Genomic DNA, 72,089 nt, shown 5'->3' with positions numbered 1-72,089 from the left:
TCATGGAATCGGCAAAAGAAAGGTAGACAGAAACCGTCCGCTCCTTCTCCTTTCACTCTTCCTTCATCACAACAACACAACATGGAATCGGTGAAAGAAAGGGGCCAAAAATGGAGCATAGAAGGGACGCAGCAAATCAGGTGGAAATGAAGGACAAAGGGGGTGAGACAAACCCCCAATTTAGGGGTTATCCCCCTCCCTTACTCCTCGACGGCTACGGTTGCTAGGGGGTAAGAGAGGGGGGTCATTCCACCCTCCCTTACCCCATGGTGACCGCGGATGAGAGGTAAGGGAGGGGAATTATTTCCCTCTCTCCCTTACCCCTCGACCACCGTGGTGGCCGCCAGGGGGTAAGGGAGAGGGGGATTCCCCAAGGGGTAAAGGAGGGAGGATTGTTTTCCCCTCTCCCTTACCCCTTGGCGACTGTGGCTGCTAAGGGGTAAGGGAAGGGATTGCAAAGGGGTGAGGGAACAAAATAATAAATTTAATTTTTTTAATATTATTTTTCTAGTCCCCTCTCTCTTAATCCTTGGCGGCCATGGTATTAAGGAAAGGTAATAAATAAATAAATAATTTTTTAAACTATATAAAATTAGTTAATTTAACTGATTTATTTATAGCAATTTTTTTAGAAAGTAAAAATTAGTTTATGTTTTAAATAAAGTTCAATTTCAAATGTAAGTTTGAATTGTATGAATAAAAAATAAAATTGATTTAGTTTGTATATTAAAAGATATAATTGATTTAAAGTAAAGTTTTAATTTAAATTAAATATATACCTTTTAATCTATAGTAACTAACTAATTTATTTTTTATTTAAAAAATAATAACCTTTATATTATCTTATGTTAATGTTTTTGAATTTATATTTATATGAAATAAATAATATATTTAAGTTTCCTTAGATTGTTAATTTATTAATTATAGTATGTATACATATTTTTAAAGTAGATTTAATTTAGCAAAATATTCAAAATTGAATTAAATATATCTATATATATATATAAATACAAATCAATAAATAATATACATTAAATTATTTTTTTAAAACTTTAAATCACACACATGCGTGCGCACACATACACATACATACATACATGTATGTATGTAAGTAAGTAAGTAAGTAAGTAAGTAAGTAAGTAAGTAAGTAAGTAAGTATGTATGTATATGTATGTATGTATGTATGTATGTATATATGTATGTATATATATATGTATATATATATATATGTATGTATATATATATATATGTATGTATATATATATATATATATGTATGTATGTATGTATATATATATGTATGTATATATATATGTATATATGTATGTATATATCTATATATATATATATGAGAGAGAGAATTTTTATAGTGCTCCCTTGTTCCTTCCAGGTAACCTATTAAATTTAATAAGAAAAGAAATTATTTCTTGCTTTTTCTTTGCTTCGATGGTTGGTATAGCTTATATTAGCATAGATTAGTTTATCCATAGAGGAGAGAACTTCAAAGTAACCAATCAAAGCCATGCTAAAAAATTCCCAACTAGTTCCTAATTGGAGTCAGTCCTGTGCTCACATGTGGTTTCACATTCATAACATAACCCTATGAGCAAAGTTTCAGTTGTTGACAGACCAATGAGCAGAGGCAAAGTTTTAGTGGGCATGTTGCAATTGTTAATCATGGGCAGGTCATACTTTCATTCAGTTTATATTTTGCATGCCATCATTGTAACCTTATTGGCGATCTTTTTTCAATTTATGTGCATATATGAGCCTTATAAAGCCTTCAAGACTATTTTCCCAACCATCCATCATAGAGTTTTTAAAGATTTCGTTAAATGGGCACAAACAATTGTATCAGTGGGCACATTACAAATATTATTGTAGTTTTATGAATGGGCCCATGCGATTGTATCACTCAGCACATTACATTGCAACTGCGTGGGCACATTACAATTGTGTGATGGGCAAATTGCATTGTCTTTCAATTTACACTTTATACATCTTCATTATAAAGCCTTATGGACTATTTTTGTTGATGCATTGTATGTATCTAAAATTTTCATTAATTTTCATGTAGGACTTTCAAGTATTATGGAGCACTGTGAGAGATTAGAGCATTTGTCTCTAGTACCACCTTACATTTCAATGGGAAAGAGTATGCCTTGATGACTTTCAAGAGAAGTGGACTCACATACACATGGGAAGAAAAGTTTGGTTTCTCATTAAAAGAAAATTTGAGCTACATCTTATGATTTCAAAAAAAGATATCGAGAAAAATGAGGAGTCATGGAATGCAAGCTTCTCTAAGAAAGATATAATGTCTAGCATGGTTGCGGGAATCATGATGGAGCCAAAGAAACCATACTTAGACTATTTTATGGTGTTCATAACCTGATATTGGGGGCTATCATTTTATCTTATCAAAAGCTCTAAACAGGTTTGCAATGCCACCTCCTACACCAACAAACTTTACAAAATTACGAGCTCCATTGGATGAACGGAGTAAATTTTCGAGTGTAAAGGCAAGTAGGTTGCATTAAAAGATTATGGATGAGTACTTTAAGACATCTCCATGTGAGATAGAACATGAATACGGTTAAGAGCAGAGAGGGAACAAGCAGGATCAGAGGGATGCTAGTTTGGTTTAGAAGCAGAGAGGGCACAAGCAAGATCAAAGGGATGCTAGTTTGGTTTAGAAGCAGAGAGGGCACAAGCAGGATCAGAGGGATGCTAGTTTGGTTCAGAAGCAGCCTAAACAAGGAGCCCCACATCAAGGGTCTACACACAAAATCTACGACATAGAAATAGAAGCAGATGCTGCGATTGAACAAAAAAATGAAGAAGCAACACAACCATTGCATGTGAGAGAAGTAAAAAAGATAGAAGAAGAAGGACAAAGCCACTACAATGTTGGTGCAATCTATCAAAGGCAAAGAAAGACACAAAATGCAAAACATTAGTACTCAAAGGGCAACAGTTCCAAAGGCTATTTCCAAAAAAAGGAAATATCCCTTCATTAAGAAACTACGGGTGAAAGAGGAACACGACAGAGAAGAGAAAGAGTATGAAGAAGAGTCACTCAAGACGTTGAGGAAGATAAAGATGAGCTCATGTCAATAAAGAACCTCAATCTGCATCTTAAAGAGACAATCATAGAAGATAATGTGGGATATATATGGGGACAGAATCCCTATGCTATGAATGCTCATGATGTGGAGTCAGCAAGCATTTTAACCAATAGCAGGAATCTTGATATATCTTATGCTATGCAGATATTCAACGCTTTGGTGGATGGCAAGAAACCCGTGGTCTCTAATCTAGTCATGCGTCCAATGATATTCTATCCAAATAGAGGCAATCATGACATTGGAATTAAGTTTTGGAGGACTTATGCATTTTGAGGAGACGTTCACCCACTTCTTCACACAATATCTTTGACAAATCCCACACAAACAGGATGAATTTAGAGAGAATTTTGAAAGAGACAAAGAAAAATTTCTTACTGCATTGTAAGTTTGAGGCCGGCATTATGCTTATGCTTGCAATGAACTCCAAGGGACTCTAGAAGACTGACACTAAAGCAAATTTCAAAGGTTCTTCCCTTCTGTTTTTATATGGCCACAATATGTATTTTCAAGCACCTGACAAATTATTTGATTGAGTTTGAAAGATTGAATCATGATATTTTTGCAAAGCGCAAGATAACCTTGATATAAAAAATCCTAATGAAACTGGGGTGTCTACAGACAACACGGTTCTCTAGCAACAAATTTGAAAAGAACTACCAAAAAGTAGATGCAGACACATTGGTCAATTTTTATACATGTTTAAGTGCAGTTGTACCAAGGGAAAATCCAGAATGGGAAGAATCTCTGACAAGATTCAAGTTAGTGAGAGATAGGTATGCATACTACAAAGGTATAATTTTTTGGCCTGAGGAGGTGTTTAAGCAAGTTGTGGCAATCTTCCCTGCATATGAGAAGGTTGACATCACCTATGAAGGTTCTTCATTTCTATCACAAAAGTCAAAGGTTGAGAAAAAAGAGGTGACAGCAAGAATGTGGAGGCCCATAAAATATTGGCCAAACACCTATGTAACCATGGCAATTGAGAAACTACTCAAGAAAGAATGGTTTTTTGGCAAGAAGGACAAAGATCATTGCATGGAGGAGTGCATCAATGTACAAGTGAAACGTGATGCAGTGGATAGTGTGATTAGATCTTTGCTCACAAAAAAAGATGTCCCTGTTGGTTAATGCAATATTGACCCTAGTATTGTGGATCATATAGCCACTTTATCCACAACTAAGGAAAAGGCATGGGCACATAAGTGGATGAAGAACCACAAAGATGGGCCCAAAGTAGTTACCTTGTTCATCAGAGTCAAAACCCCACAACAGGTGATTGCATATGTTAAGAGGCTCGTGAATGAGCACCAAATGAGAACATCAAGGGATGTCAACCACGGCTTTCAATTCAATGTGAACATCACTTCAGAATGTGGAAAGGTTGTAGCATATAAGAGAGTTTTAAATGAGGACTTTCTACTTGATATACCAAGTTTGGATATGCCCCTACTGTTCTTCATTGAAGAGGTCTCTTCCAATGGTATTCACCAATTCATTGTTAGAATACTATATACCACCATTAGTAGAGTTGGAATTTGCAATATTGTCATTTTTGTTAATAAAGAAAACAAGGAAGAGATGCTTAGCACTTTGGAGAAAGTTTATTCCTCTTATTTCAAGATCTACAATGGTGTGTATGCAATAAAGAGAAGCAAGAGAGAATGCGTATTAACGATCCAATACCTCAAATCATTCATGTTATGCATGCAGAGACCATATCGTAACCACTCGCTATAGGATAACATAAGGGGAACTTCCAAGAGTTTTCGTCTCATGCTACAAGAGTAAGAAATCCACAAGTCCTCTCATAATCTAAAGCACTCCAAAATCTATGAATGTCTAGCAAAAAGTGGAAGTCTTTCGTTACTATGTTGGAATACTTGCAACCACCTAATTGGGAGATCACCATATTGCAGATGGGATATCTTTTCGAAAATCTTCTCAAAAAAGGATATTCCACCAATATTATTGAAAGAAAGGCTTGCATGGCACACTTTCACTTGCAAGCTGATCTAACTATTAGCTCTAAGAAAGAGGTGGAATAAAAGAGGATTGGGGATGATGACATGGATGATCTTGATGGCTCCCAAGAAAAAGAGTATGTCTATTTTAGTAATTTTGGGAAAATTCCTTGATTTTGGGATGAATTCAACGATCTCTCTCCCTCTCTCTTTATCCTCTTTATTGAAAAGTATATGCTAGTACTCGAACTTAAGTTTGAGCATGGAACACTTGAAAACTATAGGCCATGCTCGAACTCAAGTTTGAGCATGGCAATTAAGTAATAATGAATTTTCTATAACATTGGGACTTGGAATTGTCTCAAAATTACTAAAACCATCTTGTACACAGATAATGACAAAGAGGGTGCATGTAATGATGTAGAGATGATCACAGATGATGACATGGATCATCTTCATGGCTCACAAGATTAAGCAAAGAAACCACAAATGTATATCCTGATATAAAATTTTACTTTTCTTAAACAAGCATTATATTTAACTAGAGCCTATCAATCTCACAAGATTTTGTATTTTTTTATAGACGGTGGAGAAGAAGGATGAAGAAATGATTGCACTGGATCTAAAGTCAGTGCTACAGTATGGAAGGCCATAGTCTTCCCTCCAAGTTTAATCAATATGCTGATTTTTGGAAAATTTGAAAAGGAAAATTTTGAGACAGTAAGAGGATCACCGAAAGACTTCCCTAACATGGAGAGTCAACTACTTGGCTTATATGGGAACTCAGAGCATATGAGGTTGGTGCAGCTCATGTTAAAGAATTCTAAAGATTTGTCTAAGATACAAGACATGGGAAGAAAGTTTGATGTTCAAGTTATCATTGGACAACGATCTCAATATTTATCATTTGCTGAAGAAGAGATGCAAATCCTTAGGTGCATCGTGAGAAAGAGGCTAATGATAAAGTTATGATGGCCACTCTTAGGTTTGATACGAACTTTATCTCAGCTTAGTATTTATATTTTGATTAAATTTAATGAGCTAATGTTTGTTTATTTTTTGGTGCAGTACAATATATTTTGATTTCCTACAATTTTTAGGAAGTGTGTATATATCATATATTTCCCACTTTGTACATGCCTCAATAATAAGAAAAACTCCATAGGAGATGTTTGTACTTGGCTGCATCTCTTAATATGGATGATGTATGAGTTATCATTATGCCATATTATGAGGAGTAAAATGTAGTCAAATAATAAAGATTCTTAATTGGCCAATGCAAGAAACATTGGAGTTTGGTGACTTTGGACCAATTCAACGGCAAGATATCATGGCAATGTGTTAGCGCAAGTGTACACTTAATACCTTGTAACTTTCATGGTATGTAGCATCTGCAATGCACATATTCATTCTGTTGTATGTTATGATGGATAGGTCTACATCAAAGTTAATAAGTGCAATCGGACAACTCACAAAGTATGATGGTGACTTGCAAGAAGTGATGGACTCACAAAGATGTGAGGTTGTAGAGCAAAATGATGCACATAACTGTGGGTGGAGAGTGCACTACAACTGCAAGTTGCACTTGGATGAAATATTTGATGTGAAGGGCTCGCAATCATCAAGGTCAACATATTCCGATGCAAAAATATATACATTTGTGGCTCATACCATTTGATACATAATTGCTCAATCTCCAATTCAAGTAAACTAGACACCCAGATCTGCATCAAAGGCTCTCAAGGAAGTAGAGATTCAATATACTCCCAAAGCATCACAAACTTTAAAGGAGTCTACTGCTAAAGCATCACAACCGAGTCCACGAGCGGAAGTGGAGATTCAATCTATGCCCAAGGAGTCTACACCCAAAGCATCACAATGGAGTCCATGAGCAAAAATAGATATTCAGTATACGCCCAAAGTATCATAGCCTTTAAAGGAGTCTACACGCAAAGCATCACTGTAGAGTCCACAAGTAGAAGTAGAGATTTAGTCCACATTCAAGCATCATGATGGAGTCCACAAGCGGAGTAGAGATTTATTCTACGTTGCAAGTATCACAACTCCAGAGGAGTCTACGCCCAAAGCATCACAACCAATTTCATGCTTGAAAGTATAGATTCAATATACGCCTAGAGAATCACAGTCTCAATGGATTCTATGCCCAAACCATCACAACCAAGTCCACACTTGGAAGTAGACAAATTCTATGCTTGGAGGAGGAGTCGCCAAAGAATCACAATGGAGTCCATAGCAAGCATTTGAGTCGTCTTCATTATGAAGCATGTAGTGGAGTTTATTCTAAAGTAGCCAAAACTTTATTGGCAAGTGATGCATGTAGATGGTACAAGTGAAAAGCCACCAAAACTTTGTATTTGTTTCTTGTCTTCATTGGCTCATAATGTTATTTTGGTCGATTATATTAAATGTGTTAATACATAAGGGGCATTTACTCATGAATACATAAGGGCCATTTATCATGGATACATATTAAATGTGTGATGATGGAAATAAAAACATTTTTTAGTCCAATTTATCATATACATTAAATGGATGCTCATGATAAGAATGTAATAATTATATCAATTCCATTGCTTTATTTCATAGATTTCACTTTATTCAAAATCTAGCATCTCACATTATGGTCTTGCACTTGTTACCTTACACTATCTAGTAGAGCGTTCTCCTAACATCATCATAGCGATATATCATCCTCTCACTTTATATCTAGTAGAGCGTTCTCCTACCGTCATCGACAACTAATCCTCTCTCAATTTATTTAATTGGTGTCACTTTATTCAAAGTCTAATTTATTATATACAATAAATATCTCAGGATAAGAATGTAATAATTATATCGCTTTATTTCTTAGATTTCAATGTATTCAAAATCTATTAATTCTCCTATTTGTCAAAGATGTTATAGAGTCCCTAAAGGTATCCCTCACATTTCTTCAACTACAGATTCTCAAAGGAAGTGTGGGATAGGGTTAGATAGCTAGAAAATATATTCTCTATATTTTTATTATCTAATCATGATAGTCAATTTGAATTTATGGTTCTTAAATTTGTGTTAGACATGCACATATATTTTTTTGACCAATTTTTTATAATTTCCTTTAGAGATATTTGATTTTCTAAAGTAGATATAAACTGTTATTAAGTAAAGAAACAAACTATATATTCTTGGTCTCCTTAAGTTTTTTAGATATCATGAATTTTTTAATGAGTCAAAGTAAATATAGAGGGCCTAGTGTGGCTTTTATTGCATTCTTCACCTACACAAAACCTTCCACTTTCTTCATATATACCACCATTCATGGATGCCTATGATTGCCACCTCTTATGAAGCATATTATAATTTTGTATAATCACTCCTGACGTAACCATAAAGGAATAGCTATATGAGATTTTAGATTGCAAGACTTGACTTGATCACGAGGTTGTAAACACCAAATGATTTTTTTGCTAATGTGATAGAGTTTATGGATGGCTACATCATCCAAGTCCTTATATGGTTAGACATCGATAGATCCCAATGGGTACCTTGTAGTTTGCTTTCACAATATCAAAGGTGAGATTGTACATTAGATATAGACTAAAAGAATCTATAACTCTTTAGGTCTCAAGCAAAATAGAATAACATTAAATGAAGGGAAAAAGGATTTCCCATAGGAACATGATTTGTGTCAACTGTAATGGCAAATTACATAGTAATTTAGAGAAGGAAGATCTAGACTCATACAAGATGTTCCATCTTTGCTTGCATTATAGCATGATGAAAAGATAAATGTGGCGGTTGAAGAAAACTTTGCTCTTGAATGGTATAGTCATATTGGAGAAAGGAAAACATAGAATAGAACTAGATGAAACAACACGATTAGAGATGGTCATTATTCAAGAGCAACTAGAACCATCCTTCATGGGAGGATCAAGGCAATCCTTAGGGGGGCACATAGAGGAGCAAGATGATGCCTTGAAAATCATGAGCAAGGAAAACATCCAAACCCATCCTTAGAAGAGAAAGGGATATCCAAATAGGACATGACCAAAGAGGTTTTGATATGTTGTGATTTAAAATGGATAATATTTATTTCTAATTGATATTTAGGACATCACCAACCCTTAAGAAGGCAAAATATTGTCTACAATGTCAATTTGGGGCTCTTAGTTGAAGGACTTAATTAGTGCTTAGAGTTGGAACTCGAAGTTCTTTAGAGGTTCTAGCTATCATGACATGGAAAGAAATGTTTGACTCTGGTCAAGCATTGGTAATAAGGTAGAATTTTAAGAGGTACAATCCACTCTAGAGATGTAGCGACAAGCTAAAAGTGCTAGATTGCAAATAACTTTGGAGGTTCCTCTTCATTTGTAAGACCTTCCACCAAATTGATGAGTAGCAAAAGCTCCATCAACCTTTGCAAATAATATTTTGATGACAGAGATGTACAAAAGGTAGTAAGTAAAAATTGTTTTGCTATTTCAATTGATTCAAGATTCTTAAATTAATTATTATTAGTAAGGGTTAGATATTTTCTTATTATAAACATCAAGCTGCCATAAAAAGTGCTCATTTTGCAATATGAGCTTTGGGCCGAGGACAAAGCATAGGAATGGATTCCTCCCTTGTAGATTTCATGGAGATGTTCCAATGGCACACACTTATGTGTGTTCATTAAACTCTTGTACCTTATGGAAAGGAAGACTTAACAAGTGTAGGGCACTACCCAAATTATGTCCCACATATCTTTACCTCCATTTGTATGTATGTAAATGTATTTTGGTGAGATGAGATGTAGGTCAATTGCTATTAGGGGTGCCACAATCAATGCTTGATGCAATGAATCTTGGCAGTTACTATTAGGGGTGCCACCATTGATGTCTATGATGAAATGGAGATTGCTGATATGTTCACACTGCCAACTACCTTGGCACCTAGGAGGAGAGTTGTGATTATGGAAAATATTGACACTACCATGAAAGATAATCTACTATAAATGAAAGCCCAACTGTATTTTCATTTTAGTGTATTCCACCAACAAATGAAATAACATATCATTTTCTTTTTTATTTTCATCTTTGAACTATTTCAAAATGATTGCAATTTGCATTACCCTTTGTGATAAATTGAACATGGTTTTCACAATTACTTGTGATTTTATTAGGTGGACACATATTTTATAATTAGGTGATTGAATGAATACTAAGCTCATGAGTTTTTGTAAGTATGGAAAGATGGAAGTTCATTGTAATCAAATAATGCAAAAAGTAGATAGATTTTGTACACTTGCAACAACATACTTATTAAGCCACTTGCAAAGTATACATAGAACCACTATGTTCTTATCACTATAGACTACTCCCCATAAAATGTGTGGAATTAATAGCACCTACGCTAATAAATCCATCCAATCAAGAGAAATATCATGGAAGAGGGAATGCATCTACCAACATGTCAGACATTCACTGCAACTACTGTCATAAGTTTGGATGCTGTGAAAGAGATAAGAAGAAGTATGACAAAGGAGTTCAATCTACTAGTAGCAATAGAGGGAATTTTCATGGTGGAAAAGGAAACCACCATAGTGGACATTCAAGTCACAGTCATTATGCCACAATGAACCTTTGACAATCTATCTTGCAAGTGAGGATATGTAGAAGATTGAAACATTGGATATTGACATTGATTGTGAATCCAAAGGGGAATGTAGTTATCAAGTAGATCAAGATGTTTGGTACATCGACATCGGTACATCATTGCACATGACAAAGCATCAGGAATGGTTCACAAAGATGAAACCATTAGAATAACCAAAGAACATTATATATATGACATATAACACACCAAATCTAGTTTAAGGGAAAGACATTGTCCTTAGGAACAACTTCACTGGTATCAAAGGATAAGAGAAATATGTAGTCGATGTTCCAAAACAAGAACCTCTTGTTAGTTGGATGGAACATAACTATCGAGTCACCTTCGATGGATATCAATGAACAATCAGAGATAAATCTAGAGGATACCAGCTAGTGCGAAAAGTAGTCGAGGAAGGATGATTGTTTTGAATGGTAGCTTTAGTACCATACTTGCATGCATGTCAGATCAGTAGCAACAGCCGATGCTACTTTATGCAAGAGATATGGACATGTCAATTTCAAAAGCTTGATGTGGAAAAGAAATCAAAACATAGCACTTGGCACCCTGAAGCTACAGTTTCTAGGAAAAGTTTGCAAAGCATGTTGCTTGGGTAAACAAAAGAGAAACAATTTTGGAAGAAGAACCTCTTGAGCAAGAGGTATTCTTGATTTGATACATACAAATGTAAAACAAAAGAGAAACAATTTTGGAAGAAGAACCTCTTGAGAAAGAGGTATTCTCGATTTAATACATACAGATGTATAGGGTTATGCACAGACCCACAACATTCATGGTTCATTATACTATTTGCAAAGCATGTTGCTTTACTAAACAAATGAGAACCAATTTTGGAAGAAGCACCTCTCAAGCAAGAGGTGTTCTTGATTTGATATAGACAGACATATGGGGTTATGCACAGACCCACAAATTTCATGGTTCACTGTACTACTTGACTTTCATTAATGACTTCAACATATATTTTTGGGTCTATTTTCTAAAGGAGAAATCTAAAGTCTTCTAGATTTCAAGAATTCAAAGCCATGGTAGAGAACTAAACAGGGAGAAAGATCAAAGTCATGAGATCAGAAAAAGGGGGTGAATACATGTATTTAGCATTTATGTTTTTTTGCAAAAGTAATGGCATTCAAAGACAATTCACTTGTGCAGATACTCCTCAGTAGAATGCAATAGCTGAAAGGAAGAATGGGACTTTAGCAGAAAGTGCTAGAGAAATGCTTAATGAGAAGCATCTTCCAAATCAGTATCGGGCGAAGTAATTGCCCCATTGCAAACTACTTAGTTAATCAACTTTCGATCAAATAAATTCAAGGATGACACCTTATGAGGCATTCATTGGATATAAACCATGCATTGGGCATCTTTGCATATTCGGTTGCATAGCATATGCCCACATACATGACAATAATCATAGAAAGTTAGATATTAAGTCATGTAAATGCATCATGACTGGCTATAGTGAAGAGAGCAAAGCATACAAATTGTATGATCCCATCAACCAAAAAGTCATTATTTCCAGAGATGTAATTTTTGATGAGGAATCAGAATGGAAAACATTAAATACATAGCAGATAGACATAGCAATTACTCAATCACCTACAAAAAAGGTTGATGAAGAAGAGCGAGAATTGTATAAAAACAACACTTGTGATTTATGTGACCTTCCAACCAAGAAAGAAGGCCATGGTAAACAAATGAGTTTACACTTGTGATTTAATGTGACCTTTCACCAGGAAAGTACAATTTAGATGGAAGCATTGAAAGATACAAAGAAAAACTTGTTGCAAAAGGTTTTGCATAAAAATATGGTCAAGATTATGATGAGACTTATGCTTCATTAGCAAATATGGATTCCATAAGATTTTTGATATTACTACTAGTGACCCTCAATAGATGGAATGTGTACTAGCTCGATGTCAAAAATGCTTTTCTCAATGGCTACCTAGATGAGGAAGTATACATGCACCAACCAACAAGTTAAGTTGAACCAAGGAAAGAGCATCTTGCTTGCTATATCAAGAAGCTTAAATCAAGAACCCAAAAGTTGATATAGTAGAATTGACAAGTATTTTGCTAATCTTGGATACATGAAGTCAAATGCAGATCATACTCTTTACTACAAAGTTTATGTATACACATCATGATGATGACGAGCCACATCATCAACATGCATGGTAAGTTATACTTGCATGTGATTTGGTGTGTGAAGCATAGAATACCACAATTGAGGTTTATGACCATGATCGAGGTATTTGGAAGTGGCAAAATAATCAAATTGTCATGGTTTATGACCACGATCGAGGTATTTTGAGGTATTTGGAAGTGGCAAAGTAATCAAATTGTCATGGTTTATGACCATGATCGAGGTATTTGGAGATATTTGGAAGTGGAAAAATAATCAAATTATCATGGTTTATCACATAGGTTATTCTCAAATTGCATTAACGAAAATATTAATCATGATAGGCACATATGTTATGTGAATATTAAACTGAAATAAAATCAAATGATGAAAATATTCAAAATTAACATTGGATTCCATGTATATATAATATGATTAAAATCAACTTATTTGAGTAGACCACTTAGTTTCAAAACAAAATCAAACGGAATTTTAGTAACCAATTATTTTCAATCTTAGCACCTTCTCCACCAATAATAATCAAGAGCAATCTAGTGGATGAGTTCAGGCTCTCTATAAGACACCACGTTTAAGTTCATTTCACCAATTCTTAGCCATTCTTGCCTCCCCATCACTTTGTCACACCTTCCATCCTACTTTCATTGAGAATGGGTTCTCAAAGCCATAGAGCTAGCAGACATGAAAGATGTAGGGACCCCCCCCAAATCTCGTTGACGAGGAGCGCAAGCAGAAGGTCGCGAGAGCAAGAGAGCCTCTAGAGCTAGAGCTTGGGCTGCCACCGCCGATCCACCTCCACCTCTACATCCCACCTCCACCTCCACCCCCACCCCCACCTCCATTGTCCCCCCCTCCACATCCTCATCTGCTCCCCTACATCCAACCTCTGCCCTTCCCCTAGCCATCAACATTTTGCCCTCCACCTCTACCTCTTCCCCCTCCACCCTCCCCCCTCCCCCTCCCCCCCTTCCCCTTGGCGCCTCCCTTCCCCCCCCCACCCTACCATCTCCCATTGATCCCCTTGCCCCACCTTACCAGCAGCAGTGTTGCTTTATGACGTGACTTGCCGAAGTCACTATCCGTCATCGTACTAGCAAGATTGTGCAATCTTTTTTTAGTGACCTTACGCCAGCTTCATAGTCTACTCTTCTCACGTCCCTGATTGATCATCCTGACTTGGTAGAGTGTAGGAGGCTTGTTGGTCTTGGTGCACGTAGAGATAGGGTTGTATGTAGTGAGGTCCTTTTAGCAGTGTTCGACGTTCCTATGCTTCTATTAAGCATAGGAACTCCAGTGATGCCTTGGCAGCACGTTGTGCTATTGTGGCTGCCGTTAGTAGACCTCAGATGATAGGCCATGTGCGTACCGCTTCACATCTTCTTCAGATTGCACCGCGCACATTGCAAGCAGGCATGATTAGGAGGCAGAGTCTAGAGGATAGTGAGACTGATGCTCTTTGGGCTTCGATGGTCGCGCACCTTGCACAGCGATCGATTGTTGGATGATTCCACTAGGTCCTTCATACAGCAGTTTTGGGAGGAGCATTGCAGAGCATCCCCAGTGTTCAAGAAGGCATTGCGGAAGAGGGTTTCATGCGGTATGTACATTGAGCATGGTGCATGTTTTTTGGAGTGTACCTAGACTGAGTTGTACACTCACTTTGTAGAGGTGCACCTGGAGTTCAGGATTGGGTAGAGATCATCTGAGCGATGCAGGCAATGGTTTGTGTGATGCTCTCAAGATCGTGACACATGCTGTTGTCACTACCATGTGGATTTTGGATTGATGTATGACGTATTCCATTCCCTTGATGGTCATAGGGGAGTGGTTCCTACTAGCCCTCGTGCCTTCATTCATTCCATATTGTGTACATGAGATGGTGATGCTTTATTCCACTCCCTTGATTGTGTGGAAGGCAGGTGTACTTTGTGTGGTGACTTTGCTAGAGTGCCACAAGTTGCACTAGATACCTGTGATGTGCAAATGGTTCGTGGGTGGCATTATGAATACAGTACCTTGACATTAGATGGTGGCGCACAGTTGAGGAGGTTGCAGCTTGTGGGGAAGGAGACTCCACGTGTTGTATTCATTGATAGTTTTCGAGGGAAGCTGTACTGTTACATACGCCACTCGCACACTGCGAAGTGGGAGGATCGTTAGTTCCGTGCATGTTTGAGCACATTTCCTCTAGGGGTGGTTGTCTCAATGGTGGACTTTGCAGAGAATTATACCATTGCACCATAGCATGAGATCTAATCGGAGTATTATTTCTCCGAACAGGTGGTGTGTGATTGAGTTATTGGCTTTTTTATGGCCTTATTATATTGAATTTTATCAATTGTCTTTTTTTTTTTCAATGCCATATTGCAGGTTGCTATATTTGTGCACATTAGCTATCGTCATGCACAAGCTCATGTGGATGGCATTGATAGCACCATGGACTCACGTGTCATTTTGTGAGAGTATCACTTCTACATCAGCAATGATCGATCGCATGATGCCCATTTTGTGCAGCACTGCTTCACTTTGCATGATAGTTTCTTGAGGGATCATGGTATCACATGGTAGCAATGGCGCTAGATCTGGTTAGATGGTTGTGGTGGTCAGTTCAAATCTACCATATAGTTTTATTCATTCTACAGACGGCACCGTGAGACAGGCATTCTGATCACATGGAGCTACTTCGAGACAGGGCACAGTAAGGGAGAGCACAATGGTGCAGGTGCTTGTGTGAACCGTGCTTTGCCTCGATACCAATTGCATCACAGTGCCGATCGCTTCAAGGATGCACATGATGTGGTGCAGTGGTGTAGCCAGCACTTATCCACTAGTGCTAGATTCTATTTTATACATGATGTCCGTTGTCTTCTCAATGGGATTTGTTGTTTCTATAAAACAAAAAATTGTTTATTAGTAATTATGTTATAATTGTGTTTTGTGCTTTAGGACATTTTAAAAATGTGACAAAGAAAATTTGTGCACGTATTAACTTACTCTTTAAAAAATGGAAAAAATGAAGATCAGTGTTTATGATAGATGAAACAAGAGCCTGCTCAAAAAAGAGGGCTATTCAAGGGCTTTCAAATGTGTACCCATATTGTATCTTTTTAAATTAATCTCAACCCTTAATATGTACAAATATCTTAAATAAAGTAGCATTCCCATTGCCCATGTTATTTTGTATATGTCACCTTGTATTCCTTTACAAAAGGTCCTTAAAGCATCTATTTCCTATAAATTAAAATTCCAAGCATATTTAACATGGCATTAAGAGATGTAACATAAATGCACTCCTTGAATCTGGTGGAAGCAATGTTGGATGAAGAGGGATGGTGGCGAGTCGACGAAGCATGCATGTTTTCGCGTCTGGCAGGTGCGGTGCCACTTTGAGCAGTGGCATAAGTCGGTTGGCGTTGAGTTAAGGCCACACAAAGAGTTGGATTGTAGCCTTCACTGCTATGGAAAATGACAGGGTAAGCACCTAGTAGGGGTGGAAATGGGCAAGGCCCAAGGCGATTGGCTGGCACTATTCACAACATTGCGAGGCGCAATCGAGCTTGACCAAAGAAAAGTGAGGATTCAAAGTCGAACAACGGATGCGAATCAGGTCACCTGTGGATGGGATTGGCGTTGGCACGCGCACTCAAATGATCTAGCCCTATGGATGGATGGATGGATAACCGAACCATAGGAGAGAGGGTGAAGGATTGACGAGAGTTGAGAAGGAGGGTTCCAGAAGGTGAGGGAAACTTCGAGAAGGGTCCAGAGGATGTGGCTTGTCTACTATATAGAGTTGCTCTTTGCCTTCGTTCAACAGTCTAAAAATTTCAAGTACCAAAGCTTTTCTTCGATTGATCGTCTTTGCAAAAAGTAAGTCTTCTCTGATTTTGGTACTTGATGTCTTCAGCTCTCTATTCTGATTTCGTTGCTCTTTGCCTTCAGCTCGCTATTGCTGAATTCTCAATCGCAAAAACCTGTCGCAACTTGCTGTTGCCATTTCGATTTGTAGCTAACCATTCTCCAACCTTTGCAGGAAATTTTTTTCCGTTAGAATCGACTTCTGGTGATCCAACCTCTATAAGAAGCTCTCCTGCTCACAATTCAGCTCCGTGTCGCTTGTAATTCTTCCATTTTCCGCAGAAGATTGCCTTGTAATTGCCACTTCGCAGAGTAGGACTTCTGTCGTTGACAGTTCTCGGCTTTTGTTGGCAGGCGCTTCCGTCTAGCTCCGCCTTTGCGTAGCCCAGGTTTTGTGGCAATATGAGGTCCTACTTCGAGCTCGCTTTGGACTCTGACCCCGTCAAGAACGTTTTGGGACAACTCTTTCATGCGGCTGAGGATTTTGAGAACGGCTTAAGTGGTCCTAGCCGCTCTTACCTGCAAGACACGAAGGCCATGGCGAGTACTGCGGTGGATATCAAAGAGGGTTCGAATTCGTATACATTCTACGCTGACATGCCGGGCCTTGCTCGATCAGACATTCAGGTTTGCTCTTGTGGCAAGCGTGGAAATGCTGCGAACCGGACTGTTCGTCGCATGGTATATACAGTTTCTGGAATCTGACCCTGCGGTTGTGGAGCAGGTGCAAGTGGAAGATGAGAACGTCCTGAGCATTAGGGGCAAGCGGAAACGGGATGATGGCACAGATGACGGTGAGAAATTCATAAGGATGGAGAGGCGACCTGCCAAATTCTTTCGGAAGTTCACTCTTCCATCCGATGCAAACGTGGAAGCGATCACAGCGACTTGTGCAGACGGGGTACTTACTGTAAAGGTGCCAAAGCTTCCTCCGCCTGAACCAGAGAAGCCGAAAACGATCGAGGTAAACGTGAGCTGAGACAGGGAAAACGTGTTGTTTAATGTTATACAGTTCTATATTTTGTAGACGAAGAGTCTCGATTTTGCTTAGAGGGACTTCTCGACTGGCTCATCCTAGCCAAGATGGAAGGAGATTGTAATCAGATGTGTAAATATTTCATAGTCAATTCCATAACACTACGGAGCAATGCGAAACGAAATTTTCCAAGGCCTTAATATAGATTGGTTCATTTCTTTCTTCGATTTTATGCCTGCTTTATTTCATAGCACCGCGAAGCAATGCAAAGCTATTCCATAGCACTATTAAGCAATGCACACAACGAAATTTGTATAAGTTCTCAAGCTAGACGTGGTTCATTTCTTTCTTCGATTTTATGTCTGCTCTCTCATTCGTATATTTTGTTTACACTCCACTGAACATGCACTATGTTTCTTGTAACTGGTTTAATGTAGTCCTCATCAATTGTAATATGCATTTGGTTCGTTGATGCTTTATATAATCCTGTTGTCTTCCTTCCTCTTCTACGTTCCTTTTCCCTTGAACTTTGGATCAGGAGATATTAAGGAAAATAGCAGTAAATAGGTCACATTTCGGCTACAATACGCATCTATATACGGCTGACCTTAACATGTGTGCTTCCAGTAATAGGTCACATTTCGGCTACAATACACATCTATATACGGCTTAACATGTGTCCTTAACATGTGTGCTTCCAGTAATAGGTCACATTTCGGCTACAATACACATCTATATACGGCTACTATGGACTTGTATGTTTATCCATTGGTGGATAAACATATTGAGGTACCAGCCTAACTTTCTCTCAGACTCCACAATCTAGGGTTTGTGTTTTTGACATGTATGTAACCTGCTTCCATTGGTGGATAAACATATTGAGGTACCAACATGTGATTGTACATGAGCCTAACTTTCTCTTGAGAGACTTTGCTAGCACCAAGTGATTACATGTGAATAGCACTAACATTTGTATAGAGTCCTATAAAGGAAAGGGTTAGATGCCTTAATCCTAACCTTAACTTTAAATGGGTTTGTGCATATTCTATATCTTCAACTAAATCTATTATACAGTTAGTCATTTGTGATGTGCCCTCTCTCCTCATCTCCACTCTTCTCCTCTCTCTTCTTTATATTTTGTCATGGTATTAGAGTTTCCTTGCCTTTTGTTGAGGCAATATGATCCGTATGAGAGAGTGTGATAGTTTGAGAGATTGAGCAATCGAGGTGAGGAAAACTTCCATATTGAAAGAAATTTTTGTTGTACAGTTCCATCCATTGAGTGAGAGATTTGTGGGTTCTTATTCATCTATTTCTATTGTGAGTATTCATTGAGAGTTTTTATAAAATTTTCGTCTTCCCATTGTGAGAGATTTATGAGAGATTTCTTAGTTTTCCTCCTTATTTTTTACCCTGTGGAGGATAGGACTTGACCATGGTGAAGTTCATCTGCCCTCGGGGTTGTGCAGAGGATAAGGACATGTGGCACTACCATCATGGCTACAGAAGAGCTAATGTACTTCGAAGATGCAATTGACAAGCCAGAATGGCAAACTGCTATGAATGAAGAAATGGATGCTTTGTATAAGAATAATACTTGAAAATTATGCGACCTTCCACCAAGCAAGAAGGCCATAGCAAATAAATGGGTATTCAAAGTGCAGTACAATCCAGATGGTAGTATTCAAAGATACAAAGCTAGACTAGTTGCAAAAAGATTTGCATAGCAATATGATAACATTATGATGAGATTTATGCTCTAGTAGCAAAGATGGATTCCATACGGTTTTTGATATCACTAGCGACACTCACTAGATGAAATGTGCACCAGCTCGATGTCAAGAATGCATTTCTCAATGGTTACCTAGACGAGGAAAGCTACATGCAACAACCTGTAGGTTGTGCTGAACTAGCAAAAGAGAATCAGGTTTGCCATCTTAAGAAAAGTCTCTATGGCTTAAAGCAAGCACCCAGAAGTTGGTACAGCAGAATCAACAAGTATTTTGTTAATCTGGGGTACATGAAGTCCAATGCAGATCATACTCTTTACAAGAAAGTTCAAGGGGAAGACATTACTATTGCACTTTTGTACGTAGATGACCTGATTGTGACTAGAAGCAAGGATAGCTTCATCAAAAAGCTAAAACAAGACTTATTTGCATAGTTTGACATGAAAGATCTTTGACTTATGCACTATTGTCTTGGAATTGAGTTCTGGAGAGATTCAGACAGCACCTTCATGAGTCAGCTCAAATATGTTGACAATCTCTTGAAGTTTCATATGGCAGATTGCAAGATTGCAACCACTCCCACGAAATAGAGTTTGAAACTTATAAAAGATTTTGAAAAGTCCACAGTCAATGACATGTACTACAAGCTTATCGGATCTCTTATATATCTGACTATCACACAACCAGATATCTGTTACATGCAGTAACCTCACTTGCACAGTTTATAACAAATCTGAAACAGTCTCACTGTAATGCAGCCAAAAGAGTCTTGAGATACATTAGAGGTACAAGGCAATTTGGGATAGAATACAGAAAAATTTATCTACAGTTGCATGGGATACTGTGACCGTGATTATGTCGGAGATTATGAGACCAGGAGATCCACACAGGGATATGCATTTTTTCTTGGTCAAGGTGCTATATCATGGTTGTCAAACAAACAACCAACTATTTCTTTGTCTTCAACTGAAGTTGTATATAGGGCACTCACTACAGGTGCATGTGAGGCTTTATGGCTTAGAAGATTGTTGTCAGAAACAAATTACTTTGATGAATTAAAGGAAACAACAATATACTGTGATAATCAAGCGGCTCAAGCATTGGCTAAGAATCTAGTATATCACTCCAAGACAAAGCACATTGATGTTAGAGAGCACTTCATCAGAGAAAGAGTGTTACTTGGTGACGTCACATTGCAACATTGTAATAGCAAAGAGAGTGGTGCAGACATCTTTACCAAACCACTTGGTAAAGAGCTTTTCGAACCTACACCGACAAGCTCTTGGTTTGACGCAGAGGAAGGACATTCCCATTAAAGGGGTGTGATGGAATGTAATGTTCAATCCTTCTTCGATTCCCAAGAATCATCATCTTGAGGGAAGGCCTACTTCATGATGTTGATCTTGAGGGAAGGTGTTGAGAGAACACGCTCAACATCATGTGATTACATGTGAATAGCACTAACACTTATAGAGTGCTATAAAGGAAAGGGTTAGATGCCCTAACCCTAATCCTAAATGGGTTTTTATATATTCTAGATTTTCAACCAAATCTAGTGTACAGTTAGTCATTTGTGGTGTGCTTTCTAGCTGTGCTGTCTCTCCTCATCTCCACTCTTCTCATCTCCCCTCTTCATATTTTGTCACTTTCAACCATATCAACATGTGGATCACCAATAGCATTTGCTGGTTTGTATGAGCTGCTCACTCATCAAAGGCTACATCTTGATTGATGTGTAAACTCCCTTGTGATTAGATTATAGCACCTATAACCTTTAGATTCTAGTGCATAGCCCATAAATATGCACTTTTTTCAGTGGGGTATAACTTTCTTTGTTTCTCATTCGGAATATGTACATAGCAAATGCATCCCAATGCTTTAAAATGTGAGACATCTATTTAGTGCCTCTATAAGCTTACAGTGCACTACTCCTATAGGCATCTAATACATAATATACACTATGCATTGCACTACCTCTTCCCAATAACATGTAAGCATGTGTTTCTTATTGAGAAATTATCTTGCATCCTCTACAATGGTCTTGCTTTTCCTCTTGGCCACACCATTTTGTTGCTAAGTATATGCATGCACATGAAACTTACCTTTTAATGCCATGAGCGTCCAGATATGCAATGAAACCTCTTGACATATATTCCATCCCTCAATCCTTTTCGTCTCGGTAATAATGTGTTGCAAAAACGGTACTACAAGCTCATGTCCTCATATAGGGTTTGAGAAGAGGTGACCCTTTTGGGTTTGATAGTTCCAACACGTGAGACCATTGAAAAGCAATCAAAGACAAGTGGTAGTTCCACTAGGTCACACAACTTTAAAGTAGTAAGCTCCTTCGAATGTGCCCTTTCAACTTTGTTAATAGTAGTAAAAAGGTGAAACCCCAATAAGTTTTATCCCACAGGAAAAACGTTTATTTCATCTCTTCCAATCAACCTTTTTTTTTTCTTATTGACATACCATCAACCAAAACCACTCCTCAAAAAACTTATATTCATTACAGTCATCTAGGGCTCTGCCTATTGTGAGAGAGTTTGTACTTCCAAGTCAAACCAATGGAAATCCACCATCCTTACAACATACTAGTATAAGAAAGTTAACCAAGTTGTAGGTAGAGCACATTCTCACTCTAATGGGTTGACCAATTGTTAGAGCACATTCTCACTCAAATGGTTTTGCAGAGAGACACCCTATCACATGGAAAGGGGATAAACAAGGAAGCATTGGTTATGCTTTCATATAGAAGCATAACGACATTGTAAGGGGTCAAACATGGAAGCAGAAGATTTTATGAACATGGCCCTTTTCCAAACAGACTCAAGGGTGGGCAAAGGGATACTTCAAGTGGAGTATTGTGCTAGAAAGTACAATAGTTAAAGCAAGCTTGTCCTTTGAAGTGGTGTCATAACAACATTGTAAGGGGGGGTAAACCTGGAAACATAAGATTTTATGAAAATGGCCCTTTTCCAAAGAGTCAAAGGGAAGCTTATGCTTTGAAGCACTGTGTTATGCTATACGGTACAAATAGATTACAAGTACATTTCATAGCAATGTACTCATCCTATAAACACATGTATTGCTATAAATAAGAAACCATTTGGCACACATGCTTGATGCAATATACTATGTTAGAAAGCACAGTAGTCAAAGCAAGCTTTTGCTTTGAAGTAGTGGAGTCAAAATGAGCCTCTGCTTTGAGCACTGGATTGTGCTATGAGGCACCAACAACAGATTACAAGTACATGTCATAATCATGTACAAATACTATAAACATATGAACTGCTATAAATCAAAAATTTGTACACATACTTGAAGTAGTGTATTGTGATAAAAAGCATAATATTCAAAGAAAACTTGTGCCTTATAATAATGTAGTCCAAGTAAGCTTGCGTATTAAAGCAGTGTATTGTGCTTTGAAGCACTAACAGACCATAAATTAGAAACCATTCAGCACACATACTTGAAGCAATGTATTGTGTCAGCGAGCACAATAATAAAAGCAAGATTGGTCTTTGAAGAAGTGTACTATGCTATGGAGTATCAATAATTATAAGTAGATGTCATAGTGATGTACTCATGCTATAAATGTATATAGTGTTATAAATCAAAAACCATTGATAACACATACTTATTTAGCACTATAATTTGTGAGCACAATACTCAAAGAAAATTTATGCTTTGAAGCAATGTACCACTACATGTAATCTTTGCACTACTCTAACCATGTGTATGATGGGTGGTTGCAATCAAGTTGGCCCCACATAGATATTAGGATGCTAGGTATTACATCCCAAAAAAGGGAGATATGAGACAGTGTAGGTATTTGTTATTATACTCATAATGTAAGAGCATCTTACTCTCAATCTGTCATGTTGTTTTTGATGTTTTGTTGATTGAAGCAATGTATTATGTTAGAAAACACAATAGTCAAAGCAAGCTTGTTAGAAAGCACAGTAGTCAAAGCAAGCTTGTGCTTTAAAGTAGTGGAGTCAAAGTGAGCCTATGCTTTGAAGCAGTGGATTGTGCTATGAAGCGCCAACAAATTACGAGCAAATTACAAGCACATGTCATAGTCATGTACACATACTGTAAACACATGTAGTGCTATAAATCAAAAATTGCACACATACTTGAAGTAGTGTATTGTGATAAAAAGAATAATAGTAAAAGAAAACTTATGCCTTACAACAATGTAGTCAAAGTAAAGCTTGTGTATTGAAGCATTGTATTGTGCTTTGAAGCACTAACAGACTATACATTAGAAACCATTTAGCACACATACTTGAAGCAATGTATTGTGTCAGTCGCAACCTTCTTTGTTTTTATCTTACATGGTTTGGAGTTTTTATTTGGAGAAATACCCAAATAATCAAAGTTGGATGGATTCTTCACACATGTTGTCCTCTCTTTATGTTTTTCACTCCAAACTTGTGCATCCAACAATGAAGACCAAAGTCAACAACTTGGCCTTTTATACATGTCAACTTTTGAAGGGAGGGCCAACCCTATTCCCTTTATACCACTCTCTTTCCTCATTCTTTTATAACCATCTTGGGCCTATTCGGATCCAAGGCACAATCCTAGCTCTATGGACTTGCCACTATCCTCAAATGACATCACTAACCAATGGTGGCATATTGTTAACCAATTGATTAACAACGGCCCCAAATATGAGAGGGAGAGAATGATAGAGCTGCAAGAGGGAGGAAGCAAGAGAGAGAGAGAGAGAGAGAGAGAGAGAGAGAGGGAGGGAGGGAGGAAGGGAGGGAGAGAGAGAGAGAGAGAGAGCAAGAGAGAGAGAGAGAGCAGGACAAGTGTAGTGATTGCACCATACACTAAATGCACTCTACTCCTAGATTTTGAATGTACTGAACTAAGCTGAATGCAAATTTCAAAATGTGTTGTGCTAGCTCAAAGATTTTGATGCACCTCTATAACTTTCATGAGAATCTACTCGAATTTTCAATACTCTCTACTCTTTCTTAAATTTAGCAAGGAGTTCCTAATCAACATGATTTTTTTACTAGACTTCCATTACACATCAAAAACCTTGTATCGATAGCATAACTCTTGGTCAATAGTATGTACACCCTATTGTGCTTAGACCCAAATGGTAGGCAAATGCAAGGGTGGACGGTAGCACGACAACTTGGATGGATTGTGCAACTATAAATCTTTTATGTTATTGAGTTTTTAGTGCAATTAAATTTGTTTATGCCTCAAATTTTCATTAATAGGGATCATCCAAGGGTAAGGGAGAGATTGCACATCGGAAGGGAATAAAAACAAGGTGGGGATCCCACTGTGGCCTTGCCTTTTGGAGTGTCATTATAAGTCCAAGTGTAAGTAGCTCGATAAATATTTCAAATAACTTGTGAAAGGAAACAATAGGTAGAAATTGGAAGGAAAAGAGAAAAAGCAAGTGAAGGTGAAGGAATATTAGATGAGTGAAAGAGAGGAGAGAAAAGAGGTGAAAAGGTGTATGTGTGTGTGTGTGGTGGGTGGGCCATTAAACAAAAGTGGGGACGGGCCATTAAATAAATGTGGTGTCATCATACAAGAGACAAATAAATGTGTGTGTGTGTGTGTGTGTGTGTGTGTGTGTGTGTGTGTGTGTGTGTGTGTGTGTGTGTGTGTGTGTGTGTGTGTGTGTGTGTGTGTGTGTGTGCGTGTGTGTGTGTGTGTGTGTGTGGTGTATGTGTGGTGGATGGGCCATTAAATAAATGTGGTGTCATATAAGAGACAAAGAGAGCCCACAAAGATACCTAACAAAAGACAAAAGCTTTAGGATAAAAGACAAAAAAACATTTAGGACCTCCACAAGCAAACAAAAACCTTAAACCCTAAACACATTAGAAGCCCTTAAACTTCTACTAACTCACATTTAAGCCTCATACTAACCATAATTTGCAAGGTCAAATTGACTAAGTGAACTAACTTCAAAATGATGGCCCTAATTAGCAACTCACTAACCAAGTCATCCCTTAGGACCCTTGCAGGGTCAAAAAGAAGAGCATGTCCTTGGAACTAAAAGTCAACACCTTTAGTTTGTACAATTGTAAAAAAGCGTAAAAATTTATTGGAAGATATTAGGAGGCAAAAACTGCAACGAGAGGATGATAGAAGTACCTTCAAACAAAGGAATCAAGGATAGACTTCTCCCCACAGTTTTCTAGAATTCTTTCTAAATGCACTACTAAATGGTTGGAAGGATCTCTCACTAAGGCTGAGAAAAATGAGGATGAAGTTGTAGATAAAGAAAGAGAATATGCACGAGGTCATGATATTTAGGTTTGTAAGCTGAACACTACTTTTATGTGTCCTCATGTTGCATCTATTTACATTAATTATAATTTTTCAATGTTAACAAAGTGTTGATTTGTTTTATCTTTAGTGTCATTCAATACACTGTGTGTATGATTGATAATCACTTTTGAGTACTAGAGAAGATTGAAGTAAAATGCAATAAATTTGATTGTGAAATCATTCCATATTTTTCACAAGGTTGTAAATAATTAGGTTCTTCCTCCATGCCTGAGGTGTCTCCCTATTGTTAGGGATTCAAATCTCATTCCGATTGAGATGTATCATATTGGTGGAATCATACGATAACCTTCTCCAAGTGGATTTATGGAATTCAAAGTATTCACCTTTGATGTCAAAATTATCTAAGGTCATGCATGTAGGGGGCTCATGCTACAATGAGGAAATCTTTGAATGGTTCTTTTGACACTAACTTGATAAATTTTGGGGAAATCATATAGACGCCTTTTTTTCACCCATGCATTATGAATAGGTAAGCACTTTCTATCATATGGATCACTTGCTCTATGCAATCATTGTGAAATGTGAGCCATGAACTTATTCAAATGGATTGTTTGGTGTAACTCTCAAGTTGTTTTTAAGCCCAGATACATGGATGATAGCTGGTGGTCTTTGATTCTAGTTGCACCTCAAAAAGGCCATGTATTCAAAGATGTGGAAGTGGAGCATGCAAGAAGTTCAGTGTAAGAGAAAATGGTGTCCCTAGAAAACTAGTAGTCAAGGAGGTAGTGGACAAAACTGGAGGTCGAGGTGGAGATGAGGTGGACAAAAGGTGGAGGTGGAGAAGAAAATGAGGTGGACAAAAACATGGAGGTGGAAGTAGAGAGGAGGTGATCGAAGTGGAGATGAGATTGATAAGAGGTGGATGAAAAAGGGGAGGAGGAGATGGAGATGATGCACTGAAAATTGGAGATGGAGGCGGTGGACAAAAAAGAGGAGGTGGGCAAAAAATGGTGGTGGTAGAGCAGAATATTTTTAAAATTTCAAAAAAAGAGAGGGTTATGCAAAAGTTATTGGTAAAGGATTGAGGAATGAGGGGGATGCTTATAGGTTCTAGGTATTTATCTCATGTTTATAGGGCTAATTTTTATAAGATTAGTAGTTGATTTCTTTTATGGAAGTCACCATTTTGGAGCATGCAATCAAAAAAAAATCATAATTTATAAGTAATTGGAAGCTTTTTCATATTACTTTTCCATGAGTAATTCATCATTGATTGTTTTTGTATTAGGATTTTTTATTCAATAAGCAAATACATTTTCTAGTTTTGCTTCAAGTGTTAACTTCCGCAACAATGATGCCAAAAAGTTGTCACTTTTCTCTCATAAGTTAACAACAATGATGCCAAAAAGTTGTCACTTTTCTCTCATTTCAATTTATGAGGCCCTTTTTCACGTATAGTTATGTTGTTGCATGTTAGACCATAGGCCCTTGTGTAACTAAACCATGGAAATCAATTCTTATATGAGCTCACGTAAGAAAGTAGTGTTCTTCATGATGTTTTATAGAGGTTCTCACCCCCATAGGGGTTCAAAGGACTTGGAAAGATTTATAGGTTTTAGGAAAGCCTTATAGGGTTTAGAAAGAGGATAGGGTTAAGAGATGTAAATAAGAGTTTAAGGTTGAGAAAAAGCTATAGGGTTTAGAATGAGTTCAAGGTTAGAAAGAATGCAAGGGTTGAGGAATGTAAATTTAGTCTCCTTCATGGATTCATAAGGTAAAGGGTTGAGGGGGAGTGAACGTTGATGTTCAAGGGTTAGGAGTACGTGGGAGGAGGAGGAGGAGGAGGAGAAGGGATGGCTGGGGGGGGATGGGAGATAGCAAGGTTAGAGCATGCTATCACACATTGATAGAATTGAATGAGCATCTCATGAGCATGGACACAAGCTGAGCAAGAACATGAACACAAAAGTGAATTGAACATTGAATCACAAAGGGTGGGAGTTGCATTCCATTAAGAGATATTTATACATTTTCTTGAGTTTCCATTCTTCAGAAAAGTGTATATCAAGGGTCTTAGTTTTTCTCTCTCTAGCATAAAGTCCAGCACAAAGTCTTTCTCACTCTAGCACAAAGTTTAGGTCAAATAATGTAGACTTTTGATTTCAAACACAAACTATAGGTCAAGTAATTTAGATAATCTGTCTCCAACACAAAATGTAAGTCAAGGAATTTAGACATTCTCTCTCCAATACAAAGTGTAGGTCAAGGAATCTAGACTTTCCCTCTACAACACAAAGTGTAGGTCAAAGAATTTAGACTTTCGCTCTCTATGGAAATGAAAATCTATCATAGCCACTAACATAAACCCAATTTTAAAAAAATATAGGTCAAGGAATATTTTGTACTTTATCTCTCCAATACAAAGTCTAGCTCAAGGAATTTAAATTTATGTCTCTAACACAAATTGTATTGAAATTGTAGGCCAATATTTTAGTCTTTCTCTCTCTACCATAAAGTCTAGGTCAAGGATTGAAGTCTCTCTCTCTCTCTCTCTAGGTCATTATGTCTAGACCTTTTCTAGAGAGTTTTTAAGCTATTCCTATCGTATTAGATACATTTTAAAGCTTAAGCTATTACATGCTTATTACAAGAAAACCTATGTCGCTACTCCACTCACATAATGATCACATATTGGTAGCTTTTGGACTGTGCTTTTGACCCTTATTGTTGCTGAGTTGTTGCCATGTCAAGGTTAATAGTTGGATTGTTTTGTGATTATAGGGAGGAAAAGCAATCTTCATAAAATTTCATATGAACTTTACATCAAAATTCAACCAACCATTACACAATCATCTCTTTCTCATTAGTATTATTTATCCCCTCCTCTCATGCTTATTCCCGATTCCTAAAGCCATTCACTTGTTAGGCTTCACTAAGCTCACAATGAAAATTAATTCATTAGTGTTTCCATAGATTTCAATAGCTCTATGGATTCATTCATTGCCTTTTACTCTACCGTTACCTACCATTTGATTTCTTATTCTCACTCATTTTTTGTTATTCATATTGCTTTCCCAGCAAAAGGCTATAATATGGGCATTAGAATGTATAAATAGCATGCAACGCAAAGCGGAAGGTGTGGGCCTTTGAATATGAATCTAGTTTTCATGAGATATGGATACTAAAGTGGCATCCTAGGTGAAGAAAGTTGGCAAGCAATTCCTCAAAATCAAGGGAGTTGGATTGGTTCCAATGATTTGAACACAATTTTCTAAACCTCTAGTGACTCTCATTAAGTAATACTGCCATATTTTCTATGTTTTTCTTCTCATGTATTGCTTGGGAAAAGAATGCAGAAGGGTCGTCTCCACCTTTTAGACACTTGAGATGAATCCTAGCCAATTCAAGCTTCCTAGTTTCCTCTCATCTTGGATAGTTTTCCATTGTTTTAAGGATAGGGTGTGGATGTGGATCATAAAATTACCTGATTGGGTACTACTAAAATAGCATTTTTGGCTTTGCTGGGGTGAGACATGTTCCTTCCTTGCCAAATGTTTTTCTTACTTTGAAAAACTCTTCAATGCATGCACCATACTTCCATAAGGCCATCTCCTCCTTCTTCTTCTTCTTTTGGTAGCCCGTAGTTTGTAAGCCTTGCCTCATATCTAGGATTATTTACTTTTAAAATAATTCCCCTATAATCCAATCCACATTTACCTTCTATGCTTGGTGCAATTTGAATCACTTTGTGAAATATGGATTAATTAGACCATGACATGTGCTTTTTAGGGGACTCCCTTTTATTTTTTCATCATTATGATCAATACTTTTTTCTTCTTTCTTCTCTTTCCATCTAAGTATATGCAACTCCACACCCCAAACACTAATTAAATCTTGGCTTGTATATATGTATTAAGAAAACTAGTATATTGCTGTTAAATGAGCTTTAAAAACTTTTTTAACCTCTATCTATCAAATTCAAAGATCTAGCTTCTACAAACATCATTGATTTGCTAAAGATTTGTTCAATACTCATTCAATACTCCTTGAGTATTGTCCATAATTGGTCAATGAAATTGTTAAAGAGAGACACACTATTGCTTTGAGTACTTTTATTGAAGGACAACATGGAACAATCCTTCTATGCATGAAGCCATTTAAATAGGAGGAGTGAGAATAGACATGTATATAACATATACACCCTAATAGAGAAAACTCAAATCAACTACAAGAATGGACATATCATGATGTATGTATTCTCAAACATGAAATTTCCCCTAATTGAATAAAGATTTATGTGATAGAGTAGTTTACATGTTATAAATCTAGGGGTTTCTTTTGTGCAAATGGCTTATTTTTCTCTCTGTTCCACATATATGTTCTCATTTACTAAACATTAATTTCACTAAAAAAACCGACAAGAAGAAGCTATTCATGTTAGCATTTTGTTGCTTCTTAATGAATGCCACAAATATTCTTGTTCTTATATTTCAAAGCATAATACGTCTAGGGAATGTTTTCCATATGCACCCAAATCTTTACAGGAAAATTTTACTTTTAAGTTGCATTGCTAACTAGCTAGATGGTATGCCCATACAGTCATGCTCTCTTATTTTAGCTTATCACAGTAAATATATAAGGCCCATGTGGGCAGCCTCTCTTGCTCTTGATAGAAGGTGATAGTGGGGAGATAATTTGTAGATACACAATGATCTCATGATCTTGGTGTTGCAAGAGTGAATGAAGAAGGTAGAGGATGTGGAAGGAACATGAAAGAAGATTGTTTGGCACTCTTGGAGATGCAAGGGGATCATGGAAAATGTATTGCAAAGGTGGTTGTGGTGGTAACTGTTAGAGTAGGGATGAAGATAGTGACTTTTTGGGAGAAGTGCAAAATGTGCTCTGAGTGGAATGCCAAAGTGAAAGGGAGAGACTTTGGCAAGGAGGATGCCACTAGGGCATGTGAAACTTTGGTAAGGGAAGACAAGGCCAATGTCTAGCATGTTCTCCATAGTATGAGCTCTCATTCATGTTATAGTGGTCATCGAGAAGAGAATCCCCACCTATGCCATGAAGTTCAAGAGAGAGCATCGATGAGAACATTCGCTCTCGGCTACCGCAAGTCACTACCATGCCTACAAATGCTTTTTCCCATATTCTTGATGCTTTCTCCCATATTCTTATTCTCCCTTGGATTTGGAGTCCTTTACCCCAAAGGGAGCAAAATGAGACAAAAGCTTGCATGGACTCAATGAAATTTACATGATGAGCATGCTTTTAGAAAGACCTTAACTAAGGCTCAACGAGCTTGATCCCTTCCTCTTGACAATGTCCACAAGCCAGCTCGATACTCTCAGAAATTCCTCAGTTCATTTAAAGCCAGAAGGACACGATGAATTTTTCTGCACCAAATTGATTTGCTCGAGCAGAGATGAGAATCTGGGCATTCGTTAGCGTTCTGGGTTGCATTTTAGCTGCCTTCTTCACGACTTGCGATGGCATATGCCGAGTTTCAATGTCCTTGGTAGATCAAACCTCAGAGAACGATCCTGATGCGCAGACGAAATTCAAAGAGAAGCGTATCAGCCGACACAGCCAAGTTGAAGAGCAAGCACGTAAGTTGCTCCCTTCTTGCAATGGGTCGGCCTCTATCTCCAGATACGTTCTCGTAGACCGGCTACGTAGAGGAACTTACAGAACAGTGCAAGCTGCGGTAGACTCGGTTCCTGTCGGCAATACGCAATGGGTGTACATTCGTATCAGTGCTGGGCTTTTCATGTAAGGCCTACCTAAGCAACATCTCGGGAAAACGGAATATATTTGATTCCTGTGTTAGGTCTCGTCTCATTGCCTTGACCAGCTCTGCGAATCTAGAATTCATGGATTTGTTTCTGCATTTTCCTTCATTTCTCCATAGTTTTGTTATAACTGCTGGAATTGAAGATTTCTCCATAGTTTTGTTACAACCTCTTGGAATTGAACAATCTGTAGTGCAAGGCCAGAGTCCACATGTTTTGCTTATTCTGAAGCGCTGTTTGTGAGGCTTTCCCCAGAGAGAAAGTAACCATCCCTTACAACAAGCCCTACATCATGCTTGAAGGAGAAGGGAAGGCAGCAACGGTGATCATTTGGAGCGACACGGCACTCACTACGGGCACTGCCAACAGTGCTACATTCTCAGCTAATGCACCAAACTTCATTGCAAGCGGTGTAGGGTTCGTGGTACGTGAAAAACGGGGGTGCCGCGTGGCTTCCATGGGCGCTGTCACACTTGGTTCTTGTTTTGAGCAATCTGAACAGCGATGGTTGCGTCTTCTCATTGGCATGGGTGGACTTGGTTGTCCAGAATGCTGCTGCACCCCCGTCTCCGGGTGCATCTGGAGGACAGGCCGTTGCGGTTCTTCTCGCTGCAGACATGATGGCATTCTACGATTGCGGATTCCACGGAGCACAAGACACGCTCTTCGATTACGAGGGGCGTCACTACTTCAGGAACTGCTTGATCGAAGGCTCAATCGATTTTATATTCGGCCATGGTCAGTCGATTTACAAGGTGGGAGGCGTTTGAATTCGCTAATCCCGTATCTTTTTGGGGGATAGAACTTCCAGAATGAAGGCTGATCATCACGGACCTAACGCAAGAGTTGCTGACTGCAGGGGTGCGAGTTGTGGGTGAAGGCCCAACCGGGATATCTATCGGGGTCGATAACAGCGCAGAACAGGGATGATCCGCGTGATGGAAGCGGCTTCATCTTTGTGAATTGCAGCATAGACGGCACGGGGGAAGTGTTTTTGGGGAGAGCGTGGGGAGCGTACTCACGAGTGGTGTTCTTGTTCACCTACATGAGCGGCATTATAGCGCCGGAGGGATGGGACGACTGGGGAAATCCGCAGAGGCAGAGGTGAGAAACACCTGCTTGCTTCTCATCATCATCATCGTCATCATCTTCTCCTTCATTCTCGTCGTCGTCGTCCTCTTCTTCTTGTTCTCCGTCGTCTCGACTCCATAGCCCTCTGTCTCCAACGCGTTCATGTCAAACTTCCTTGCTAGTCTAGTTTTCTTTCTCTAATTCGATCTTCTTCTCCTTCAGACTTCTCTTCTTAACCCATCGCTTTCTTTTGCAGCACTGTATACTACGGCCAGTATAAATGCTTTGGCCCCGGGGCCAACCTGGACGGAAGAGTGCCTTGGTCTCATGAACTGAGCGATGAAGAAGCCGAACCTTTCTTGGAGCTCAATTTTATCGACAATGATTATTGGTTGCCCAAGACATAACATTCTTCTTATATCATACACCAGCTCTCTTGTCGCTCGCTCGCTCGCTCTCTCGCTCTCGTTGTCTCTGATCTCTCTTGTGAACAGAAAGTCCCTTCTTCTTCCTTCTCTTTCTTATCTCCATCCCAACAAAAACCACCTCTGTTTCCTACCTCGCTCCTTCGCAAGGTGCAGGTGGTTACTACGTGCAAGAGACATGACTTGATTCTTACCCATTGTTTTCTACGCTTTCATTTTTCCTTTGCCCACAAAGAGCACACTCCTACTTTTAATTTTAACTTTAGACTAGTCAAAGCACGGCTAAACTATTACAATGGTAGGAAGCTCGCAAGAGCGAATTTTTATACAACCTTATACTTTTGAAAAGTGACGAGTGCTCCATGGTTTCAGTATAGATTCAAGAGCATGAGACTTTTACAATGTACAATAACAAGTGGAGCTAACCAGAATATGTGTGTGAGTGTGGTGGAGGGGATGAAACAAAAGAAGAAGGAAAATGCACATGTGTTATTATGAATCTTATTCCTTAGTCATGACCATCTTGCGTAGAAATCAAAGAGGGCATGGAGCTTAAATGAGTTTAATATGGCATGGTTTCAACAATAAAACATGTATGACAAAAAGAAGAAAGAAGAACAAACCATAACTCAAAGGTGTCAGTGAGCTAAAATAAAGCATCAATCTTTTCATGCGCATTGAGCTCAATGTAACTAAGTAATACATGTTCAATATCAACAAGGGCACAGAGAGAGAGAGAGAGAGAGAGAGAGAGAGAGAGAGGGGTTCACCTAAAAAAAATTTAGTGTACCACGTGCATTCAAAAGGAGGGGTATTTTAATTCAACTTTCAAAAAATTTAACAGGATTACAATAACAGGAGGGGTTTTTTATTTCACTTTAGGAAAAAAATCATTATCTCATAAGTAAAGAGGGGTGAATTTATTGGGGGGGAATTTTAGTTGTGGGGTTTTTTTAATACCCCTTGAACGCACGTGATACCTAGGGTTTCTTAGTAGTGCACCCTGAGAGAGAGAGAGAGAGAGAGAGATGCATACAACTTATTCGCATAACAAAACATGCTCCTTTCACATGCCGAACACAAGCTTAGCAAGATTTTTTAAATACCCCTTGAACGCACGTGATACCTAGGGTTTCTTATTAGTAGTGCACCCAGAGAGAGAGAGAGAGAGAGATGCATACAACTTATTCACATAACAAAACATGCTCCTTTCACATGCCGAACACAAGCTTAGCATGGGGTCACTTAATAAATACTCCATGTCTATTCCATGTTGATTTGAGGATGCACCAAAAGGAATTGACTTATAATATTATGGGTGATCATTCACACAAGATAATCTTATTTAGTTAAAGTCATATATTATGTGGTGATTGGGGTATGTTCAACGTTGCTAAAAGCATACTCTTTACTATTGAGATAATAGTTTAGACTTGAGCAAATCTAATTTCGCAACTTTAACTTTTAAGAAAGGTCAACTAAGAATAGTCCTTGATAAAAATCTATGCAAGTCTAGATAAGTAGCAACATATTTAACATGACAAAGAAATGAGGTAACTCATGAGATTGAATTCATTGACTATATCGCATCTGCTCGGTGACCTTGTATGCATTATACACTCGTGTTAATAACACTTCACCATCTTGATATTATGGTCAGTGATTGTATCATCCTTCCCTTTAATATTGTCTTAGCTATTGTAAAAGAACATAGAAAGTAGAATTAACAATGTTCTCCTCATGATGAGTAGACAAATCCCTTCTTGGCCTTTCTAGACTTTTGCAAGCCTCATCAATTGTAGTTTATGCAAGCATCTATGTTGACGGCGCTCCAATTCGCTCAACCTCAACATACTAACTCTAAGGTGCTCAGTGCTTGAAAATGCCTTAACCCTGTGCAATGCTGGGGTGAAGATGCTCGCTCTTACAATCCATTAAGTGTAGTGTATGCTCGAAGTGGAAAAATAGTGGCCAACATTAAATATGCATAGTTCGGGGATAGTTGTTCGTATGATGATAGGAAAGCCAAGTTAACAAAACTTAACAAACACCGAGTGGACAACACTTCATTGAATCAAGTAAGAAATCAACTCATATAGATGCCAATGTTTTACAACCAAGCCGCCTCAACTTGCAGTGAGTGAACACTCGGTATCAGGATTCCTAACCTAGCAAGCTAAAGTGAGAGGAGAGTCTGCTCATACTGACACCTCTCTGCCCTTCTCTCTATTAGAAATCCTTTTTTAGACTAAGCAAAACCCCTTGTATTCTATACCTTCTCTAATGTTTGTGTCCTAAAACTACAGGTTGGATGTTGCGAGGTCCACCAACTCATCTTTGGACTTGGCATTCACTGCTCGTAATCTATCTACCTTGCACTTAAGGTTGCCATAGTCCTTCTGCAACTCGGTGTGATTCTAATTTGATAGGGAATAACTTTTGACTAGCTCATCATATACTGTCTCCCTATTATTGAGATACTTTTGCACTTGGTTGTAAGGTCTACCCACGCCTAACTTATCCCCGTTGGTTGCTCCTAAAATACCTGAGCTAGCTCCTCCCTATACTGTGCTTGAAGGAACAAGTTATGGTTTAAGACTTGGGGAGGAAGCTAGTGGCTGGCTAGGTGTCCAGAGCTGGGCAGCACCCACCATTTTCTCCCTTACGATCGGCCAATGTGACAGTGGCATTTGGATCTTGGTGATCATCTTGTATTAACATGGGGTCCAAGGAGAATGGCTCAAGAGGGGATAAGCCTAGTGGGAGGCATAGGGAGAGTAATGGCAATATTCAAAACACCCACTATTACTCCATTGATTTTTTGCTCAGGCTGACGTTACTACTTGGCTGGTGTCTCCTATGGTTGCTCCGTGTCAACCTTGTATATTATCCCCTTACTAGAATTTTCTCATGTTTCCAATTGCTCTTGGGAGGTGCCCTTTCCCATGCTCCCCTTTAGAGTCTTTTGACTATTCCCCTCATTCTCTTAGCCTCTACAATCACCCTACTCAAAGACCTGCTCTTCCAGTGTGGCCCATCATCTTTTGCTCCCAACGAGCCAACTCCACCAAGTGCGGTGATTGTATTTTGCCATTGTGCTTGGCTGGATGTAAGTCTGTGATGCAGCATACAGAGGTGAGGGCCTAGCTTGTTCCCCTTACTTATAGCCTTCATCTGTGACTCAATGCCTTCTCAAAATTAGAAATCCAATCCATTGCAAGGTCATCCTCTAGACCCAGGAGTGTTGATGGTAGAGGCTCACACAGAGGGACGCCCTCAGGAGATGGAGCAAGATCATTAGTACCACCTAGACTCGTCTCCCCTCCCTTGTCCTACACACCCCCTAGATGCTTCTCCCCATCCCCTTCCTCCCCCCCTCCTTTGGATCACCCCTCTACTCCCCCCATCATGCCCCTCCTCCTCCACCTCTTGCTCCCTCGAATGTTGTCACCCTCGTTACCTGCCTCCCTCCCCCTATAGCAATGCCATCCACCCCCACCCCCTCATCCTCTTGTGCCTCCACTACCCCTTAGCCTGTAGGCAAGGGCAAGAAACTAGTCTCTAGCGCATCCCCTCTCCTAGAGTGGTAGGTGGCAACCTCCTCTCAACAGACCCCTGCCTCAAGACAAGAAGAAGGAAGCAACAAATCCCCGTCATAGGTTCTAGGCCTGATGCTTTGCCTTGGACTTTCCCTACTGAGGGAGCTATGGCTTTTGGAGCCATTAAATTACCTTGCTATTCCAGATTCTTACCCCATGCCTCTTGAGCTGATAGTTTTGATTGCACAACCCCACAAAGGGGGATCATTCAATATGGTTGGATCCTGCACCCATCCCTTCTAGGGTATAGAGTTTGCCTCCATAGAAGCGGAGAAGTGGATGCTGGAGATGTTCGATGACATGATAGAGCAGTTTTCTTACATGATGAACAAGCTGATGGGGTCATACGCTATGGACTTGTGGTACGATCATGGATTGTCAGCCTTCTTCTAGTAGTGTTTCACTCCAGAGAGATTGGTCTCAGGGTTAGCAATAGGTTTGATCCAGATGCCACATGATAATATGAGGATTCATATGTTGACCCTACATTGACACAATAGCACTAGATTACAGTAGTGTGCAGAAGCATTTGTGGCTGAATTTTCTTTCATGATGTAGTGGGCATGAAAGGTGGGAGTTGAGTCAGTTAAGTCGGCTGCTACTCTTGTCTGCATGCACATGGACACAGACTACTCTCCCTCCAAGCCCCCATCAAAATCATAGAAGTTGCATTTTCTAGAACAAGCTCCCACTCATAGGTGAGCTTAGTGGTGAGTTGGAATGTGCACGGACTCCATGATCGTGCACGTAGGACCACCCTCAATACCTGATTCTTTGGCAAGAGCTGTAGAGATTAGTGGTAGGAAGGTAAATTGACCTATTCCTGATCTAGGAGCATATGTTCATTGTGGCTGATATCAGACGTACGTATCACCTCCTTCCAGGAAGGGGACCCACCAGGATTTGGTCCCCAAAAGTTGGTAGAGTAGAGGGGTCTGAGCCTCATAGACAATGGACACAGGTTTTTGACAAGGGCGATCTTATACTAGGCAGGGCAGTATGGATAGGGCTTCATGCAAGGGGCCTCAAGATAGGGCTCTTGAATGTATATGCACCATCTTACAAAAAATACTAGCTGACCTTTTGTAGATGTTTGGCAGAGTGCCTCACCGATGTGGACCCATGGATTGCTAGAGGCGACTTCAACGATCTAGAGTTATGGAGGATAAGCAGGGAAGGTCCTCATTATCAAAGATGTCGGTAGTAGAGTGGAGCACCTTGGAGCAGTTTGTTTTTGTGATCAGTGGTGGCAAGGATCCTTGGAGGGAAGTTAGGATCCCATGTATCCTTCACTTCTCCTTTGAGTAGATATGTAAAGAGCATCTAGATCGAGTTGGGGATCTCGGGATATGCAAAGAGGGGGAGCCACAGGCATTTTAGCAAGTACCATGATGTTGGATCATGCTCTGATTATACTCCATGTTGAGCAGTATCGCTCGGATATTCCCCAGAAGGGAATCCATATTCCAGACAATTTGATTTAGGAGGCAGAGGTCCAACACTCCATCACAGAGATTTGGCAATAGCCAGAGGGAGTACCCTCAAAGGGATGGGCAACTTGGGTAGTAGAGGCCATCCAGAGGAGCAACGTTGAGCTCGAGTCCCAGGTGCTCAAGAGGAGACTTTCTCTTCAGGAGATGGAGAGAGCTCTAAGGAGGGCACTCTAGCTTCCATAGAGCAACTTAGGGAGAAGGAGCCACAGGCTCCCAATGGCTTAGTGAGAGATATGAGGTCGTGAGGCATACCCTTTAGGATATGGAGGTGCAGAGGGTGGAGTTCTCTAATCACTCATACCGTGCCAGGTGGGTGAAGTAGGGGGATATGATGACTCAATAGTTTTCCTATGCCGTTGGGCCATGTTCAGTAGGGACACAGGTGCAGCAACATGAGAGACACACAAGGTCAAATGCACACCAACCCCCTTAAGATTTTGGAGATGACATGGAATTTTACAAGAATTTGTTTCAATAAGAGGAGGAGACCCTTGCATGCCTTGTGTCCATGGAGGCAGTGTGAGAGAAGGTCCCAATGGTGGTATCTCCAAGCCTAATCAGATGCTTAGAGGCCCCCTTCATAGAGGAGGAGCTCTAGGAGGCTCCTAAGGCCCTTCCTCCTCAAAAGTTCCCAGAGGAGGATGGACTCACTCTGACTTTTTTTTAATTTTTCTAGGAGAGGATTTGCACTTTGCTCAGATAGGCCTACCATAAGATTTTTTATACATGTTCTCCCCAACCCTCCCTGAGCCATGGTTGGATTTATTTACTCCCAAAAAGGGGGGACAAGGTGGACATTTGGCAGTGGAGATTTATTACCCTATTGGACATCACATACAAGATCCTAGCCAAGGTCTTGAGCTTATGGTTTTGGCCCTACCTTCCATACATCATTCACAACACAAAGACTGGATTTGTTCACGAACGCAACATCTTGGACAAAACCTTTACATTCTAGAAGGCAAAAGATTGGGATAGGGAGAAGGTGTAGCCTCTCACTATCCTTCTCTTGGACTTTGAGGAGGCTTATGACAAGGTGGAGTGGTCCTTCCTAGAGGGCACAATGTAGAGATTGGGTTTTTTAGAGAGATGGATCAGAGGGGTAATAGGGTTTCTCTCTTTCTCTCTTACTTTTCCTCTTTGTGGTGGATGCCATGGATTATTTTCTTCACCCTCAAGCCACTGGCCTCTTTGACATGAGACTCCTGATCTGTCAGGAGGATGAGTTTTCGAAGTCTAAGTTTGCAGATGATACATATTTATTTTGTGGAGGGTTTAGTGGTGGGAAGCCTTGAGACGGTCAAGGGGGCCCTGCCATTTATTGCAAGGCCTCTAAAGAACATATCAAACTGGATCAAATCAGTTGGATTCTTCATGGGAACAAACACGGTCCAAGAGATTAACAACTGAGGGGTAGCCCTTGGCTTCAAGTGGATACCATGGGGATAGATAGAGAGATACCTAGGATGTCAAGTGGCCCATGGATATCTCAATAGAGCAATAGATCGACCCGATTCTTGAAAGCATTAGGCACAAGCTTCTCTATTGGAGCTCAGCCATGCTCTCTCTTGTAGGTAGAGCCCTAGTAGGTCTTACTTGTAATGTCCTAGAATAATGCTATCATGCTGGTGTTTTCATAGAGGATTCATGGGCCAACACAAAATATTGGTGCACACCTTTCTCTAGGTAGGGTCAAATGGCACATGAAACATCAAGGCCAGAGTGGTGTGGCAAACACTTATCCTCCCACAGTCGAGGGGTGGGTTGGGCATCATAGACCTAGAGATGCAGAGTCTAGAGTCCGCCGGCCCTCCTAATCAAGTTGGTGGTTTGAGGCTTCACATTGGGAGCAAAGCCTTAGAAGCTCCTCTATGTAGGGTATGACATAGGGTCTAGGGGACTGATCCATGCTAGTCCTTCCTATAGGGAGGAGTTTTAGAGACAACCAATTCTTTAGCACCCCAAGGTGAGAGACAAATATGGATGGATGCTATGGCAGAGGATGCACATTGGTGGATGGGCGTAGTGGGATAGTGATCTAGCTAGATGATTCGAGGTTTGGAGATGACTCCCCATGGATCCAAAGGCTAGGATGTAGGCACTCTCTCAATTGCAAGGCATAGGCACATGAGTGCCAGAGATTGATTCAATGATCCTTGAGTTGTGGTGGGAGGGGCTACATAGCCCGTGGACACCTGACTACTGGGACGGTCAGTTCTTGCAGATGGGGGTGCATCTCAGGGTTCAGTTCTCTAGGGAGCATCTAGGATTTATCCATTGTGGGTTTTATATTGTGGGACCTAGTGGGCTCCTATAGGGTGAGTCAGAGAGGGAGTTGGAGGAGCTGGGAAGCATTTAGAGTGGCAGAGGATCAGGGTTCTTTGTCGCTTGGGCAAAGAGTGGCATATTGATCCAACCACAAGTCCTATCTAGCTGAGAGGGAGAGGTTTCGTGTCTCTAGCTATGGGAGGGCAGGCCGCTTAGAGATATTGAGTGGGACCTAGGGAAATGGCTCTGGCCAGTATAATAGGGGCAATTAGACAAGATAGAGGAGGTGCCCTTCTTTTCCTACAAGACACACATTGGTAGATGCATCCAGGTAGAGGGAATAGCTTGGACCTCTTGAGGGTATTGATCCAACCACAGTCCTATCTAGCCCAGAGGGAGCAATTTGGTGTCTGTGGCTATGAGAGGGTAGGCTACTTAGAGATATTGAGTGGGACCTAGGAGATGTATCCGGCTAGTACAATAGGGGAGCTTAGACAGGATAAAGGAGGTATCCTTTTTTTTCTACATGACATGCATTGGCAAATGCATCTAGCTAGAGCCTTAGCAGCTTGGACCCCCTCGAGGGAGTGAGAGTGGCGAGAGAAGGAGGTTCCCAGGGAGGTGGTCAACCACTTCTAGCCATCACTTCAAACCAGCCTGAAACAACAGAAGATATTGTACTTCTTCTGAGTGGTGGCTCATGGGGTTTGTTCCTTGGCTAGAGTAGATGCGAGTGGATAGCATATGCACTTGGTTGTAAGGAGGGAGCATTGGAGATGATCCCACACTACTTATGGAGCTGTCAGGCAGCACATACCATTTGGATAGCAACTTTTTGGATTGTGGCCAAGACGCAGAGGATGCAGAGATACTTCACATGGGGGATGGTGGCATGGATCACAGAGGCTCACCATGCATTCTCTATCAATCCAATCTCACCGACGTATAGGATTCATGGTGAGCAGGTCTTCCAGATCGAGTTTCTAGAGGTAGTACCATCATTCTGCACCTTTTGTAGCCTCGAGGATAGTGTTTGGGAGACAGTGGCCAGCATCACGACATGGAATATTTGGGTTTCGCATTGTAGTCAGGTTATGGGAGGGTATCAGGTTCCACTGGTAGCTACATTGGTAGCCATAGCCCTTTAATCTCGATTTGTAAATGCCAATCGAATTACTTTAGAATAATATGTACTCCAAAAACACCAAAACCACCATACACTATCACACCTAGTATAATAATAATTATATTTACTCGAGAACAACCATTCACTATCACACATGGTATGGTTTGCTTCTTGACTTTAATGGTGATCACACTACTCCTCATCGACTACTAGAGTGTCGATGATGGGTATAGTGCTTAAAGAATACACCTCTTTCATTTGCTTGGATGATTCTTTACTCTTCTGAGCAAAAAAGCCCAATAATATGGAGCTATCCACATCAACTCAGCAAATGTTAAATTGATTTCCATGTTCTTGAATATTTCCCATATGCAGGATAGCTTTGTGCTAGAATCTGCCAAAGTGCTCAATTTTGATGCACTTGCCTTAGATTTTGAAGACTCATCTTGCTAGATAACATATGGCTAAGACTTTGCATCAGGCATCTCCAGTACTGGTACTTTTCCCTCTAGCAACTTTAGGCAAAAAACTCCTTTTGAGCTTTCCAATTGATATCTTTATCTCAAAAACCTTTTGACCCGGTAATCACTTGGGCATCAACTGCATCTGGTAGCTCGGCTAGAACTGCTCAGCATTTCGGATCCACTTCTTTCCTTTCCATATTAGTTTTCAAGAATTTCAAATGTTCAACCCAAATTGGACTATCAGAACATAGATGGTTTTCTCCACAATAGAATCATTTACTCTTAGATGGATCTGCTTTCTCGTTACCATTCTTACCCTTGTCCTTCTGCTTGGAGTGTGGTGGCTTACAATTTGGTGGCCGAGTGTCAGTCGTCACTTGATTTGCTGATGCTTGGTGATTTTGGCCATTGAACCAACCTCCAAGTCATCATGGCTAAACTTAGTATAGGTATTTAAATTCCTTGTTTTTCATTCTTCTCCCAAGTGTCCACTTCTAGTGCCTTATTACACCATTTTTTGTTATTCCTCGGTTTCCCTCAAATGCCCAACTCCTTCAAGGCCTTCTTCTTTCTATTGCTTTGTTAGCTCTAGTTGCTGATCTATGATAAGAGGAGTTGTTGAGGTCAGTTTGGGTCTCTTTTCATCTTCCGTGACGATGTCCTAAAAGTTCTTTAGCTGAAAAATGTTTAGCATTTTGGACTTCCAATTGCCATAGTTATTATCATCAAGCTTGCTACTCTGATCAAGAAATGTGACATCATCATGTGATTTTGCCATGGTGTACCAAGGATCAAAACTTGTATACTAATAGCAACCAAGGCCGATGATAGCTAGAGGCTTTACAAGGCTTGAAGAAGTGGTGCAAAACCGAATGCCAAAATAGTCAACTAGTGACTTTACAAGGTGGCATGTGAGTACAAAGGTACAACTGTCCTAAATCAATCCCAAAGTTCCAAGTGACTCTGCAAGAGTGAATCTTCCCTCTGTCAAAGAATGGAACAGGTGTCGATATGAGTGAGATTAATACTGATGAGATAGGTTTCGAAGGGACTGACACCATTTGGGAACTAATCTGGAATTTTTGGACAGGGCTTCAGTTGGCTTTTCTCCTCTAAGCTAGCTAGTCCTATAGCTACTCTACATGTCGCTCGAGATAAAAATGCAGCAAAATAGATTTTATCTTAATTTGGTTTGTGCTAGGTTTGGAGAGGATGCAATATGATCAGGAGTGGTGCCACTGAATAGATTTTTGCAAATAGTACAAAGTAAAAATCCAAAATTTCAAATATGAGCACGAGCTAATGAGCAACTTTACTTTTCGGAGATGCTTTTCTTTTTGGAGCGTCTCCAAATTCCATCTACATCAAAAGATATAGCTCCTAGAAGAATGGGAAAATTTTGAGCACAAGAGGGCCCCAAAAAGATGATGTGGATGCACTGATGATGTGGACTATGTATGCATATGCTGGGAGCACGGTGAGCCTCCAAAACACTGATGGTGATGTGGCACTATGAGGTGGCACTGCCATGTGTTAGGTGAGGTGGCAACATAGTGATGACATGGCATTGCCATGTGGATAGGTGATGTGGCAAGTGATGTGGAGGCAATGATGTGGCACAAGGCCCAGCTGCTGATGTCATAGGTAATATGGGGTTATCATGTGGCAAAAGACTAACGAAGGCTCTTAACAAGGGTTAACTCCACCAAACATTGGTTACTTCTAATCTTCCACATGGCAAAGAGGGAGCAAGAGAGGGGTGGAGAGAGGTAGAAGCCAACAATGATGGAGATGATGTGCGATGACAAGGTGACAAAGTCTACCATAATAGAAGGACGAGGATGAGATCATGGGAGTGGGGGTGTGCCATCGTGAAGGAAAGGGATGAGGTTGCAGTTGTCTGTGTAGATTGTTGGTGAAGGGCTACTACGAGGTGCATGAGTTGGACTGCCTGCTCATTGTCTTGCTAGCTTGGAGTCACATGTGTGTGCTATAGTGTGTTGCATTGCTTGAGTCAGCTACCTTTCTTGCTTGCTTGTCTAGTCTATCATTGCTGTCTTAAATAGCATTGTGGAGGCTGAGCTGCTAGTGATGTATGTGCTTATTGGTTGCATGGTTGTCACTAGCATTGTGTAGCTTGTTGTCTTGGCATTGTAGATAGTGGAGTTGCTACGTTGTGTGTTGGCTTGCATCAGTGGTCTGCCTTTAGTTGCTAGTGCTAGGCTATGCATGTGTTGAATCTTGTTGCAAGAGCATTGTGTTGGGTCAGGGTTGCGTGTGTTGCTGCTACGTCTATGTGCTCATACTGTTTGCTAGGTCTACTTGTAGGGAGTCAAGAGTGGAGTCGCGAGAGGCTATGGAATCTGTTGATGCGATGTCACCAATCACCTCCTAGAGCATGTTTATAGATAATTTATTGTGGTAGCCTTTTGTAAGGCCTTATAAGTAAGAGAGACCTATGTCTCGTAGTAGAGAGATACATGTGTCTCTCTTTTCCTTTATCTCACTCAAAAGCTCGAATATTCATAGAGAGCTCTCTCTTTTGCTATTAGGGAATGAAAAGCCTATCTCTCTCTCTCTCCCTAAGGACTCAATGGATATCTCTCTCACATGAAATTGAAGAAGAAAAGAATGAAAAATCTCAATGGAACTCTCTCAACCTCTCAAGAACACAATGAAGAAAACCTCACAAAGATCTCACAAACTAGGAGAGGGAGGCTGCCTCACAAGGAGGGCTTGATGTCTTGACAAGGTGCAAGGGCTTGGGAGCACCATAGTCTCTGATACCATGATAAAATGGAGATACGAGAGAGAGAGAGAGAGAGGAGTGCAGACAAGGTTGACTAACTATACACTAACTTGTATTCCAAGGAAAATAGGAATATATACATAGACCCCTTAGGGTTAGGGTTAGGGTTAGGGTTAGGGTTAGGGTTAGGGTTTGTCCCATAACCCTTATGGTGCAATTTACACACCATTCTCAACACTTCCTCATTAACATAATCAAATGCAATCCCAAAACTGTGGGACTTGCACACACTATGTAAAGATGGTATATTCTTGGTGTTTCTTTTTTCATTTAATCATATGTACATGAAGACTGTGTACATTGTTGGCCCTTGAGTTAAGGCGAATCACATGAGCATGGTTCCATAGGAAGTACTAAGTGCCACATTGGCTAGAACAAGAAGTGGTGCAGCTTAGTTTTCTGAATTGAACACCAGTAACAATACGCATTGAAGTAGATGATTTAGGGCGGTTGACCAATGGCGACCAGCAGTGTGGTGAGCCGAGTGCACCATCTTTTAGAAGGTGTTTTTTCTTAGTCTAAAAAAGGTTGTGTAATAGAGAGAAGGGTAGAGAGGTGTTAGTACAAGCACACTCTCCCTCTCTCCTGAGCTTGCTAGGTTAGGAACCTTGATACTAAGTGTTCACTGCAAGGCGAGGCAGCTTGGTTGTAAAACATTGGCATCTATTTGAATTGATTTCTTTATAGGTTTCAATGATGTGATGTCCACTCATTGTACTATTAAGTTTTGTTAGCCTGGTTCTCCCATCACCACACACTTTTTCCTTCAACAACTACCCCCAAACTCCATGTATTTAATGTTGGCCACTGTTTTGTTACCTCAAGCACACACTACAATTAAAGAATTGCAAGAGAGAGCATCTTCACCCAAGCACTACACAAGGTTGAGTCATTTTTGAGCACCAAATAGCTTAGAGTTAGTATGTTGAGGGTGAGCGAACTGGAGCGCCAACTTTTTGCCAATCCTAATAGGGAAGGGTCAATTGAGTTGTGAGTTGACGAGTTGTTAGTTGGGGAAGTCTAGGGGGCTGAGGTATCAAGCCTAGGATTGAGAGGTCATTGAAAGGTTCATGTTGTCCTCATGTTGTCCAGTGATGAAGTGAAATACTTGCTAGGAATTGTGAGCAATTACAAGAAATTCTTCCCAGTAACCCCAAACGAGTGGCATAATCTGGTGGTGTGCTTGAAGATAGACATGTGGAATACAAAAAGTTTTTAGACAGTTATTCAGATACTTTCTGCCTTAGCATTAGGCTAACACATGCTCAAAAAGAAGATGAACATACATGGCTAAGCACAAAGAGTTCATGAGCCAAAGGAATTGGCTACATCCTACCATCAGCACTAGTGTGGCCTCAGAATTGGAATTCAATGCTTGGAGGAGACTGGTAGAAGCGTCAACTATCCAACAAGAGCATAGAGTATGAGGAAAGAGACTCGACCACACTACCCTAGGGTTGGAAGTTGATTACTATGCAGAGTTAGAAGGACAGAACATTGTTCTTAAGCTGAGGCATCCCAAAAGATTGGTAGATGAAGGCCCATCTTGGCAAGTGGAGTATGAGCATTCTTATACAAAAAGCTTGGATTTTGAGTGTCCCCCTCTGAGCGAGAGGGCCATGACTCTGAGTCAATGAAGATGGAGATTGTATTCCCTAGTACTAACCTCTGCCTTGGTTGCTAGAGCATCCAAAGTTCTTGCCTTTTCCTCTGTATGACCCTCTTGCACCTCCTCTTGCTCTGAAGGTAGTGTCATGATTCTTCGAATCTGTTTTGAGACCACATCTCAAATGCTCCTGCATGAGCATGTTTTACATGAGTTGAAATGTTGGAGGTGCATCTTGAGTGACTAATGCAGTCGTGAACTGCCCATAATCTGGTCCAAATCCATTGATGGCAAGCTGGACTAGTCTCTCTTATTTGACCTCGTATCCAAGTGATGTGAGCTGATCTTAGGATCTGATTCATTTGGAAGCATTGGATTGTTTTTTAATTGATTATCCAATAAGAGAATACATGAAATGCTATTGGCATTGTACCTCCTTTCTAAAGCCTTCCAAGAAAGTACAACTAAGGCCTACCCACACAAAGAAAAGGGATCATCATATCCTTCATATTGAAGTTGATGATATTCAAGGCAAGTCAAGCATTGGTATCCCAAGCTTGATTTCTAACATCAAGTTGAACCTTGAACTTAATGCTTTACATTAATTTAAGCCTAAATCTGATGTTTTTTGTTGCATTAAATCTTCAACTTGATATACAAGATCAAATTGAAGCTTGCACTTAATGCAAAACATTAAATTGAAGCTTTATTTGGGTGTTCAACATCAAGTTGAGGTTTTCAGTTCAGATTGAATCTTCAAAACTTGATGTAAAACATGAAATCAAATCTTTGGTTAAATGTTCTAAATTTGATGTTGAGCATCGGCTTTGAGCTTTTTTTCCTTGTCATACAAAGATTGTTGCATGTTCTTGTTAAGCATTTTCCCCAAATTTTTGGCTGTAAAATACTTATGACTAGAATCCTTACATTTATGCCTAAACACTGGAATTGATTCTTTTCATTTCTAGATAAATTAGAGAAGGGAAATATAAAATAATCCCAAATCTTGTGGAAAGGTTTTAAGTGCAAACTATGAAGACTCAAATAATGATATGCTATTTCTCAAATGTGGATGATGGGCATAGTGTTAGGGAGTTTGCAGTCCAAATTGTGTGACCCAAGTAGTCTTTGGTCTTCCTTGGTAAAATATGACAATATTATTGTTGAAATTGAACCCTTCACAGGGTACAGAGAGCATGAAATTCCTTACTTTAGAAGAGAGTTTTCCTTCTCTACCAACTCTCTCTAGGTTTGATGGTAATAAGGTTGTGAAAGCAATAGGGGCTACTAAAGAAAAGAGGCAAAAAAAAGCCAGGCATGCCACAAAGCCCTAGCTCAGGTCAATTGGAAGATGGGGACATAGAAATTATTACTTCAAGTGGTGAAATTGGCTTTGGTATCATCACATCTCAAAAAATAAATTGAGGAAGGGAATCAAGAACCATAAGCTTGCTAGTGGAAAGATTTAATCTCTCTATTGAGAGGGTGCATTGTCCACCTTTAGATCTAGTATCTGAAAGAAGGCCTTTGGAAGTCAGCACTCCCCATGCATTGCATGTGAGGAATTTAAAAGCCAAAATGAAAATAAATCCCCAAGAAATTTTTATGCCTTTCATACTTATGGTGAATCCTAACAAATTTCCTAACAAATAAGCTTTTAAGATGAGGATGCAAAGATCTATGATTGTTTTTTCATTGGTGAGTCACCTTCAACAAAAGCATGAAGACAACTAGTGTGGGCATCAAGAACATCCAAACAAAATCTTCTTCAAGTATGTGGAATGTAAGATGCGTGCAAGTTTATCTCTTGAAGAAGCAAATATTCTTGCTTGGGATCTTAATGGGGACAACCACTACAAGACACGAGTCTCTTTTCGATGATGTCTCCTGACGCTTTGCGGCAGGTGCGGGCACAAAAATTGTCAATATGATTGGTGGGCGAGGAAGGTATTGGTGTAGATGACAAAATGCTAGTGGATATGAGTGTCAATATGTACGTCGGTATAGGCATCTATGGATATCTATGCCTATATTAATGTACATACTGATGTGACTGACAATGCCTCCACCATTGCTAATATTGTCTCTGGGTTAAATTTTCCATACCAACATTTTTATAGAACGTCATTTCCAAGGAGACCCAAAATAAATTTTGACCATGAGTTTGGTCATTTAAAAGATAAAAAATATAAGAGTAAGTACACCAAGATTGAGATCAAAACACCCATATATTGATGGTAAACTTAACATACAAATGTACAATATGTCATTATAAAAATAAGAGGGCCAAACATAGGAAGCCTCATCAATCTCAAAACAATCAATCGGTAGCATTTACATTGATAGCTTCATCTTGAGTGCAGTCTTGCATGCCAAATAAGTCTATTATCTCAAGGTTTGCATACAATTGATCACCTATATCATCATCCCCGTTATACGTCTACCTAAAACTTGATCATCTAGTTCTCCCTCTTCTTCCCCAATCTCTTCATCTTCACCTTCCTCCATTACAATGTCATTATTGTCACCTTCTTCCTGGCCCATATCGTTATTGTCATCTTCATCCTCTTCCCTAGATCCATCGACATCATTATTTGGATCTATTGGTAGCATCTCCATATCCACAATCCTATCTTCAAAACTATGTTTGCTTCAAGGAACAACTGGGACCACGTACCACCATCTTGGATCCAAACGATTTGGATGAAAGACCATCTACGTTGAAGATGCAAATTAGATGCCAGTAGTAGTTATATTAATTTATGCTTGAGTATATAAATATATATAAACATGTACAAATAATTTTTTGAAAACAAAGATATTAGCTTTTAATCAATTCATTCGTATGTACCTATTCACAATGCTCTGGAAGAACAAAAGTATCACTTTCATCACTCCAGAGTCTAGTGGAGTCAATGGCAAAGAAACCATTGTGTCTCTCCTGACTATAGCATTGGGACCATTATAAATAGTTCTAAACCATTTGACAACAAGAATGAAAATTCTAAATCGTCTAAAATGAACTTCATAGACATCATGTATGGTCCCACAATAATCTAACTACGAGGAGAGAAGTTTCATATCAAAAGAACTTTCTTGGCTATCTTCTATGAAGTTAGCCATGACTCCACAATCATAGGTGACTCTCCTTGAATTGATGCATTCCACATGAAAATGCCGTCCATGTCACCATAATGCACTACGCTTTTTATACTACAAAAGTACATGGTTAAAACAATGAGGATGCATTTTGTAGCTATTGTGACCATAAATAAATACCCAAATTAAGTAGAAAGATAAGAAACTTACATGTGGCATACATCCGATTGTTGCAAGCTCCCGCTCTCGATTGTGTCCTCTCCATCATCTTTAGCTTCACAAAGAGGCTTCTTGAAGCCAATCACGTGTCTTATGTCTGGGGAGAAGAGCAAGGTTTGGTGGATATGGCACCCTTCACCTATGCGTGACTCTAAATCTCATCCTCTCATTTATTCTTTTTTCTTTGGCCTCTTCATATCTCTCCACCCATCTTTACATCTCGGGACGATACATCCCCTTGAACATAGAGGGCTCCCTTCAAGTTTCCTCCCAACCACGGATTCCGTGAGCCCCTTCCTTCTCTACTGTGAACTCCCTTCTTCTCCCACTTTCCATGTGGAGCTCTCCTTCCAGAATCCTCCCCTTGCTCAGCACTTGGCACTTGGCTTCTAGCTTCGGTGCCACATGTCCCACAAGGGACTCCTCTCTTTTTATCCCTGTCAAGGACTCCTTATGCACCACCTCATAAATGCCTAGTCCTAGGCATGACCCTAGACCCAAGCCCTTTAGGTCCTACTAAAATGCAAGTGCTGCCAAGCCCTCTGGCTTCTCGCCTTATACCGTGGTCACGGTATTATAGTTGACGTAACATTCCCTTCCCCTTAAGAAATGTTTACATCCTCGAAAACAAAATTGGGAAACCTCCTCTAGATACTACTTACACTTTCCATGTTGAACTCTCTTCAAGTCTATCTTTCCACTTAACCAGACATTCTTGCCATATAGTATGTCGTGTTCTTTTTTCTTGTTTATCTATAATTCTTTCAGGTTCGTGTGGTAAAGATGCAGGTTTAATGAGTTCAACTAGGACTTCATTTCCAATGGGATTATCATCATCTCCTAATTTTCTTTTTAGCCTCCTACAAACATGAAAAACTGGATGTACACTACATCCCTCAGGTAAGTCTAATTTGTAAATGAGCTCTCTAATCCTCTTAAGTATTGTGAATGGTCCACAATATCTAGGAGACAAATTCGGACATTTTTTTGTCTTTAGAGATTCTAAAGATTCAGGTACATTGAGGTACACTTTCTCATTTACCTCAAACTCCAACCTTCTATGGTGGGGGTTTGCATAACTTCGTGCTCTATCCTGAGCTCTTCTTATGCTATCTTTAGCTAACTTAATTGCTTGATTCATATCTTCAAGAAAGTCTCTAGCCGCTTGAACCTTCTCTTTTTCGAGTCCCATTGTCATTGGGGCTCTTGGTTGAAATCCATACATCTTCATGAATGGACTAAAACCTGTAGTAGTAGCTGAATGTTTGGCACTGTTATATGCAAGTCCTGAAATGGGCAAATCATGTTCCCAATTAGTTTGCCATTTACTTACATATGCTCGAAGAATATCCTCAATGATCTGATTGACTCTTTAAGTTTGACCATCACTCTGTGGATGATCCGTAGTGCTCATATTCTAAAGTTTCTAACCTCTTAAACATAGCCCTCCAAAAATGACTATTAAATTTGTTATCCCGATCACTAACAGTACCGGCGATGGCTCTGGTAGCCCATACAATCTATAGATATGCTCCACAAATAGCCTAGCTAATTCTAGAGTTTTAACGTCTTCATTGATAGGAATAAAATGAGCCATTTTGGTCAACCGATCCACGATTACCCACACGGAGTTGTGCCCCCTCTGTGTCCTAAGTAATCCCACAATGAAATCCATGGAGATGCTTTCCCATTTGCCAGATGGAATCTCCAATGGGTGTAGGAGACCTCCTACCTTAAGGCATTGAACCTTATTGACCTGGCATTTATGGCACTTCAAAACATAACCTTGGATGTCCTTACCTATTCCAGGTCAAAAGAATTGTCTTTTCAGAAGCACATATGTGTTCTGAATTCCTGAGTGTCCAGCACTTGGACTATCATGACATTCAAAAAGAATTTGGCACCTAATGTCATTATTATCCAAGACACATACTCTATCCTTGTAGAACAGGTAGCCATCTTCAATAGTATATTCCACTCGAGTCCTTTATCACCAACGTGTGGTGTGTTGCCATTTCCATGCGACTCCTCAGCAAAAGCCCCATGATTAATTGGATCCCTATTTCTATTTGCTTTCCATATTTCAAAGAAGTGAGGATCAAACTCACATTTCCCCTTTAAGGACTCTAGAAAGTCATTCTGAAATTGAGTAAAACTCAATTCATTAACAATTGGTATTCGATAAAGAGAATCTACTACCACATTGAACTTCCCCTTCCGATATGTCAATTGTATATCAAACTCTTGCATTAATTCAACCCATCTAGCTTTTCTGCCTTTAAGCTCTTGCTATTTGCAAATCCACTTAATGCTCTCTTGATCAAAGATGATCTCAAATTTTGCACCATATAAATAGTGCCTCCACTTTTTTAAAGCATAGACTAGAGCAGTAATTCAGTTGGGCACGATCTAACTTTTTTCTTTCAAAAGCCACCGGTCAACCTTTTTATAAAGTACCACCCCAACAGCAAAACCACTAGCATTTGTCTCAACCACGAATGGTTCATTGGGATCCACAACTTTTAAGACAGGAGCTGCCACTATAGTTACTTTTAATTTTTCAAAACTTCTCTTTTGAGGTTCATCCCATATGAAGGTGCTTCCCTACCCCTTAAGCTGGTCCGTTATTCAAACATCAATCTTAGCGCATAATCTTGGATGAATCTCCTATAGAATCCTTATTTTTTATGGTGATTTTATTTAGTGCTCTGTAATCTATGCATAAATGCATAATACCATCCTTTTTTCTTTACCAGTAAAACCAGTGCAAACCAAGGTGACCTACTTGGTTGGATTTGGCCTTTCCTAAGATATTCCGTTAATTTCAAGCTGACATTCCTCCGTTTGACTAAGCCTATATGGGGGTTTACAAACAGGGGTAGATCCAAGAATTAAATTTATTTTATGATCTAGTTCTCTCTCAAGGCATAAACCATCAAGCAAATCAGACGAAAAAACATCTTTAAATTCAAACATAAAATTATTGAAACAAGATTTATACTTTTTAACATTATCAAAAATAATATTTTACTTCTTTTCAATGCAGAAGATATAAAATCACCACTTAATGCTCTCCTGATAGTAGTCATTCTAATTCCATCGAACAAATAAGAGGAGAGTTGGGCACATCATGTTCTCCTTGAATTTGGAAGACTCTACCCTCTTTTTCAAACATAATGGAGTTATTTAGATAACTCCAGTACAAGCTATGCCCAAGACTATACATCCATTCTTAACCAAGCTGATTTGGAAATCCAAGGCATCCTGATAACCATGAATATCCACCTCTACACCATGTATCATGGTGTCCCAAACATTTTTATCACTGCCCTTTGCCAAAGAGACCACATATTTATGGGCACTTGGACTCTCATGCAATTTTAATTTCTTAACTAATGAGTAGTTTAAGAAAATATGTGTTGCACTATCATCGACCATCACTCTTACTCTTTGCCCCTTAATTTTTTCATGCATCCTCATTAAATCGTGAGGACCAAAGGTGGGCTGACACATTGCTGATGATAGACAGCACATGTGGGTGCTATCCTCATGATAGACCTCTACCTCAATGTACTTTTCAATACCATTAAGCGGCAACACGTGCACCACATGTACTTGTTTTTGTGGAGGTGTATTTGGGAATTTAGCTCCCACTTGTTTATTTTTAGGGTAGTTCCAAGCAGCATGGTCTTTGCCCAAACATTTGAAGCAAATATTTTCCTACCTGGCCCTTTCATAATCCTCTTTCTTCAAGAGAGGATAATTTTGTATTTGAGGTTTCTTAGGTGGTGCTTGAAGAAACTCCTTCTTAAAGTGCCCCTTCCTTTTCGAATTGGGAAGTTTGTTGAACTTTGGAACAAAACCTATTTGCTCTAAAGTTCCAACTTTGAATTTCCCCATCGTATCATCATATATTGGGCATACTTAATGGCTTCCTCAAAGGTTTTAGGAGAATTTCTTTTCACCTCAACCTTATAAGTGTCTTTGAGACCTCTCACAAAACCCCTTATTTTTTGGAATTCATCAATTCCCTTCAACTTAAGGACTGCCTCCCTATAGTTTGCTATGTACTGGACTAGAGTGTTTTTACCCATAGTGCAATTATCCCAAGCCTCCCACGCTCTTTCTAATTCATTTTCCGGTAAAAACTCTTTTAAGAAGGCTTGTTCAAACTCAGTCCAATATCTAGGAATTCTATCATTTTCCCTGAGGCTCATCCAAGGGAAAGACTTGCTTCCATGACTTATTTTCAAGAGGAGTAATATTTCCAAGGGAAAGACACACTTATTTTCAAGGGAAAGACTTGCTTCCTTGACTTATTTTCAGGAGGAATATTCTTGAGTTGATGGAAGTCTTGCCACTTTTGCAAGAACATATTAATCGCATCTTTATTATGCTCCTTTTCTTCCCCATTGAAAATTGGCAGTTTCAAGTCCTTAAGGATGTTAGAGGTTTCTCTAAGTCGAGAGGTGGACCTCTCAACTTGATTAGAAGGAACCAGTGATTTTTCTGTAATAGTTGATGATAGAGATTTGGCTAGCTTAGTTATGGCTTCAGCTAGGGTTTAAAAGTATCACTGATAACTCCTATCTGTGTTTCTATATTTTGCGTTCGAGTTTCAAGTTTAGTGAATTCCGTATACAGAATTCCATAATCATCGTAGTCTATGTCCTCCATTTCCAAGTTATCCTCTTGGGTTTCAATTTGTACCTCCTCATGTGTTTCCTCTTCAACTACAGCTTTTCCTTCCCTAGCCCTTTCCTCGGCCTCTCTAACCATATCATCCCTTTTTGGAGTTGTCATTTTAAAGATGCGTATTTTCCAGAAATTATAAAGCAAAGCGCTTTATGTCGGAGAGAAAATATGATGCCCACTTCCCTAGTATTTGTTCGATGGTCTTGAATTTTTCTTCATGCTTTCTTCGATCCACGACTTCTCACTTTCATAGAAGGCTTTTCGTAACTTGTAAACTAAATTGGGGTGTGCATCATCTTCATAACCTGGTGGCTGCATCTCGAACTTCAAAATCCCGCTTTCTTCTTTTGATTATGACAAGGTTCAAGAGATTGGAGAAAGGGGTGAAGAGGATCTTAGAATCTTGGGAGAAAGAGGGAGTAAAAAGAGAACTCTAAAACCTTTGGAAAGAGAGAAGGAAAAACCCTTAAGGAGAGAGGGGTATAAAGGAAAAGGTGATGTGGCTTTTCCCAAAGGTTTTTTTCAACCTTTGTATGAGGTGGCTTTGTACTTTTACGAGAGCTTTGGAGAAACTTTGAAATGGAGGATCGGTGGAATGATGCGCAACCTTTGAAATAGCAAGCTCTCCTTCAATTCTATGTGACTCTCTATGCAAGTCGAGGGAATCGTCACCTCCTTGACGGCCTCATAACAGTAAGTAGTTTTGCGGTAATTTGGCGTTTCGTGCTGAATATCTCTACGCATACGATCATGATTGATGTTCTTTCTAATCTCGAATACAACAGCTACAAATATGTTATTGATTCAATGTAGCTTATATATGCTCCAGAAGCAGAGTTTATGAGCGGGTCCCATTGCTATGTGACTTTGCGTTGCAAATAGATATGACAAATCTGAGCTTTAGATATGCCATTCCGATCAAAGATTAACAGTTCCATAATCCACAATCATGCATATCTCGATGTGCATGAATGCCAATTGAGAAGCCGGTCAGACAAATCACAGGCAAGTCTTTAGCAAACTAATCAATCACTACTGCAAGCTTGCTGCTATCATGAGGTTGTCATCTCCCTCCGAATAAGGCTAAACATAGTGTGTTGTTGCTTGTCTATGCACAAAATGGATCGAATCATCGACCCTCCAAAACATTTCCCGTCATCCACAAACTTTGATGATCTACAAGCTCTGATACCAATGATACATCCCCTTGAACATAGAGGGCTTCCTTCAAGTTTCCTCCTAACCGTGGATTCTGTGAGCTCCTCCCTTCTCCACTGTGAACTCCCTTCAGTTCCCTTCTTCTCCCACTTTCCATGTGGAGCTCTCCTTCCAGAATCCTTCCCCTTGCTTAGCACTTGCCACTTGGCTTCTAGCTTCGGTGCCACATGTCCCACAAGGGACTCCTCTCTTTTTAGCCCTCTCTAGGACTCCTTATGCACCACCTCATAAATGCCTAGGCCTAGGCATGACCCTAGACCCAATCCCTTTAGGCCCTACCAATGCAACTGCTGCCAAGCCCTTTGGCTTCTCGCCTTATCCATGGTCACGGTATTATAGTTGATGTAACAGGACTATTGAGGACACAAAACTTATTGAATTTCTATCTTTGCTCTTCCCTCATACATCTTTCAATCCCTTTACCTTGGGGAACCTCTGCAATGACACGATCATCATCCTTGACGTTCCAAGCATGTGGCATATTGGGATCCATGGATGCAAGAAACTATATGATGTATACTAATGACTCTTGCACAAGCCATCCTTTCGCCATGCTTACTTTGGGTCTAGCTCTTTGCCTTACAAATCCCTTCAAATTTTGTATACTAATGACTCTTGCACAAGCCATTCTTTCGCCATGCTTACTTTGGGTCTAGCTCTTTGCCTTACAAATCCCTTCAAATTTTTCATAAACTGTTCAAGGAAAAACATTCAACGATGATGAACGGTTCCTGCAATGGCAACCTCATCAACTATGTGTACAAGCAAGTGCACCTGAGTCATCATAATGCTTGAGGGAAAGTGCTTCTCAAGCAAGCAAATAGCTTCAATGGAGTCCCTCTCAATGCTTGATATAGAGATCTCTTTTTGTGAGATCCACCTATTCCATGTGCACACATAAGATTCAATAATTTCTACTCACCATTGTATGAAATATAATGAAGGTGACATCATAGTAAGCATACCTGACAATGCCATTGATCTTGTAGATAGATTTTCTAACATATTCTGATAAGCATCCTCTCATTGTAATTGGTAGGATAAACCACTCAAGCAATAAGGAGTTATAACAATGTGTCACAATCATATAAGTTACACGAAAGCATCACAAACCTAGTTCTACTAAGCATTCAAGCTAGCATGTAGAATACATGTAAGACCTTGTGCTAATCATGGTACTTGAGGCCACTAAGCTTATTGTCCTTTGTAAATGCTCCCCTCAGGTGACGCATGTGTCTTGGACGTGAGTGTCCAAAAAGATGCAATGTCCGCCTTGGCTCTTGCCTCCTCTACCTTGGAAAGGATCCATGGTGCCTTTGGGAGAACAATTCTAGGAGGACGCTCTTGGATTCCTTAACCACCATCCTGAGTTGTAGAACCACGCTCTTAGGTTCTATGTACATGCTCTTAGGGCCACAATTGAGGCATCCTACCCATCTCATGCAAGTCTTCTCGCACTCCCCTTGTGCCTTTGTCACCAACCAAGTGTTCCCAAATAGAAACCCCCACATTCTTGAAGATATGCATGGGATCCAAAAGCTGATTGATTTGTAGCTCACCCCAAGATGGAAGCTCGTGAAAGATTGATAGCCAACACTTATTTCATTAATTTTGGACTCCAAAGTCTGCATTTGGACTAATCCTAAAAATCCTTCCCAAATGGAAAGTTAACTTTATGAAAATGTCATTTGAGAATCAAATTTTACTTTCTGGCACTAGCATTTTTACATAATAAATTTCACAATCGCTCTACAATGTTGCACTAATAATGCAAAAACTACTATTAAATCCTAATTTTATATTTCTTATTTTTTAGAATCCTATTCATATTTAAAAAATTCCTTGGGTTATTATTATAAATCCATGAAAAATCACTTAATACAAAATAAAGAAAATTTAATCGATGCATGCAGAAAACTAGGAGAAAACTATAACACTCTTGAAGATTCAAGAAATTAAAAGGTTTATATAGACAAGAGACATGGAAGACTCTTTTGTACTCTAAAAAATAGCAATAGCTATGCTTGCAATTTTACATTATGATCATAAGTTTACAAGAAATATTGCTCTAGATGAGTCTTTGCATAAAGGAGTCTGTCACGGCTTTTTCAATAATTATTTCTACCTTTACAATGAGTTAAGTACAAATGGGAGATCCTAACATTTTCTTGTTTGAATGTCCGATTTATTATCACTTGTCACTTGGGTGCCATCTTCATTCACTGTCATCTCACCACCGTCACCTTCAGTCTTTATGGATGCTTGAATGGTGCTATCATGGGCATTCTTCATTTGTGCTATCTCCCTCTACTTCCTCCTTAGTAAGCATCTTTAAGAACTCTATAATGTGTGAAATAATTGGTTGTGGTATTTTTATTTTTTCTTCTGCATCATACCCCATGTGCTTCTTTGTTTTCTTCATCCTTATTTCCAAGATACTATGACTGTCTCGATGGAAAGATTTGAAATTGCTTCATGGTTTGGGACACATTCCCTTTTTAGACAACTACTATACAATGTATTGTTATCCTGGTTCTCCTTCCTACCCCGTGGCTCATATCATATCATTGTAAATGTTGTAGCTCTCCCTTGGTCATCCATGCTCACGTCCACCACTTTTGCAACCCAAAACTTAACGTTCTCATGCTCATCGTCTGATGGTTGAATTGCAACAAAACAATGGACGTCTATGTCTATTTGAGGCATAAACTCTCTCTTTTCCGATCCACAATATGGATGTGGCAGCAGCGATTCAAACTCATTTTCAAAGAGACCACAAGCTGAGCGCAAGTCGTTACCAACATTTGGCCAAAATAAAGGCCATTCTCTCTTAACATCAACTTCTCGCATTTTCTCAAGGTTCTTTATCAATCGGTAGGTCTTTCTAATTATAACAACAGTGTGTTCCTTCCAAGAGGGCTTCCAATTAGGAAATCTCTTCAGCGTTTCTGTTTTGTATACAATAAAAGCTTTTTCACCTTTAGATTTCTCACTAAATTATTTTATGGGAGCCCATGTTATATGAATTTCTTTGAGCCTTGGAATTGATGTTAAGAGACTATAAGCTTCTTCAGGTTCCCATGTTGTATCAAGAGAATAGTGTTACCATTGCATCACTAGTTTTTCATCCTTTAAGAAAAAGCAAAAGTAGTCTGGAGCACTATGACCTATCAGGGCATCACCACCTTTTTGTATGAAAGGTAGAATAAAGCTCTTCCAATAATACATTCTTTCAACCATGGAGCATACTACACCTTCCTTGCGGCCACCAACTTGCCTGCCACATTTTCTTATCAAGTCATCCATTGTCTCCGTGTCCTTGTGTTTTGGCTCTCTTGAGATTGTGCTAAAATACCTGATTGATATCCTCATGTGTGTCTCCAACCAACAAAAACACAACTTTAATCTCATTGAAGATTCGATGAGTGATTAGCATTGAGAAAAATGCAAAGAGTACATTCTTATTCTCTCGTTTGCAATTGTCTGCTTTTATTCTCAAATTTGCTGGTAGGTGACCTTTTTCTGCATGTACACCGTGAATTGCCTTCATAATGAATGTCACAACTTGATTGCTATCATGTAGATGCAAGGAATCAATCCATATGTCTACAAAACACTTATATCCATGCACTAACACTCCACATAAATGTTTCTTCAAGAAGTACTTTCTTTGTAGCTTAGGTGGAGTGTTAACGAATCTAGGTAATGTTGTTGTATTCTGATCCATACCATCTACAATAACACATATGTACTCATTTGGATGAGAAATAGCTTGCTCCTTCCAAAATGCATATTTTATTCTAGAATGCCGAACAAGTCCATCATGAAATTCTCTCCCTTTTCTAAATGCTTCTCTTTGTTCTAGAGACATTGCACTCTCAAGTGCTCGCTTTAGATCATCACAGTCACAGCACTTTGACATCTTTTGCATCTTTGGGATTTTAACATGTCGAAAGCTCTTGTTCCAAAGAGTACATAAATTGTGAAAAGATGTCGGAGCATGCCCTCTTTGCATCTGTGTTTCTCCAATAGACTTAAATACTTCCATTTTTGTCAAACCTATCGGAAGATGCATTTCAAATAGATGGGGTTGAGGTAAAGCATTTTCATGAATGTAGTCTCTGAAAATTGCTGTTGCCGAGACCGTTGAGGCTCTTGTTTTAGGCCTTCCTATGTTTCCATAAATGTTAAATTTTACTCCATAGTTTGATTTTATTAGCCAAATCCCACTATGTGCCATGTGATAATCTTGTAGTAATGCGATATGCATTATTGCAAATACTTAAATTCCAACATATACATAGGTGCATGTATCTATAGATGTACGTATGTACATATGTACATGTATACATGCATATGAATGTATGTTATGTGCATATGTAGGTATACGTATACAAACATACACATTTGTATGCATACACACACATACACTTACATACACATATGTATGTATGTGTTTACATATACATATGTACATACTTACACAAATGTATGTATGTATGTACATACATGCACATCTCTCTCTCTATGTCTGTGTGTATGTATGTATGTATGTATGCTACACACATACAAAAATGTATGTACATATGTACATACGTGCATATGTGTATAGGTACATGTGTGTGTGTGCGCACACACGTGCTTATGTGTGTGTAGGTATATACACCCGTACATACATGTTTGTATGTGTGGGTACATGTGTGTATGTTGGTACATTCGTGCATGTATGTACACACACACACACACACTTGCCTTCCCTTGCTTGGGAAATGATCAAGGACTTTTTATAACACTCGACCCTTAGCTATGCAAGCAAAGGGTAGGACAAAGTTTTGGCAGTCCTCTTTCTTTGACATTGGATTAAGGGAGAGCGGGGCTATGCTTTAATGGGATGAACTAGGATAGGGCTTTGGTTCACCCCTCACCCAACCGATTGATGCCCCTATGAATGATGGGACTTAGCACAATATCCACTAATCCACCCTTGGATTCCTTTTTGCTTTTTGAGAAAAGTTTAGGTTCCCAAAGGTTTTTTGGTGCCATCTTGTACCTGGAGGAATTTGGATCCTTGTGTATCCTTTTCCCTTCTTGCATATCTACCAATAATCACACCACAGATTTGTCTTGAACAAGCCTGTAAGGGCATAACCCACCCCATCTGCCAATGCGCTAGGCTGTTGCATGCTTTAGCCTGATAAGGGCCTCCAATTTAGGTGGTCTTGCAGCCTCCCAGAGTTGTAGGGGGGTTAGTAAAGATGACTCAAACACTTAGTGAAATGTGAGCCCTCAAGTGATGGCTGCTCCCACTCTTCCCCTCTTCTTCTTCCCCTTCCTTTCCATTTCTGCTTCTCTTAGCTTATTCACAAGGCGAAGCCCCTCTTCCTTCAATTTCTCACTCAAATGGCAGTCCCCTTGGCTCTATCCCTTGGTCTGAATCTTGGCCATGAACAACAGGTTTCCTCCCAACTGTGCACTGCCTTTCCCTTCATTCATCAACTTACTACTTCGGAACCTCCCTCATCTCTTCCTGCCTTGCTTACTGTATCGAGGAGTCACTCTAAACTACAAGGTGAATAGCTCACCCACTGGCAGGAGCCCCATCGAAAACTTTTCCCACTAAGTCTTGAACTCTCGACTTGGGATCTCCAAGAGGAAACAGGGCGATCCTTTTCCTTTTCTCCCCTCTTAGCATGATTGTTTTATTTTTGAGCTCATTGTTGTTGAACGGATAGACAAGGCAAGCCCTTCCCTCTCGTCCCCTTGAAGTTCCTGGTTTTTCTAATGCTTGTCTTGGGCTCAAACACTTGACCCCCTTTTAGGTCCTTTTGCTATAGAGTGGAAGTACACTTCTCATGAACCCTGTGTACAATTTGAGCCTCTACCCCTCCTATTCCTCTTAGAAGTTATGACCTGAGAGCTAGGATTGTCCCTATAATTTTGATTTGCTATACAATTTAAGCCTCTACGTCTTAAATTAGCTCAATGTATTACTAGATCCTTGATCTCTTGTTTGGAATGGAATACCTTGTAGTGTGGTTCCCAATGAGCTTAGAGTCATTGAGAGGCTATCGGCAATGAGCTTGGATAGAATTTTTCCTTTTACGCTCATTCATTCTTGATTCATGTTTAGGCCACTCGCATTTTGCCCGGATGCCATATGTGGATTGCTTGGATCTTTTTTTTTGTGAAACTTAGAATGCATGAAGATGAGTCTAGCATAACAAATTTGCATATGGAGTTAATTATGTGAATCATGCTGGATGCAAAATGATATTTCATGACTTCATGGAACTATTTTTTTGTAAAACTTAGAATGCATGAAGTTTTAATTACATCTGAATGATGCTTAGAAAGAAGAATTGTATTAGATTATTAAGCAATGTTTTGAAAGGTTTTATATTGTACCAATGGTTCTCTCTCTCTCTCTCTCTCTCTCTTTCACACACACACCATTTCTTGATAATCAAGTTCTGGAATTGATGGTCTTTATATGCCATCTTTTTGCATAGCATTAAAGAGTCGAAAAGCTCATTGCTTGATTTGGTCAAAGAATAGATATACCCTTCATGGAAAAAAGATTCTTTGCATTATATTGGCTCAAGAGAATTGTGGAATTATGGACAATTTCTTTACACAGACAATCCTAATAATTTTAGTAAAAAATAGATGTACATCCCAAAAAAATGTTTTAAATGCAGGGGATGAGTTTAATGACAAATGGCTTACATCTTTTTACATTAATTAGTGGAAAGGTCACTCAAAGGGTGGTAAAAAGTTCAAGATTGAGTAAAAGCAAGAATTTAACACTTGCTTCTAGCGTGGGCACTAATAATATTTTCATTACAAATATGAGCAGTTTAAGTGGTGGAATCTTTCATATCGTTTCCTTGCTTACCAAAAAAATCAGTGGCAATGGGACGGGTTCTCTTTGGAAGCCCATAAGTTGAGCTAATGAAATGATTGGAGGAAGGGGGAGCTAAGAAGACTTTGAAATATTCAAATAGCGAGTTAACGAACCGCCAGGCAACCTTGACTATATATGCCCATGCTATCACTCGGGTTTGAGCAGCACAGAGGAAACGAGTTTGAAGGCATTTATGTCATCATTGTGGCTACCCTCTCTTTATCAAAAGATTACGACAACATTCAAGATATGTTCTCAGGAATAGCTAAATGCCATGCTCAAACTCCTTCCACACAGGCTGAGTCAATGGCTCCTCTTCTTCTTGCTTACAATCTACGTAGGCTTGCCTCCGAGTCTCATAGATCATGAGGTAGCGCACAATACCTCTGTTGCATCACCACTTACTTTTTTGCCTCACTTATATGATCGCACCCCTTCAGGGGTTCTTTGCGGTATCAAGGGAGCTCTTTTGGTTGGCCATAATGACAATAGAGCCGCCTATTGCATATACTACATGGATGGTCACACAAAGCCCTTCATCCATGCAAATGAAATGAGGAGGGCCTATATACCATCGAGTATGGCAAATGAAATGGGGTAGACGTATCGACTATGGTCATGCAGTGCATTCTACCTTTCTTACATTGATAACCTCATGCAGAAGGATCTTTTGACTTTGAGAAAATGTATAAGCCTCTTAATAATTTCGGTAATTAACATGCTTGTGGGCTGATTAACAAAGGCACAGAGAGAGTTGCCAATGGCTTGGGAAGTTTGAGCAGTCAGATGGCACCCCAGGTTGCTACAAACATATAGGCTCTATATACATATTGGCTTGTGAGTCGTGTTATTGTATGTAGCTCTCGTTATAGATATGGCCTTAGACTTGACTACTTAGTAGTATACTCTATTGGCTCTCATGCTACGAGAGACTATACGGAGTGTGCCATACTTCTCTGGCGTCTCCTATCATGGACTCATGTTCCATAGGAGATCATACGTATATCATTGCTAGCTCTTCTATGAGCTCTCACGCCTTGCATTGATATACTAAGAGCTCCTCTACTTTGAGCCTTCCATTTATGACCATGCTCTCATGCTTCGCATGGATATACTAAGAGCTCACTCATCTTTGAGCCTTCCACTTATTGCCATGCTCACACATAGATTTGCATGGATATACATAGATTTGCATGGATATGAGGCAAAACATTACTCTAATTTGAAGGTGGGGGTAGGGATCATGGAACCTTTCCAATCCTTGTGTTTTTTGGTGAATTTATCATGGGGTGGCTTAGTGCTTTCCAACCTATGGTTGAGTCCCTTGGTCTTAGATCCATAATCGAGACCCTTAATTCAATTAACTTAATCAAGTAGGCATGAGTATATAAGCAAGGATAAATGCCATAATTCCCTTACTAACTATTATCCTACTTAATTTTTTGGTGGATGCAATGGATTCCTAGCAAATTTTGTGGGTTTAGTAATATGGCTCTAATGGTAAAAGGAAGGGAAATACTTCTTCCCCTTCTATATCATCGTGGAGGTGGCTCACCTAAGGGATTGGCAGTTTCATTACTTTACTTTGACTTGGCATTCTTTAATTAGCCATTCACTCTCTCTCTCTCTCTCTCTCACACACACACACACACTTACTATCCTTTTCCACTTTACATTCTATTTACTTTTTATCCCTTTCCCCCTATTTATTTCCATATTTAATCCCCCCCCCCCCCCCCCGCCTTCCTTTTCCCTTCCTTCCCCCCAGCCCCTCTCTCTAATTTTTTCCTAGTTTTCTCCTCCCCCCCCCTTATTTTTGCTTATATTGCCCTTAAAGTTTTCCTCTTCTCCCCTTCTCAAGTATGTTATACCCTTCCTTTTTTCATACTTACATCTATAAACTCTAGAGAGTACAAAATTCACTTATGGTTACTCCATTCTACTCGACACTCTTTAAATTAAAACATGCTTGATAAGTTTGTGGATAAGTGTCAATATTATTGTGATCCCGTATGACACCTGTCTTCCCAACTAAGCTTTAAGCGGGTTTTCACCATGTTTTTCTTATTGGATGGTGGCATGTATGCAGACTCCCCTCTTCAATAAAAGTGATGCTTGCCACGACTTATCAAAGCGCAACCTTTTGAACAATTGTGCATTCTACAATTTTTTGACCTTTTGACAAAACATTAGCGTTCAATATTTTTCATTAATGCCAATTGCTCTCTCTTTTGAGCTACATTGTTTTCATTTCACTATGGAAAGGGGTCATGTCAAGTTTAAAACACACACATAATGTTTCCCTTGCAACTTTGGACGATTGTATATAGTACATTTAAGTCATTAAGGCCTTCTTGCCTCTTGACTCACTTCTTTGCTCGCTGAGTTATTCTCTCTTCCCCACTTACCTTTTTTATCTTACTCTTCTAGCCCAAACAATTCCCATAGTAGCCCCAATAAATTCTTATTTCCCAACTAATTCCTAGGTTAACCCACGTCCCTCTCCCACCCCGGTATTGCTTAAACTTCTACCTACCATAGACCTCTTCTTAAACAATTACCTTTGATTGGCGAATTTCAAACTCACCATACTCTAATACTTCCTTTCCACTCCCTTATAAAAACACTTCTATTCCTTTTCGTGTAGACAATAGGTCATCACACTAGGTGATGACCTACTGTCTCACCTAGTGTGTTGTATCCTATTGGGGTTAAGTTGGGTACACACACACACACACACACACACACTTACTATCCTTTTCCACTTGACATTCTATTTACTTTTTATCCCTTTCCCCCTATTTATTTCCATATTTAAATCCCCCCCCCCCTCGACCTTCCTTTTCCCTTCCTTCCCCCCAACCCCTCTCTCTAATTTTTTCCTAGTTTTCTCCCTTTTTCCCCCTATTTTTGCTTATATTTCCCTTAAAGTTTTCCTCTTCTATGCCCTTGTCTGGAAAGTCTTACCCTAGACATTCGAGGCCAAACGTGTGTAAGAGAGTCAAGATGCTTTTGATTGTTTATGTTGGGTTAGGCTCTAATAGGGTTCACACTAAACTTTTTACATGACCCACGATAGAGCCCCAATGAGAATTCTGAGTGTTTTACAGGTCCTCTAATTTAATATCTAGTTTTGTCTTTTTGGACTCACTTGCTCCCAAAAGGTTATGATTATACAAGTTTGATCCAGTTTAGCTATACCATGCAAATGCAGTATTTAAGGCAATTGTGTGTACTCTCTTATTTTAAAATATTGAAGTTCAAGTACATGGGGGTTTTAAACCATAAATATAGCATTAAGATTGTAGGTTTTGATAGCAGGATCTAACTAGCTTGGCGAATTCCCGGTGGACCTCTAGGGTTTAGATGAGGCAATAGAAGTTTGTGTGACCTCTAGGGTGGGAGTGAGGTTTTTCTAAAGACAATGTGTATGAGCCAAGACATATGAGTCCTTGCATGTGCAATTGGATGCCTAGCCTTGAAGCCTAGTGGCCGAAATCATTAGTGGAGCTATTGGCCTTCTTCACTAATTGCCATTGGTTACTTTTGTATGATAGGACGTGTTGGATGTTGGAGGTGAGCTCTGCTACAATCAGGGGGAATTTCTCCATTTGTCTCCAACCTTGCATTTGGAACATGATTTGAGGCAAGGGTTCAAAATGAGCAGCACATAGGTTTGGTTAGAGCGAAGCCTTGGACTAAAGGGTATGTGTGTCTATGAGGTGCCCCGATCTTGTGCCTAGGGAGTGATAGGAGTGAACTAGTTGCGTTGCTTGAGGATGTGACAATGAGGGGAGAGACTAAATACGAGGTGTAGTGTTCAGAATAAGGGGGTTCACAACTGTAGTGTAAAAGAAAATAAGCTCGCAACATAGTTATGCCTGGGCAGGGAACAAAGCTCGAGCAGCCTATCCGACCTGCTGCAAGAGTGTCTAGCACAATTAAGCAATGAGCAGTGGATTCATGCTTCGAGCATGCCCACATATCATACCACAATGACTTCTTAGTGTTTGCACTTGTTCGAACCAGCACAGACTTTTCTCATGAACGTTCTTTTGGACAAGCAACTTCGTGAGACGGATGCTTGTGAAGCTTGCCTAAGGGTGGCTCCAGACGCATCTGGCCGGGTGCACTCAATCTCCCTCCTCTACTTATACACAGTGACAAATGGACGAGCGCGACACGTGCAAACCGGGCTTCGACACATCGGGAACATATACTGGGGACGAGAACTCGCAACGGTGGTGTCTGGCAATGGGAACTTGCGATAAACAAGTGAACAGAGGCACAACCCTTGTAAATGGGAACTTGCCATAAGCAAGTGAACAGAGGCATGTCCAATGTAGCAATGGTGGTGTCTGGCAACGAGAACGAGCGAGTGGAGTTCGAAACAAGTGAATTGCCCCCAAGGGTTAGGGGGTGTGGAGTGTGCTACTGCTGCTGTTGTAAAAAGTACCCTATTTTGTAGCCATTAATACCACTATACTTCTTCTTCTTCTCTTCTTCTTCTTCTTCTTCCTCTTTTTCTTCTTTCTTTCTTTCTTTCTTTCTCATTCTTTCTTTTTCTCCTCTGCTCCTCTCCCCTTTTCCCGCCCTTCCCTTCCCTCCTCACCATGACCAGCGACGACAAGTCCCCCTCCTCTTTCGCCATGTCCGATCTTGGCTCTTCCCTCCCAGGTTTGTTTCCCTTTCTTTCCCTCCCCTGTCTCATATCTATCTGCCTGCTCATCGTTTCCTTGCCCTCCATTTGGATCTTGATCGCTTCCGCTTCCCGGAAACCTCCTTTCTTGATTCCATTCTCATTGGAGATCCGCTTTTTTCCCTCCTTTTCTCAACGCTTTGGCCGGATTTGTGATTCATGGCCGCATGCTCAATCGATTTAAAGCTAAATCGGATCTGACTCTATTAGGCTTCTAATTACATTCGCACGTTTCTTTGTTCTTGGCGATGCAAATGCTTTTCGAGGAGTTTGGATCTGCCTGAGATTCTATCGTGCCTTGTGGAGGACCGCTTGGACGTCGTTTACCATTTCTCTGTGTTCAGCAGTTTGCTTTGTGACTCTCGGTCAAGTTATCTGATTTGTCTTTTCCATCCCTGTGCAGGTCTCACCGCAGCAGATCGCGCTGGGCTTGTGAACGTTCTGAAGGTAGCTCGAGCATTGTTTTCGACTCCTATAGCCCATTGTCCTCTGTTCTATTCGGGAAACCAGAGAAGCTATCAGACTGACATTGTAACTCTATATGGGATTAGGACAAGCTGCAGGTTCTTGCAGGACAGCAGTCTGGTGTGTTAGAGGCACTTACGCCCAATGTAAGGAAGCGTGTAGCTGTTCTGCAAGAGATCCAGGTGCGTGGTTTGTCGTGATCGTCCATCTTATATTGGGGCTTGGACAAGGTTTCTTCCGTAACAGGTTTGCCTCCGTTTTCAGGTTCAACATGATGAACTAGAGAAAATGTTTTTTGAAGAAAAAGCAGCGTTGGAAGCTCGCTATCAGAAGCTTTATGAACCATTGTACGTTAAGGTATGCGGGCTTCTCGTGATTCTCCTTTGTTTTCCAGTCCATTTGGATTGCGTTGTGCTGTCTTTAAGCTCGACGGATATAGCACGACTTAATGAGTCAAAGATCCCCCCCCCCCCCCCCCACACACACACACAGAGATAGTATTTACACATGCAAAAAATGGAGCTTGTGATAGGTTTTACCACCATCATTTTTTTGTTTGATTCAAAGCAATTTTGATACATCAAGCATCTTTTACATTGAACCAGTATCATTTTTGCTTCTACTTTAGTGCCAGCTTGTCACGATTGAGTATGCCTTTAACCTTTGGAGTGCTTATAGAAACTCAATGCTAAGAACTTCCGAGAAATGGATGCGCAAGTATGTGTGGGTGTGGATATGTATGTGAGTATATCTTGATACGATGGTCTATGTTCGCCGTTGGGGCACGGATGACATTGATGGAGATGTCATAGTAGCTAGTTCTTGCTATGCATGAGGGAGTTTACCAGGGCTACCTTCCAGGTAGCAACGCTCTAGTGACACTTTTGAAAAAAAGCATCAATCCAATCAATTTTATTTACTCATCCCATGCCCATACCTCCATTCACCCGTTCCTATTCCCACTCTCTCTCTCTCTCTCTCTCTTGCACGCACACATGCACGCGCGTGCAAGAACGAGCATGTGCTCGCTCCCCCTTGCATTGTCGATCATAGCTCTCTTGTTTTGGTTTTCAACCTTATGAGTGACTAAGTTGCGCTTGTTTTTAGAGGATGAGTTGGATTCATATATATATATATATATATATATGTATGTGTATGTATGTATATGTATATGTACACACACACACACACACACACACACACGGTGTAAAAGATTATAATAAAGGGGGAAAATGAGTATAATATCTATATGTATAATATGTATATGTATATATATATATATGTATATATATATATGTATGTATGTATGTATGTATGTATGTACATACACACACGGTGTAAAAGATTATAATAAAGGGGGAAAATGAGTTGAGTAAGCAATGGTTAGTAGTATTGTCACTATGGAGTTCTAGCACAAGAAGAGTGGGAGAGGCATCCTTTGTGTCCTTATTTGTATGGGTGTAAAAAGTTATGAAAATAGAGAGCATAACACCTTGTATGGGGACCCTAGTTGCTTGCCTCTAGATAGAGCAGCCATTTTATATTGTTAGGGATGAGAAAGCGTTTGTAGCATATTAGATGTGTATAGAGACAATCTTGAGCAATATACTAGTGAGGATCATCTCAACTTGTGCCACATTGGGAGCAATTTCTAGGAGACACTTAGCATGGGCGTCCTATTTTTATCAGGTCTAGTGAATTTTGAACCATATTCACGACACGTTAAGCATAATATTTTAATACGTGATTCTAAATATAACTTGTAAGTTGGCTAGATCAGGTGGCGGCTAGCTTAGTCTTTTGAGACATGCTTGGGTAGCTTGTTCTTGAGTGTTGAGAGTGCTTTGAGCAGGTGACACGTCAATTCTAGTAGGACATCGAGATGCCAAAAAAATGTGTGGGGATTTTATGATTGATGCTTTGCGTCTTTGACTTCTAGTTGTGAACATTAAGTGAGACTCTCATCCTTGTGAAGCTTGTTGGTGAGTAGGCCTTCATGGCCTTTTGTTTAGACAATCCAAGCTAGAGTATCTTGATCAATAGCCATCTACCTTTTGGCCATGTTTTTGGGTCACAACTTGGCTTAGTCAATGTGTCGTTGGATGCATATTGGTGATAGGATGCCCTCTTTAACAAGAGATGCATTTCTATTTTCATGTTAGCCTCAAGTGAGGGGATACAATTGGGCATAGAGGAAGCCAAGCCTTGAGTTACCCATTTAAAGAAGGCGTCTTAAGAATGCTAAGCGAGCTTGAGCATAAATTGGAGGATACGCTACCTTCTATCCAATCATCATATCATTTGCATTGGGATGCATTTGTAGAGCTATCCACGCTTGATGGCGTAACATGAGAAGCAAGTCCCTCACATGTGACCATTGGCAGAATTGGATTGTGACCTCTTTTATGTTTTTGCTTGTTTGTTTGGAACAAACAAGAAATACAGATATAGCACTCTACCTGTACATGATATGTTTTAGGGAGAAATTACTGCCTTTCATTTAAGGATTGCATCCTAATTTGTCAATTGATGTGAGCCTATGAGAGTGGGCTAAATGTTTCAGGCCAATGCAAGTACAAGCACTATGGGCATCACATCTGGGAGCACACCAGGTGCTGAAAAGAAGCCCTTGATACTTGAATGATGTGGCAAGAATGTTGCAGCAGCCCCATTTCAAGGTATCCAATAGATACAAGCAGCAAGATGCCCCAATTGGTGATGCCAATGATACTGCACCCGTACATCCAAAAGAAAAGACATTCAAGGGCCATTGTGGATAATCCTGGATGGGAGTTAGTCCTTTTTACACCCCCTTTTTCCTAACCCTACGTTAATGGATGCCTTGTCCTTGTTAATGTTTTGAATCTTTTGTTCTGAAGTGAGGTATTAACTATATTATCATACTTAGTTTGGTTGTCCCATTGTTCGCGATCTTGTATACATGCCTATGTGGAGGGGTCTGTTTCTCATCACAATAGAAACATACCTTTGCTGAAAACCTTGTTGCATTTCTTTATTCTAAGTATACTTGGCTTGTATAATGGTATTTGGACAGAACCTTTCTAACACATAAACAGCTGAATGATACATACAATGACAGCTTAAAATGGAGTTCAGAAAGGAATGTCAACCTGGCAAACATGGGTGTGCTGAGAAAGATGGCTCTAGACATGCACATATAGCTCTAAGATGAAGGATGGTCTTTGAGGCAGGCAGCTGTAGCTGCGCGTCCCACTGGTGTCAAGGTTTGGCACAATTAGCTGTTTTTCTTGTCCTCCCTGGGAACTTGTCATGGAATTGCTCCTCATATACCAGGGGCAAGTTTCCTGTATAGTCCAGGTATCCGGGAACAGAATCTGTATTTCATGAAACTGTAGTCTCCTAGCATTTTCCGAGGAAGCACACTAGGGGCTTTATCTGAGTAGCCGTGATATGCTTTGAATTGGTCTATATAGGTTGGGATTGTTCAGAAGGCCCCCCTGTGCTGCTGCTCTTTCCTGCCCCTGTGCACTGGACGGGGCCTGCGTAAGGTTTCCTGACGATTGATGCTTCAATATGGCAGGTGTATAGTGAATTTTGATTGGTGAAATAGCATCTTGTGCTTTATTGACTGTTTGAAAGCAGGTGGGGCAATGAAGAATGATTTTTGAATTAATAAGGACAAACCATAGGATTTGTCAAGTGTTAAGAGCTCCGAAAAGCATTTCATGTATTATGACAAGGTAGGAAAAGATAGGTTCCATAGAGCGGTAAAAGGATAAATTTCAGCAAAAAAGACAATAATAAGTCGTATGAGATTGTTGGTACATTGCCCTGTGTATGACTTAATAAGTGTAATTTGTGCTACAGAATCTCTCTTTTGTTAGTGGCCTTAGATTATGTACCTTGTTTTTTGTATTTAGCTGAACCTTTGAAGAATGGATTTGGTTGCCAACACTGCAGCGCTATGAGATTGTCAATGGAATTTCTGAAGTGGAGGGTGTGACTGAAGGGGCTACTGAGATGGATGCTAGAGCTGATGAGAATAAGGGGGAAGGTTTGTTGGAAACTTAAGCTCCTTACCTAGAGTTTTTCAAATGGAATGTTTATTTCATTACATCTTTATGGTTATCTTCCAGAGGCGTATGTCCATTTTACCTGTGCATATTGACACTAACGTGTTTTGGATAATATTTCCAGAGAAAGGAGTTCCTGAGTTTTGGTTGAGTGCAATGAAGACAAATGAGACATTGGCAATGCAGGTATCATTGATGGAAGTACATTGTGTGTGCACTGTGGACCTGTTTACTATTCCTTGTTACACTTTTGTAAGAAGCATTGACTTTGTGTAAGCAGATTACAGAGCGAGACGAAGATGCCTTGAAGTACTTGAAAGATATCAAGTGGTCCAAAATTGATAATCCAA

General features: G+C 39.7%; 3 protein-coding genes across 8 annotated transcripts in view; all 3 read left to right on the top strand.

The window, feature by feature from the left end:
• Window positions 1-16,654: 16,654 nt before the first annotated feature.
• Window positions 16,655-17,961, top strand: LOC147896652 (17.3 kDa class II heat shock protein-like). The gene is made up of 3 exons (XM_087381513.1): window positions 16,655-16,753; window positions 16,917-17,368; window positions 17,466-17,961. Exons 2-3 carry the CDS (start codon window positions 17,144-17,146, stop codon window positions 17,718-17,720), a joined length of 480 nt encoding a protein of 159 aa, XP_087237639.1. The 5' UTR covers window positions 16,655-16,753; window positions 16,917-17,143; the 3' UTR covers window positions 17,721-17,961.
• A 13,255-nt stretch (window positions 17,962-31,216) lies between these two features.
• On the top strand, window positions 31,217-33,341 carry LOC147896651 (putative pectinesterase 53). The gene is made up of 5 exons (XM_087381714.1): window positions 31,217-31,504; window positions 31,780-31,948; window positions 32,073-32,279; window positions 32,384-32,628; window positions 32,852-33,341. The coding sequence occupies exons 1-5, from the start codon at window positions 31,242-31,244 to the stop codon at window positions 33,000-33,002; spliced, it is 1,035 nt and encodes a 344-aa protein (XP_087237840.1). The 5' UTR covers window positions 31,217-31,241; the 3' UTR covers window positions 33,003-33,341.
• A 33,716-nt stretch (window positions 33,342-67,057) lies between these two features.
• Window positions 67,058-72,089, top strand: part of LOC147896650 (nucleosome assembly protein 1;1-like) — a 7,792-nt gene continuing 2,760 nt past the window's right edge. For all 6 annotated transcript variants that reach the window (XR_015541735.1, XR_015541736.1, XM_087381092.1 and 3 more), the window contains exons 1-7: window positions 67,058-67,197; window positions 67,623-67,666; window positions 67,771-67,866; window positions 67,949-68,041; window positions 71,627-71,720; window positions 71,864-71,925; window positions 72,020-72,089. The exon at window positions 72,020-72,089 is cut by the window's right edge and continues 56 nt beyond it. Coding sequence is in view for 4 of the 6 variants with exons in the window: in XM_087381092.1 (XP_087237218.1) it covers window positions 67,134-67,197; window positions 67,623-67,666; window positions 67,771-67,866; window positions 67,949-68,041; window positions 71,627-71,720; window positions 71,864-71,925; window positions 72,020-72,089 (523 nt within the window). In the remaining 2 variants the exon portion in view is untranslated. The remainder of the gene's footprint in view (window positions 67,198-67,622; window positions 67,667-67,770; window positions 67,867-67,948; window positions 68,042-71,626; window positions 71,721-71,863; window positions 71,926-72,019) is intronic.

Source organism: Dipteris shenzhenensis, chromosome 11, assembly GCF_047967505.1.
Source record: "Dipteris shenzhenensis isolate YYH24624 ecotype China chromosome 11, Dip_SZ_1.0, whole genome shotgun sequence".
Classification (NCBI taxonomy): Eukaryota; Viridiplantae; Streptophyta; class Polypodiopsida; order Gleicheniales; family Dipteridaceae; genus Dipteris; species Dipteris shenzhenensis.
This window is presented reverse-complemented; position numbering and strand designations above follow the sequence as displayed.

Bases quoted from the DNA above. Each gene is read 5' to 3' on its own strand.
- LOC147896651 (XM_087381714.1), top strand. From the start codon at position 31,242: ATGTCCTTGGTAGATCAAACCTCAGAGAACGATCCTGATGCGCAGACG. The intron at 31,949-32,072 runs GTACGTGAAAAA...TTGGTTGTCCAG, and splicing joins CAAGCGGTGTAGGGTTCGTG to AATGCTGCTGCACCCCCGTC. The intron at 32,280-32,383 runs GTGGGAGGCGTT...TGCTGACTGCAG, and splicing joins ATGGTCAGTCGATTTACAAG to GGGTGCGAGTTGTGGGTGAA.
- LOC147896652 (XM_087381513.1), top strand. From the start codon at position 17,144: ATGAGGTCCTACTTCGAGCTCGCTTTGGACTCTGACCCCGTCAAGAAC. The intron at 17,369-17,465 runs GTTTGCTCTTGT...GTTGTGGAGCAG, and splicing joins TTGCTCGATCAGACATTCAG to GTGCAAGTGGAAGATGAGAA.